The following is a 72089-nucleotide window of genomic DNA, read 5'->3' on the forward strand; positions in this document are numbered from 1 at the left end:
AGATATAGTTGGCACATAACGTATTGAAAGTTTAAGGTATAGAGTGTTATGATTTGATACACGGATGTATTGAGAAATGTTTACCACAGTAGGGTTGGTTAATGCATGCTTCACCTCACATAATTACCGTGCCGTTGTTGTTGTTATGGTGAGACCACTGAAGTTCTATTTTTATAGAAACTTTCAAGTATACAATACAGTATTGTTAACTATAGTTATGATACTGTTCGTTAGCTCTCCAGAACTTATTCATCTTATAAATGAAAGTTTATACCCTTTGACCAACATCTCCCCATTTACGCCACTGTTGAGCCCCCCGCAATCACCATTCTAGTCTCTGTTTCTATGAGGTCAGTGTTTTTAGATATAGGTAGGTCACTTTAGATTTCGGAAGATTTCTTCCAAAAATGGCCAAAGTAAATAAAATTGGAATGTCTTATTTCTGATAATACTGCATAAAAGAGGTATTATTTTATTCATTAAACCAATGTTGTTTTCTAGATATATCCAAATCAACAACATTCTAAAAGTTAGGAAGTTATATTTTCTAACTATTGAATCCTGAAGGCCAGCAGATGCAGATGCTGAACAAATTAGAACGACTATATTAAAAGAATCAGTCATTTTGCTAAGTCAAGGTGGCCAGCAGCATAATTGGTTTAAATTAGTGAGGTTTTATTTTTGCCATGCATTGTATTCCTCTGGTATCTGAGTTATACCTTAATAATAACTTAGGTGTTTAAGATGTTAAACATACTTTGGTGGCATTAGGTAGTTAGATTTACATAGTCATAGGGAGAGTGGAGTTTTCTTTTTGTTTCTTTTTTTTTCGGTACGCGGGCCTCTCACTGTTGTGGCCTCTCCCGTCGCGGAGCACAAGCTCCGGACGCGCAGGCTCAGCGGGCCATGGCTCACGGGCCCAGCCGCTTCGCGGCATGTGGGATCTTCCTGGACCGGGGCACGAACCCGTGCCCCCTGCAGCGGCAGGCGGACTCTCAACCACTGCGCCACCAGGGAAGCCCTGTTTCTTTTTTTAAAAATTTATTTTATTGATGTATAGTTGATTTACAATGTTGTGTTAATTTCTGCTGTACAGCAAAGCGATTCAGCTATACGTATATACACGTTCTTTTTCATATTCTTTTCCATTGTGGCTTATCAAGGATATTGAATATAGTTCCCTGTGCTATACAGTAGGACCTTGTTTATCTTATTTTTGTTTTAGCCTGATATTCACAAGCGGCAACTTTTGAGACCTTAAAGTTGATTTTCAATTTCATGGATTTCAAAAAAGTACTTACTGATCACACACTACGAGACAGGTGGCATGGGAGGCAGATGAAGAGGAATACAATATTCCTTCTCTCAGATTTTGATGCTCTCAAATGGAGAAAAGCCCTCTCTCAATCCATAAACTTTAAACCCTAATGATATTTGGGGAAGAAAATGACAGTCATTATCAATAAGAGTGAACAAAGTATAATTTTAAAAGATTCAAAATCCTCAGCTTAATATAAATGAATGTGAACTATAAAATATGTCACATTAATTGTTAAAGATATCAGAGAAGTAACGTTTATCTTGAAGAAAGTGTGTCAATTTTATTTGTTGGGTTATTTTTTCTGATTATTTTGGATTATAATGATTTTTCTAAATAGGAAGGAAAAAACCCTGTGTGTAATTACTAAATTCTCTTAATTTAAAAATAGTTTATCAAGGAATCCATGTATAGTTAGGCGGAAGAAAATGCAGATGAAAGTCATTACAGAAATGACGTTTGTATCACAAGAATTTCTACCACACATGTACTTTTTAAATTTAGCTTTCATTTTTTTTTTTTTGAATCTTTAAAGTAGGTAATTCTAAGTGAATCTTTTGAAGGTCTTTAAAAAGAAAGCAGTTCTAAATCTCTTCACGGCTTAGGTTTTTAGTGTCCTGGGTTACTCGAATCCATTAAATCAGCCAAGAGCAAAAAAAAAACCATTCAGAATGGAACAAACCGTGTCTGATAAAATAATAATTTCCTCAATTGAAAAAGAGCTCTGCTACATCAGATAGTAGGCGATAGCCACTGCTCACTATACAATAGAGGAACCCACACATGTGCCATTCTGGGAGAGCTGCCAACGCTGCAGTCATCACTGGTAGTGAGAAAAAGGCATGATTAAAAGATTTGCTTGTAGAGTTGCTCATCATTAGTAATTTGTATATCCGGTAAGAAGACAAAAACAAAAGCAACTCTCTCATTGGCATTTTTGCGCTCCTCCATTCTCTCTGATCCCCTTAACCACAAAGGTGTGCTGGTCTGTTGGAGCTGGTTTTTCAGTCTTTGTAGGCGTTTTTGGATGCTTGCACGCACACCCTGAGGTCTTCTGCTCCTGACCATCTTGGCTAAAACAAACAAAAGCCTCCCTCCAGCCTCTATCACAATCTTCAGTTGTCTCCACCTAAAATGTATGACATACTTTGTGTGTGATAAAGTGTTTTGCAGTCACAAGTGGAAAAGATGCCCACAATGAAAAGGCCAGGTCAACGGATAGCGGCAAACGTTGCCCTATCACCTAAAGGCCAGGTGAGCAGAAGAGATGAGTATTTTATAAATGGAATGAGAGGAAACACCCACCAAAAGGAAACTGGCTTTATTAAACAATAAGAATGAAGAAATTGTGGTGACTTTAGAATGACAAGAGTACAGGATGACTTTTTTTTAAGACATCTGAATGAAGATGAAAGAAAAAACCAACTTAGTGAAGAAAAGAGGGAAAAAGTTAAATGAACACAGGCTGAAGGAGGAATCCTTTACACACAGCTCTGAAGAGGAGGGAGCTAATGAGCCATTCATCGTTACATGCGAAATGCTGAGTGACGCACCAGGGCACTGCTGTTACTCACAAAAGAGAAGTTATGGTACATCTTTCAGGCTAAGAAGGTCCTGCTGGAGCCCATGCTCTGTGCCAGGCTCCCTTGTGAGACGCTGTCGGCAAACCTATTTAGAATCATTTTTTGCTGTAGGAAATTGGCCCCACAGGACAAGGAATTCCTGCCCCTCCCAGGTACCCTGGAGATTTACAAGGAAGTGTTGCATGGCAGTGCAGCACCCTTGTGTTTCTATGTCCAGTCATGTTTTCTGACACAAAAGGTGATGGGGACACTTCTGAGTCCACCTAAAATCTACATTCCTAGGGGGACCTCTAAGTGGGTTAGGTAAGGCTAATTCTGATGAAAGCAGATTCAGTAGCTCAGGTTTCTTCTTTGGCAAAATAATGCAACCATTCTGAGGAGGAGAAGTTATCTATGCTTAAACTTCTTCCTTTTTAACTTCAAGAAGCTCCAAGTCCTCTCCAGAACACCATAGCCCATCGTCTGAAACCACGGTACCCCTATAATGCACATAAGTTAAAGATAAGTAGCGTGGGTTTAGGATTGGACAAATACAGGCTCAAGGCCAGTCTCTGGAACTTGCAGGGGACAATCTTTACTTCCAATACTGCCCTTAGACCTGGGCACCCTGGCCTTGCTGATCCTGACACACTGTCCCATCCCACCTTAGCGGACCCTGCTCTGTCCTTTCTCTGACCTTGTCTTCCCATGTGACTCAGAGTCTGTGGGTCCAAGGGGACATGGCCACTCTCCCAGTGCCTGTGCCTCTCCACATTCTGGGTACCCTGGACCAAAACAGCAGGGCTTGCCTTTCTCAAATCTACCTTCAGAGGGTAGACAATGGTGTCCTAATGCTGCCATCAAGGCAAGGGGTAAGAAGAGGGGGTTGAAATGGACGGAATTGGGATGTGAGGGGCTGTGGTGTCTGCACACATGTGAGATGCCTGTGGTGTGGGACAGAGGCTGGGTGTGAGAAAGACCCCTTCACTCGTACTCTGGACCACGCCAGCAGATGTTAGAAGTGGGCTTCTCCATCTAATAAAGTTACTGTGATGTTTAAACTGGGCGAACGTAGGTCAAGTGCTCAGCGTAGAGATTGGTAGACTGTGCACACTCAGTATGTTTTTGTTCTGGGATGGTTTCTGTTCTAAATTAAACCTGACCTAGCCTCTTCTAAATTCCCATGAAAAACATGTATCCAGAGGCTCAGAATAAAATGAAACCTCTGTAGCAACTACTGAAAGATAAGATGGTAGCCATCCTATTGTTAGAATCTGGGGGGAATTTACAAACACTCCAAAACCTGTGGAGCAGAATGAAGAATCAAAATGGGTGTTTTGGGTCATTGATAAAAAGTACAACCCACCCTATGGAAAAAGAAGTCATAAACCTGAATGAACTGAACTACATAGATATCTGATAGGAATACAAATCAGGATATAAAGTAGAAAATACTAGAAACATAGAGAGCAATGAATACAAATATAATTATAGTAGAACGTAATACACATTTTTTCAGCTTCTGACAAATCGAGTAGGTAATATACAGACAGAAAATTTAATAGAAAAGTTGAATTTATAGCTAATTGTTGTACTTAGTGAAATTTAAACAAAGAATATACTTCTTTTTAAATGTAGGTGAACTATTTTTAGAAACAGAGAATAAAGAAAATCTCAATAAATTGTTCTCAAGTAGAAAGCAAATGGGCCGTATTGTCTGATCTTATGCCATAAAACTAAAAACTAATAACAAAAGATTAAGCAAATTGATTAATTGTCCTGGAAGACACCTTGATTGTCACACACATCTTGAGTTGTAAAGTGTTATACAATTAATGAAATGCTTTACCTTCTGGGTCAAAGAGAAAATGGAAAATGTACCAAGGAAACAAAAACACTAACATGACCATGGTATATGGCCAAAGCTATACAGTGAGGTGTATTCATAATGTTAAAATGCTTTTTACAAGGAAGGAAGAAAATAAATGAACTAAGTACTTTATTCAGGAATAGTTTCTTTTTGCAGTGGAACCACCATTCCTTTTCCTGAGAGACTGTTATTAAATCTAGCCACCACGTCAGACTTCTCCCTCTTTGTGAGTTTCTTTAATCTTAGGAGCCCTACTGCCTCTCCTTGAAATCGGATTTGTTGTTTAACTTTCCCCCCTTCCAATTCTTTCACTCAGGCATGTTTTATATGGTTAACCTCAATTATATAAACAATTTAAATATTTTTAAATGAGGCTCCTAGGCCCGGCATAAATCAGATGGTGTGGTTAGATACCATCATGAAGTAAGTATACCTGAGTTTCAGTCTGAACTCTATAGGAACCCTAAATGTTAAAGAATGTCCATCCCAACCAAAACGCAAGGTAAAATTTAACAATGGAAACCTGAAGGCAAAATCAGGGAGAAGACAAGAATACAACTCATTATTTAGTAGTATTCTTCTGAAGTAGAAATAGGAAGTATAACTTACAGAAAAGGAGGAGAACAAGTTATGCCAGGTAACAGACCAATAATGAATGATTTATGAGATAAATATCCCCACATCAATAGCTTTCCTATTTGGCAGCAAAAAACAAGGCAAAACAAACACATGACAACAACAACAAAAAACTAAGAAGATATAATGAAGGAAAAGATTTGACCAATAATAATAAATTTTTAAGAGAACATTAGGAAAGTGTAAAGATTTATTTTGCTTCCAGCTGGAAAGATTGAATATGATAAAGTTCATAGTTACTTCCAGCTTAACTTACAGATTTCATGCATTCCTAATCACAGGGCCAGCACAGTTTCCTTTAGAAACCTGAACAAACTAAAGTTTATCTAGAAGACTAAATGTGAAAATGTCCATGACTTACTGTTTTAAAGAGTGACTGATAACTATCTCTCCTAAGAGAAGTGACAAAAATTAAATAGCATGGGACCAACACAATAGACAGCCAAGCCAATAGTAGAACAGGGAGGTCTGGAAAAGTCCCTCATATTTATAACTACAGTTCATGATTTAAAAATAAAGTCTTTGATAAAGGACAAGTTGGGTGGGAGATCAGACCAAGAATTTGGAGAAAAAATAAGGTCAGAGTTTCACTCTTTTACTATAAATTATAATAAATATTAGATGAATTAAAACTATAAAAATTCTAGAAGAAAACATGTATTTAACTAATGATGAGATGAGGACGGATTTTCTAAGCATAAAGCAACGTAATCAATGCAGTGGAATAAATTATAAAAGAAAACTTGTTCAAAAGCATAAGTAAAATGATGAAAATAATATTTGCAAAAAAAATTACCATCACAGGTAGTTAAAAACATTTTTAAAAGGGCTATTATAAATCAAAAAGAAAACCATGACTACTCTACCAACAAAATTTTCAGCTTCACTAGTAATCAAAGAAATAGAGATTAAAACAATAATGATACGTTTAAAATATTTGTGTATATAGTATCTATATGTTTTATATGTCTAAATAGATTAAAATACCTAATATTTGCTATTAGCAAGATAAATACATTGCTTGTGGCAGTATACATAGATAATCCTTTTGGAAAGCAAATGTGCTTTAGGTAGCAATATACTACAAATGTTTCTTTTGTTTGTTTGTTTTTTGCGGTACGCGGGCCTCTCACTGTTGTGGCCTCTCCCGTTGCGGAGCACAGGCTCTGGACACGCAGGCTCAGCGGCCATGGCTCACGGGCCCAGCCGCTCCGTGGCATGTGGGATCCTCCCGGACCGGGACACGAACCCGTGTCCCCTGCATCGGCAGGCGGACTCTCAACCACTGCACCACCAGGGAAGCCCTACTACAAATGTTTATATATTTTAACTCCCCTAAAACTTGATCCTGAGGAAGTAACTAGAGAGGGACTGGAAAGTGCATGGGATTATATAAATGGTATAATCTTCTTTTAATGGAAATACTTTATTTAGGCATGTACACATATACATAATAAAACCCCTGAAACAGTAATTATTTACAGATGTTAAGACTTTAAGTTTTGTATTTTTCAAAGTTTACGTAATCAGCATGTTTTACTTTCGTAATTGGACAAAAAATTGAACGTTATATTTAGAAGTTAAAAAATATTCTCAGGCTTCCCTGGTGGCGCAGGGGTTAAGAATCCGCCTGCCAATACAGGAGACACGGGTTCGAGCTCTGGTCTGGGAAGATCCCACATGCTGTGGAGCGACTAAGCCCGTGCGCCACAACTACTGAAGCCCACGCGCCTAGAGCCCGTGCTCCGCAACAAGAGAAGCCACCGCAATGAGAAGCCCGTGCACCGCAACGAAGCGTAGCCCCCGCTCACTGCAACTAGAGAAAGCCCGTCTGCAGCAATGAAGACCCAATGCAGCCAAAAATAAGTAAGTAAAATAAATAAATTTATTAAAAAAAAATATGTATTCTCGTCCCTTTCCATGTAATCTAAGAGTTTTGAATAGGTGATCTGATCCCTTCTTTTCTGGTCTCCCTGTATCTCCCGAGACACATTTTACATTTTCTCATAAAGTCCTATAGCTCTTTAGTAAAGAAAAATAAATGATATCCTTGTAATTATGAATTTTTGCCTTAACTTCTTTACGTAATATGGTCATCAAGAGTCCCAAGTCACATTTCAGTTTAATATTGCATCTTCTGCTAAACTCTTAATTGGTTCCAGTGGTAATAGCCATATAAGTACTTCGGTGGATTATTTTGCCACACATCGGAAGGTAAAATTAGATATTGCTGTTAGAATATTTTTAAAGGTAATTTACACAAATTCTTTCTCTTGACTGGTAAATCACAATAATTTCAGCAAAGAAGAAGCTTTCCAAAATTCATCTTAAGCTAAAGTCTATGTCTCACTTTCTTCAGGGTCTCCATTACAGTTAATATCCACACATTCTGAATACCATATGTGATTTTAAAAAAATCTTGCCATTGTGACCTTAAAGCTGATCTTTAATAAAGAATATTTTCCTCAATGACAGGTTCTTGGATTTCATTAAGAGTAAAGGAGCAATTTAGATTAATACACTCAACTTGTGAGACGAGAATGTAGTCAGGCATGTACCAGGCTAAAGTCAGCCAGACTTCGTGGGAGCTGCGTCAGTTTTTATGGAAGGTCTCGTAGGTTGAGATATGGAGTCCTTAGGAGCTAACTTAGGTATTTATGAGAGTCCTTGAATTTATTTTTATAATTTCAAATAACAATGGAATCATACCTCTTCCCATGGAAGGATTACTTTTTTCTTTTTCTTTTTTCTGCTTTTACTTTTGGTTGAAACTCAGTTATTTAGCCCAGGTAATCTTGTACCAGTTAGATACTGTGACAGCTCTACATAACTTTGACTAATAAAAGACTGCACGGGACATCATTTGAGTTTGACAGACAATTTCAAAACCTGTGGTCACTGGACGGGAGTGGAGTTTGGCCCTGCTCCCCCGTGTCCCACCATACAGGTCAGGAAAGTTCTTCATTTAAAGGGTTTTAATTTCTCTGTGGTAGAATTGACTTACATGTTTTCCATAAACAAACGTTCAAGAACCTTAACAATTTGTGTATATGTGAACCTCCTTTAATATATATCTAATATGTTAACATCTGAGTATACACAGCAGGTACATTTTTCTTGGACTGGCTTTGGGTGACAGTATTCATGAAGGCTCTAGAATTTACTTGTTCCTCCAAGAATTCTTTGTATTGGGAATAAATCTATGTTGGTCTGGCTTACTTTGGGGGGCATCGTTAATGGTCACATATGTCTCAATCTCAGTTGCACCAATGAAGATGTACGTTTTTGAAGCTGGAAGGTACATGAGTCCTTCAGAGTAATGCTATGAGTTCAATGGACAATCTGCTTTCTGGTGAATGATTTGGAAATCTTCAATATGTATTGGTGGATCCTGAAGCAGCATGAGATAGATTTCGTCCTCTAGGTGTCTCCAAATTTTCCTTTGGTCTTAGATGCTCCAGTCAGCTACTTTTGAATATACAAATAGAAAATAGACAGAAAAAAGTTATTAATCTATCATCAACTATGCAGAAGACAGATGAGACAACTGCAGGTAGAAATGGGGTTGATATGATTAGGGACTAAATTTTTAAAAACAAATGAGTTTGAATACAACATAATCAAAGATTCCAAATCATTATGTCATTTTCCCCATCAACTCCATTCTTATTTTTCTTCCCATGATAAAGAGCAAACCTTAGAAATAACAAATAAGTAAAAAAGAAAAAACATTTTCAAGTGAGCTTTTTGATCATATTTGCTGTTGTTGTCGAGCCTTGTTTCCAATAGTTGCTTTTTCGAGCTTTTAGGGAAATAATTAATTGAAATCCATCATTTTTCTCTTGGACCTATCTAAAATTGTGTGTGTGTGTGTATGTGTGTCTGTGTATGTGTGAAAAATGTTCCTAGGATCAGCTCTATTTGCATTGGTATTTCCAGTGGAAATGTCAAGTGTGACCTTTTTCTTGTTTGGGTGTCTAATCCTATTTTAAAGCCCTGTCACGCCCCTGCTGAGGGTCAGTGCCCTTGTGAATAGAACTTCTGCACCTGCTCCCCCTTTCTTCTCCTCTTCTTCCCCTCTGCGTGGAACTGGAGGATGTTCCGGATGGCGAACAAAACAATACTATGCTTCAATGACTGCAGTGACAGAAAATAACTCCAGACTTGGGAATTTGGTAGAGTAAGTTTTGAAACCATGAGAAAATAAACACAAAAATCAGCAAAGCTGAAAAGAGGAAAAGAAAAAAACGTGCAGGAGCATTGCATTGCATTGCTACAGATATCAGGGCTAACCTTCCCTTGAACTTTTCAATTGATAAAATAGGGGCTCTGATAAGGGATCAGCTATTGCAAATACAGGATGCTAAAATCAGTGTCATTGACATTTCACCTGTAGGGAAAACAATTATTAACATGAAAGAACTGTGGGAAATATAACCAAGGAAGCCCAAATTACCATAGCGACTGGATTTGGTTTGCCTATTTACCAAAGTAGAATTTCAAACAATTATGCTCTGGGGAGCTGAATTAAGCACTAAATGAATATAGATGATTTGAATAGTAAAAGGTTTGTACATTCAGGCTTATTATCATTTAAAGATAATGTTCTATAAAAATCAGTTCTTTTCACAGTGCTTGAGTTGAATTATAATTTCCTATCACAGGAAGTAGTAGGGAATAAACAAAGAATTGCTTATTGGATCCTAACCAAATTTAAATATGTAATTTGCCATTATACTGCATTTGTTTTAAAGTTAACCAGGAGGGAAAAATTCACACTGAAACACTGGTAAAACTATAAAGTTCAATATCAACAGTTTTCCTTGACAACACATTGACCACAAAATCTCCAAGTGAACCATATTGATGTTCTCACTATTTTTTCCTAAAATCCTGCTAATTTTCTTTTTTTTTTCTTATGAAATAAAGCCTTCATGGTGTTCTCTAATCTTGTAATACAAATGCATTTTATCTTTCATTTTGTACTATGCTCCCAAATCCAGTTTGGGAGGCAGCTCTTCAGTAAATGTATCTCTACTCTTCTCTCGTCACCTTACATCTTGACCCTGGGATCGGTTACTAGCTGGTTTCCTCACCTGCAGCCACCCATCTCCACCCAATCCATCCTGCAAGCCACCACAAGAGTAATCTTCCTAAAGGATAACACGACACTCTTCCTCAAAGACCTCCAAACCCAAGAGATAAATATAAAAATGTAACTGACTTCACAAGGAGCCACCAAGCTAGTGAAGAGGTGAGTGGGAGAGATAAAGAGTGCTAGGATTCAGGATGCTTCAGAGATCACTGGAAGTGGGGGTGATCTTAGAATCGGGGGGAGGTGGGCTTGAAACAAGCCTTGAAGAAATGGGGAGTATTTGGCTAGAAGTGAAATGGCGAGGGAACACGTGTTGTCTTCTAGGGAACGGTGACCAAAGGTACAAAAGTGTTTTGGAGCTTGGCTAACGGAGCAGTCTGACCCGAGAGAAGAGTTGTGGCAGGTGAATCTAAAAAGTGTGTTAGGCCCTGATGATCAGCTTATAGATATGTGTATGTTTGGGGAAGCCGTGGAAGAAGTTTGGGCAGGGTGATGATATTATCACGTGGAAAGACTCATTTACAGGAAACGTACGGGACAGATCGGGTGGGGATGGAATATCTGAGGCAGAGAAACTGGTTAGGAGACAGTTGCTGTGTTCTAGGTGTGTGTAAAGGCCTTGATGAGGTGAAGACAGTGAGAAGAGCAAAGTGGAGACAGATGTGCGAGACAGTGGCAAGGGAGTACTTACAGGATTTGGAAATTTGTCTAAGCTCGGAAAGGCTAACAGATTGAAAAATCACTCTGAGATTTCAAGTTTGATGAGTAGGAGACATGGAGGAGCCAGGAGAAGAATCTGGGGTTTTGTGTATAAGTAGTGAACTTTTTTAGATGGGATGTTTGAAATGACTGCAGTTCATTGCATTGGTAATGTCACATAGGTGGCTTGGGTTGCAAGACTTGGGTTCCAGAGTGAGCCCTAGTTAGAAATGGAAATTTGGGAATGATATTGAGTGCTAGCTGAAGGCCTGGAAATGAATAAGATCACTCAACAAGGACTAGATTTTGGAAACTACTCATTTTCTGAGATGGGAAAGAAAACGAGAAAGTAAGGAAGGAGATTAGAAGTAGATGGCAATAGGGTAAGCATTGTTCTATTTAAAAAATAAAAAAGGAGACAGGGCAGAAAGGAGGATGGAGCAAACAAAGACAAAAAAAATCCTCAGAGAGGTTCACTGCAGAGAAAAGGACGCCTGAGAATAGACCACCGCATCTGTAAACTGGAAGACCATTGTGGGCTTTTGAAAGTATAGGGTTAGAAGCCACCTTATGAATGCCTTAGGAGAGAAAGCAGAGGCAGCAATCATGAAAACTTACGAACTTTGGTTACGAACAGGACACTCAGCTCATGTGGAGGACACTGGGGGAGGCATGCATGTGGCTATTTGAAGTCAGAGTATCAAAAGCCAGGAGAAGTAAAGGACTGGAGGTGTCAGAGAAAGCAGCTTGGGGGTTGAGAAAGCAAGTTGAGTGACTATTTTCTGCATATGAGTAATGGAATGAATGAATGTGATGTGTAACTGGGTATATGTGAGGGTTGAGGTGACTACTGAAGTTTGTCCCTGCAGGGGCGTGTGTGTGTGTGTGTGTGTGTGTGTGTGTGCACACGTGCGTGTGTGTAGGGGACAGGGATGCAGGTAGGGATGGGTGTCACTGCTGAATAAATCAGAGAGGAATGTTCAGTGGTGGGTCGAGCAGGTTGTCTAAGCTTGGAAAGGCTAAGGTGTTCATTTGTGCCCACAGGTGCTGGTTCCCAGGGCCTTGTGACACTGGTGAATCTGCTGTGTTCTTAAACTGTAAACAGAATCCAGGTGAGTGGACCCTAGAAGGCAAAAGTTTCATTTTTAGGTGGTTTTATCTTCTGGTGTGATGAGATCGAAGGACGGAAAATCAAATTGCTTTGCTAGCTGGTTTTGTTTTGTTTTGTTGCTGTTGTTCTCTTAAGTTCCTGGCCCTCCTTATGCGGACCTCATTGTGTTGTGACCCTGTTTGCTTGTCCCTCTCCCCGCCCCCAGCTCTTGAAGGCAGCACCCCTCTGAATCACTAGTACCGTGAATGTTCCTGGCACAAAATAAACAGGTGATAATGCCTGCTAAATAAGTTAGGGAGCGAGCGGAGGTGTGAGCTCTGGATGGGAGAGATCTGTCTTCCCGCAAGGCAGGAGGGAAAGGAGAAGAGAGGAATGGAGAGCCATGGTTTTTGAAAGTTTAAATCAAAGTAAGAGACCGCTCATGCAAAATGGTTTCTGTTTCCTCAGTGAAGTGGTACCCCAGGGGGTTTTCTGAGTGCGAGGGATGGCAGGGCCTGAAGAAGCCGTTGAGTGTCTTCTGTGATGGAGGTACTGTGTAGGCACTTCACATACACTCTCTTTTAAGCTCCACAACAGCACTATAAAGTCTTTATTCTACCTATTTTGCTGATAAGGAAATTGAGGCTTAAATAGTAACACACTTACTTATAGGCTCATATTAAACTCCAAGTCCAAGATTGCAGAACCTGTATTTCCTTCCGTATACCCATTATTAGAGCAGTTTTAGGAAGTGTGAAAAGGATTTAAAAGATGAAGAAACATACTGAGCGGCAGCAAGGGTCTTGTAAGGGTGGGTGAACTTGAACTTGCTTACCATCGAGGCAGAGAAGTTCTGGGACTGAGAAAAACAGAGGAAACAAAAAGCTGTGGAAATCCAGACTTTGTACCTAGTGTGGTAGAGGAAGTTGAAGCAAGGAGGATGTGACCAAGGACAGTATTGAAGGGGCTGTTCGTTAATCATTTCAGGTCATTAAATCTAGCCTCTTTAATAAGACCGGAAGCCTCCGAAATGTTTTCTCACTGTGCCTTGCAGAGTGTTAAGAGCTGATTCAATACTCAGTAGCTGTTTGTGGCCTGATCAACATAAAACACTGTGGAAACTGATTAAAATGGAGATTGTACTAAATAGACCCAACATTGTTTTAGAGTTGTGTGCTTTGCCTATTAAGATGAGATCAAGCCAAACAATGATTTTAATAAAAATAGTAACAACAACAACAACAATAAAGCTCTTCGTGAAGGTAAGACTGGCTGAATAGACATGCCGGGATCAGGCCAACTGCGAGAAATCAAATTGCCAATCTTTGGTGAAAGAAGATTTTGGCTAATGTGTTCCCTCATGTTGTGTTGCTCTAGGAAAGAAGATAATAATAAGGAATAGTTTTGAGCACTGATTTGTTCCAGGTAGTGTTCTAAGTACTTCACGTACACTAGTTCCTTTAATCTTCATGATGACTCTAGAGGTAAGTAGTATGATTCTCATTGTACAGATAAAGGAAACTAAGTGCCCAAGAATACACAGCAAATTAACAGCAAATTTAGAATTTAAACTTGATGGTTGGCTCCCACGTCCACATTCCTAACTCCTCTGCCATTCTCCAAATTCCGACATTTTCTATTTTATGGTACAAGCAGCTTCTTCGTGTTTGATGAGAAATGTGAGTAACCTTTGACAAATGTGAAGTGCATCCTTCCTTGGCGGTTGGATAAATTCCATTTTAGACAGCACCTGTTCTGTCAATTGTGTTCAGAAGGAAATCCTCTGTCTTACTCATTCGTGTGACATTTGTATCTCAGTGATTCTTTGGCAAAAATGTGCAAAATCTAAAGAAAACTACTATGACAAAGGATGCCTTCATATGTTTCTCCATCAATAACAGCAAGGTTGAGTCTGTGAGTTGTCAGATTTCACCTTTCTCTCAGCTTTGACCAGTTTCCACTCATTTGGCTTTAGAAATGGTATGCGAGAAGTCTTTAAAAAAGGCAGTTAGTCTGATGACCACTGTAAAGTGATTCTTTAAAAATTAATTAATTATTTTCCCAGCTTTACTGAGAGATAAGTAGCATAACATTGTGTAAGTTTAAGGTGTTCAGTGTGATGAATTGATACATGTATATACTGCAAAACGATTCACAAATAAGACGAGTTGACACATCCGTCTCCTCAGGTAAGTTCAGTTGTGTGTGTGGTGAGAATATGTAAGATTCACTCTCATAGCAACTTTCAAGTATGCCGTACAGTAGTGTTAACTGTAGACACCATGCTGAATATTACTTCCCCAGAACTTACTTACCTTATGACTAGAAGTTTGTACCTTTTGACCAAAGAGTAATTCTTTATTAAAAGAATTGTGGCAACTGACAAGGGATTAATCTGCAAAATATGCAAACAGCTCATGCAGCTCAATATATCACAAAGACAAACAACCCAATCCAAAAATGGGCAGAAGACCTAAATAGACATTTCCTCCAAAGAAGACATACAGATGGCCAAGAGGCACATGAAAAGATGCTCAACATCACTGATTATTAGAGAAATGCAAATCAAAACTACAATGAGGTATCACCTCACACAGGTCAGAATGGCCATCATCAAAAAAATCTACAAACAATAAATGCTGGAGAGGGTGTGGAGAAAAGGGAACCCTCTTACACTGTTGGTGGGAATGTAAATTGATACAGCCACTATGGAGAACAGTATGGAGGTTCCTTAAAAAACTAAAAATAGAACTACCATATGACCCAGCTATCCCACTACTGGGCATATACCCAGAGAAAACCATAATTCAAAAAGAGTCATGTACCAAAATGTTCATTGCAGCTCTATTTACAATAGCCAGGACGTGGAAGCAACCTAAATGTCCATCTATAGAGGTGTGGATAAAGAAGATGTGGTACATATATATAATGGAATATTACTCAGTCATAAGAAGGAACAAAACTGTGCCATTTGCAGAGATGTGGATGGACCTAGAGACTCTCATACAGAGTGAGGTAAGTCAGAAAGAGAAAAACAAATATAGTATATTAACACATATATGTGGAATCTAGAAAAACAGTACAGATGAACCTATCTGCAAAGCAGAAATAGAGACACAAACATAGAGAACAAATGTATGGACACCAAGGGGGGAAAGGGGGTAGGTGGGATGAATTGGGAGATTGGGATTGACATATATACACTGCTATGTATAAAATAGATAACTAGTGAGAACCTGCTGTGTAGCACAGGGAACTCTACTCAGTGCTCTGTGGTGACCTAAATGGGAAGGAAATCCAAAAAAGAGGGGATATATGCATACACATAGCTGATTCACTTTGCTGTACAGCAGAAACTAACACAACGTTGTAAAGCAACTATATTCCAATAAAAATTTTTAAAAAATCCTTAAAAAAAAAAAGAATTGTGAAGTACGCCATGTTTATCTAGGATTTCAATTTGGGGGGAATCATGCATTTGGATTATCTTTGTATGTCCAAGGGACAGATGACATGCTGGGTAGTTCTGAAGGAGAGCTTTTAGCTTATGTATATTTTCTTAGAGCAATAGGTAGAAACCAAGGAAGGACTCTTTTGGCTTCTTCCAGTCCTAAATGTATTACTCAAAGTTGATGAAGAGAAATTTTTAGATTTAGTTTTGAACATTAATGTGAAGTGTGTATTTTGTCACTGTGGTCTGTTAAAGTTTACCTTTATAAACTGGATAGTAGGAGGCATAATATTAATAAAAATGTATGCTAAAGAATAGTTCTCTTAAACTATTTAAAGCTATTGTTTAAATTCTTACCGAAGGCTCTTAAATATCTCATTCAGTGTTTGAAATTCAGCTCGAAATTAATTTAACGAAACTGTGATTTGAGTTGCTCACACTACCTTCCAGAATGATTAATACATGCATGTAACAAACTTATTTCCGGTTGGAATTTGCTTGTTGAGTTTCCACAGCAGAACATTATGTCTGACATAAGTAAGGATTTGGTCGCAATTGTTATCTACTGAAGAATTTATAGAACACATAAAATTAAATTCTGTTGGCTAGATTGTTGCCCGAAAGAAAAGTATATTTTATCTTGAAGACCTTTTTTTTTTTTTGAAGACCTTTTCAAATTTCTTTTTTTGTTTGATTTGTATTGCTAAGTTTATGCCTTTCTAAGAAGAATTGTATAAGACAGATCCTCTTAAAGATGCAAACATACCTATGCCCACTGTGCCCACATGTGCAAATGTGTTTCTCTATTTCCAGCGTGTCCATGTGCACATGCAGAATTCTCTTATTCTACATTATTAACACATACATTTTTTGTTTCTATTTGCCTATGTACTTACAACCTTAAAGTATGATTCATAAATAATTATCTACATGCTCAAATTTTTTAAAAAGCATTGTTAAGTTTAACATGTATTTAAATTTTTCCCTAAAATTTCTAAAAACACAAAATGTTTGACAAATAGTGCTAAGTAATCGATAGATAAACATTGAGTTGCCTGACAAGTAGGATTCCCCCACCCCAAGTTTCTTAATTTTATACTAGAATGATTTTAAACATATGTGGTTATAAGCTTATCAGATTTCCAAAAATGAGCCTTCTATGAAAATCACACTGGGCTCCTCAGCTGTGTTTTCTTTCATTATTTATAGACAAATCGAAAACAAATGTTCTTTAAGAAAAAGTACAATGAACTGAAACCATCTGTCAGGATGCACTTTTTCTCTAGAATTCATCTGTAATACAGACGTGTAGTGAACCAGAGCCTCAGTCTCATGAAATCATACCATATTTAATGGTAGTTTTAGTGTCAATTCAGAGACAAAGTGTTAATGTCTGTTGCAACAAGACCTAAATGGCTCATTTAATTCAGTGAAGGTTATGATTAAAAAAGCCAGTGACATGGGGGCAAATGCAAATATTTTCATTTTGGATATCTTAATTTCAAATATACTTGAAAAAGAAGACAATTTTTGAAAACTCACTTGAAGTAATATAATGAATATTATAAAAATAATTCTGGATGTTTCACTCCTACAGCTATCGTAGGCTACTGAATAGCCCACAGCTATTGAATGCTTGATGATAAAACAAAATCACAGAAAAGGTAGTCAACAGAAAATCTCAGAAAATATATGCATAAAATGTTGGCTTGCTTACTTGTTCTAAACATAAAGAGTTATTTTATGTAATAAAAACATTTTACTTCATTTAGAAAAAGCATATTAAATTAACAGGAGATTATTCTTATATTGTATATTTAGTCTATTAAGACCTATGTTTTTTGTTTTCTCTTTTTACTTAAAAAGTGTTATCTTTTTTGGATGTGATACCTTGAGAAGGACATAACATCACTTATATTAAATTTGTGCCAGGAATGCATAATCTGAGCTTAATCATGAGGAGATATCAAACAACTGTAACTAAAGACCATTCTATTAAAAAGAAAAGAATAAATTCTTCAAAAATGTCGATGTCATAAAAGACAAAGAAAGGTTAAAGGAATTTTCAAAATCAAATGACACTAAAGGAACATGACAACTAAATACAACACCTAACCTTAGACTGAATTCAGTTCTGAAGGAAAAAAATGTTATAAAAGACATTTTGGGGGCAAGTGACAAATTTGGAATACAGATGATAGATTAGCTAGAATATTGCATCAATGTTAAATTTACTAAAGTTGGTAACTGGACTGTGGCTATGTAAGAGAATATCCTTATTCTTGGGAAACACATACTGAAGCGTCTAGGGTAAAGGTCCATGAGGTATGTAATGTAGTCTCAAACGGTTGAGAATGATAAAGAAAATGGGGCAAAATGTTAACGATAGGAGAATCTGGGTAAAGGGCATATGCTGCTCTTTGTACTATTGCAATTTCTTTGTAAGTCTAAATTTATTTCCAAATAAAAGTTAAAAATTACCTTACTTGGAAAAGAATTTCTGGGGAACATGAACTCTTTTTTAGATAAATGCTGTTGTAAAAATACCATGCCTGCAACCACTAGGTGTTATCAAACATTGGTTGAATGAATCTATGACTGAAGGAAAGAATACAATTGGCATGGTTTGAATTAATATAAATTTTGGTTTTAAATTCCATGGTAACTGACATGAAAGAAAAAGCGGAGTGCATTGATACAGTCTTTCAGTGACCAAAGAGCTTATTGTACTATACACCTCCTTTTGTTATGCTGTGAGTTTCAAAGGATCTCTCTTTGTCATTTCCCTCAGCTGGTCATCAAGTCCTGCAGGAGTCTAGTAGCCATCAAATTTCTCTCCAGGAGATATGTATAGATCCTTTTTCATATGGTCACATCTTCTTCACAATTTTATCAAAAATTTGTTTGCCTATAACATATCTCATGAGTGCAAATTTTAAGTATTTTTAATTACATCGGATTTGCCACCTGAGAAACCCAAAGTCCTTCTCCTGGAAAATAATGGTAGGGAGTGTTGTCCCCATTACAAGACATAGGAAATAAAGGGCCACTCTACCTAATTTCCTACTTTATTTTTGTTTCACCAATTGCTCCATGCTCAGCTATCTCCTCCCCATTTCTTTCCTATTTTTTCCTTGTTTGTGCTAAAAATCACTTTAAAGATTCAGACACATTAAAATATATATTTTATGCATTCTATAAAATCAGCTTTAATTAATGATGAAAGGGCTGCAGAATGAGAAAATATGGTTGGCTTTGCCCATGTGATTCAATTTTTTTACATGATTGGATGGGCAGACGGCAAGACATAGTCTCTTCTAAAGCTTCCTACACAAAATGTCTACAGATTAGCAGTGTCAGCATCAAGTGGGGCCTTTTTAGAAATGCATAATGTCAGGCCCCAGCCCAGATGTATTCAATAGGAATCTGTAGTTTAGCAAGAGCCCCAGGTCTCCCATATTCAGGAACACTGATAAAACTTCAAAGATATTCATTTAAAAATGTTCCTGAAGAACCTAGAGGGTCCAGTGACCTGCATTGCTAACAGCTGTCTCATTACTGGGATCACTTTGAGAAGAATAAAAATAAAGCCTCTTGTGTCTCCTTCATAGAACCTCTCTTTTTTTCTGATTGTTATCATTTTCTTCTTTCTAAGACTTCTCAGTCTTTTTAGTTCTTCTTTCTTTTCACATAAATTATTTTCGCTGCTCATCCTAATCTTGATGAATGTTTTTTTTCCTAGACACAATTATCTTGAATGCTTTTTCATTACCTGCCCACATAAGCACTCAATGTTATTTCTTTTCCATTGTGGCCAGAAAACGTTTGCTGTAAGATTTAAACTTTTTGAAACTCATTGAATTATATTATGGCTCAGCATAGGGTCTATCTTGGTGACCATTCTATGTGCTCTGGAAAACAAATGTGTTTTCAGCAGTTGTTGGGTGTAGTGTCAGTAAATGTTAATTAGGTTAATGTGATTGATTGTGCTAGTTAGATAATCTATACCCATCATGAGTTTGTTTATACTCGTTCTATCAAGTATACTGAAAGAGGAGTATTAAAATCTCTGAACATGTGGATTGGCCTGTTTCTCCCTTTGAGCCTGTCAGTTTTTGCTTCATGAATTTTGGTGTTCTGTTGTTAGGTGCATACGTATTTAAGATTGTTATGTCTTTTTGACAAACTTCTTTTATTATTATATAATATCCTACTTTATTTCTTATAATACTCTTTTTCTTGAAGTTTACTGTGTCTGATATTAATATAACCACTCTAGCTTTCTTACATTCACTATTTGTATGACTTTTTAATTACCTTTTATGCCCGAGTTATCTATTTCTTTACATTTAATATGTATACCGTTGGATTTTGCATTTTTATCTGGTCTGACAATGTCTGCTTTTAAATTGGGGTGTCTAGTCCATATGCACTTAATATAATTATTGACATGGTTGTAAAGACTCTGGATTCTGTTATCTTTCTGTAAAGTATGTTAATTCTTGTGTTTGCAGGCAGTTCAGTTTTGGCCAATTACCTTGAACTTGTATCTTTGGAAAGTTTAAAGTATATCTGAAGCTCCTCTAATTGGTAAAACTTAATCTCTCTCTTCCCTACAGATCTTGCCTAGGCTAGATTTTAGGTTGGTTAAAGCAGGTTTACAGTAGGTTTTACTAACACATGGACTTCCACTGTTTCAGATGAATTCCAAGGGTGTTAATGGGGTGTTAATTAGATATCTCCATTCTGGCAGGGCTGGGGCTTTCACATCCCCCATCAGCTTTCAATTTCTAGTATCTTTGTTTTGTTCTCAACTCTAGCAGCTGCTATCTGGTAAGCCTTGAGTGAGATCACTCACTCACCCTGTGTCTACAACACAACCCTCAGACAGACTCATTGGAGACTCCCACACAGACTTCCAAGGCCCTCCTCCTGCACAGCTCCCTCCTGTCCAGTGGCCTTGCCCTGAAAATCCCAGCCATTCTAGCTGCCCTGAATCTCTGCTCTCTGCTTTCTCAGCTTAGCCAAAATACCATGGTCTGCTTGGACTCCCTTTCTCTTCATTTTGGTGAGGAAATTTTGAATATTCCCTCTGGGATTACTGTCTTGTACTGCCTGTTGACCATTTCCTGGAAACATTTATTTTGTTCAATTTTATAATTATTTTGGAGAGAGGAAGAGCTATTTTGATTCTAGTTACTCCATCATGGCTTAAAGCTCCTATAGTTTTTATATTGAGGAATAGAGAGAAAAACTCCCTACCCTGATGGTTATTTAAGGATGAGTGACCAAAAAATGGCAGAATTTTGTTCATTAAAGCTCATGTTTGATGTCTAGAGTTTAATAATTATAAGATAATAGAAATAATAGCTTCCTGTTATTAAAATGTATATACTCCATTTAGGATTTGAACTTTTCAAAATTATCTTTTAAGCATGTTCTAATACAGGTAATGTTCTATCTAGGTTATTTTTACTGGTGCCCTCATTAATTGTTCTAGAAATATTATTTAATAAAGAAAAAACAATTAAATATTTTAAATTAAACATGAGAGTTTCTATAAAGGCTAAGGTCATTCTTTTGTGAATAAAGGTGTGCTGTGACGCTAAATTTGAATTAAGACTATTGCTCAAGGGTCTCTGCAGAGACAAATAAGTAGAGGACTCTTCAGAAGGCTGGCTTTTATTTATAAAAGTTTTTCAGGATAAAGCTGGCTGTGAATGAACTTATTAAAAAACTCTCTAGCCTCGCTGGTAATCAAAGATATGCATATTAAAACAACAATGGGATACTATTTCCCTGCTAAACATAAAGACAAAGAGGTTATACATGTTAGTCTTAGAGCAATTGAGGGTGAAGTGAAGTAGGTAGCTCTGTTTGGAGTGAAACTTGGTACACATTTTCTGGAGGGCAACAGACAAAAAAGAGTTTCAAAAACGTTTATGTTCAAGAATGTTCATCACACAGTTGTTTATAGTAAAGAAAAAACTGAAACCACCAAATGAGGGACTATTAATGTTTTCAGAGAACATTAAGTAACATGGGGAAATGCTTTTGATACAGTATTTGTGCTTAAAATAAGCAGGATCTAAAAACTGTTTATTTAGCATTAGAATTTTGATAAAAATTCAAAGTAACATTTTAGGATATTATATACAGCTATCCATTACCATGTGCAATGCAGGTCTATATATATCTATATCTTTAGCTAGATAGATATTTTTAAACCATAGGGTTTGAAAAGGATTTATTTGTTTTTTAGCAGGGAATACTCCAAAATATTCAGCACAAATAATAATCCATTCGAAGGTCTCTAGGGATGGAAATTCTGTAACTGTTTGTAGTGGTTTTTATCTCCGATGGTGAAGAATGTTTTTTTCTTAAGTTTAACTGAAATCTCTCTGATTTAATTCAAATCCACATCCTCTTGCTCTGTCTGGTCTTCAAAACTGTAAGAACATTTTTTGACATTTTTCCTTCTTAAAGGAAAATGTAGAGACACAAATAAAACCACATTAGACATCTCTTTTTATCAGATTAAATATCTTTATTATAATATTTTCCTCATTATTTAGCATTTACCATTTTTTAAATGTCTCTTTCTCCCTTGAATCTGCTTTGATCCTGTACGTTCACTGGTAGCCCGTACCTTAAGGATTAGGAACCTGCAGTAAAAAGGAATTCATATACTTGTCGTGAACCCCTGTCCCCTCTGCTCCTTCACATTCATTTCCTGCCTTTGCTGGGACATTGAAGACTTTAAGGGAATCGCAGGAATAGTTGCAGTAATAACAATTTGGTTTCTTTTAAATTTCTTGTTTATCTCGGATAATGTAACTGTCTGAGGGTGCAAGGGATGGATTTATAGTTGCTGGAAACATGCCACATGGCAGCAATGTGCAAGGTGCTTTACATGTGTCACCTCCAGCAATTCTACAGCACCCCTGCCGAGTAGTGATCCTTGTTCCTATATTAGGAAAAGGACATTGAGACCCACACAGCTTAGGTAATTTGCCAGTCAAAGAGCAAGTCTACATCAGACTGGATTTGATCTCAGTTCTCTCCGAGTTCGTGCTGCTGCATAATGCAGTTTTGTTTTGTGGTTTTAGAGAATAAAAGCTCAGTTGGTTCTTTCTTAACCTGATCTGGCATATTAAAATTAGCCTTTTTAGTATATAATTAAAGCTTTCCATTACACAGAATTTACTTTTTGTTGACTTGGTTTACAGTGAGTTAAAACTCCTAAAACAATGATAGTTTCCACTTTACTTATTTTGCCATATGTCTCTCCTGGTGGTTACATATTACCTAGTTACCTACAGCCGCCCTCCATTGCAAATGGCAAACTACGGACCAAGGATTTGAAATATAACTTCTAGAACCGCCTGGCTGTGGATCCATCAGGATGGTCTTGGTGAAGTTCAAGGTCAGGGAGGTCACAGATACCAGAGCTACAGAATTCTGCAAATTGTTCAGAAGGGGGACATAGTGGTGAGGATGGCAGTGAATGATGAGGTCCCTCCCAGGCCACAGCACCTCTTCCTTCTCTATCTTTAATCCCCTTTACTGAGGATGACACCAAAGCTGCAGAAAAAGTACTTTAAAAATTATTTTATAAAACTTGTTATTATGAAAGAATTAGGCATACAGAAAAGCATAGATAGTGATACAATATTTGTTGGCATTCTAGCACTCTGCTTAAGAAATAGAGCATTGCAAATACAATTGAAACCCTTTCTGTACCCACGCCAATCCTGTCCCCATATCCCCTCTTTCCCCAGGGATAATATGTGTTTGAGATTTACGTATGTTAATAATTATAGCTTTAATTCATTCACTTTCACTGATGTGTAGTTTTCCACTCTATGAATATACTGTAATTTATTTACATTTAGGAGACAGCGGTGAGGTTGGTGGGGGAATATGTGATTAGATGTGAGTGATTTTCTAGTTTTATTTTTGTTTTGGGAGATGGGTTAAACAGATGTTTATTACATTATTAAAAATAAGTAAATGAATATAAGCTGAACAGGCATCATGGACCAAGGATCATGATTAATCCAATTACGATACACCAGATTATGAAAAAAAAATGACAACTGTATTAGTTTGTTAAGGCTGCCATACAAAGTACATGGACTGGGTGGCTCAAACAACAGAAATTTATTTTCTCACAATTGCAGAGGCTAGAAGTTCAAGATGAAGATGTTGGGCTCCCCTGGTGGTGCAGTGATTAATAATCAGCCTGCCAATGCAGGGAACACAGGTTCAAGCCCTGGTCTGAGAAGATCCCACATGCTGCGGAGCAACTAAGCCCATGAGCCACAACTACTGAGCCCATATGGTGCAACTACTGAAGCCCCCATGCCTAGAACCCGTGCTCCGCAACAAGGGAAGCCACTGAAATGAGAAGCCCGGGCATCGCAACAAAGAGTAGCCCCGGCTCGCTGCAACTAGAGAAAGCCGCGCACAGCAATGAAGACCCAACACAGCCATAAAAAAGAAAAAAAAAAGATGAAGATGTTGGCAGGTTTGGTTTCTTCTAAGGCTTCTCTCCTTGGTTCGTAGATGGCTTTCTTCTCCTCCCTGTGTCCTCCCATGGTCTTCCTTCTGTGTGCGTGTGTCTGATTCCTAATCTCTTTTCCATATAAGAATACCAGTCATACAGGATTAGGGTCCACACTAATGACCTCATCTTAACTTAATTACCTCTTAAGGACCCTGTTTCCAAATACAGTCACATTCTGAGGTACTGGGAGTTAGGACATCAACATACGAATTTGGGGACACGTAATTCAGCCCCTAACAACTATTATAGACAATGCTTCAAAGCAAAGTTCTCCTTGTACACGTAAGTGCAAGTTTCCCTGGGGAATCCACTTAAGTATGGAAGGGTGAGGTCATATAATGGAGTACAATTTAAGTGGATGGCGATGATGAGGTTTGCAGGGTAAAAGTCTGAAAAAATAGTGATAATCGTAGCTAGTATTTTTCAAGTGACAATAACTCTATATTATACAAAATTTTATTTAATTTTTACAACATCTATTTGAGTTAGGTGTTATCATTATTCCCATTTTACCAATAAGGAAACCGAGGCTTAAGGAAATGAAGTAATCTAAGTGTCCAGAGGAACCAGCGGTAAAGCTGGGATTCTAACCCAGGTCTGTTTGATTCCAAAGCCTGTGCTTTTATACACTGTAGCTTCATTTGAGAACACACACTCACACACACACACACACGCACACATGCCACACACACTGCCTCAATGAAGTGTTGCCCTGCAGCACAGTTAACCACTAGTTCAGAAATCCCTTCGTCGAGCTGCACTACGTGCGGCTGGGAAATGAATGACAAGCGCGTGAGAACAGCCCAGGAAAAGAAAGGAGGTACAAATTCCCTGAAAAACAACTCCCAGAAAGGCACATCTGTGTTGATGTATAAAAATAGAAAAGGGTAGAATCCTCGTGGCTGTGGAGCCCTAGCCTAGCAGCAGCAGCACGACATCCTGTGACGTCAAGAAGTGGTGGCGGAAGTCGCTGCGAACAATGGCCACAGAGCACTGCTGGGGGAAGACGTGTGTGTCACCCGGCAGCTGCGGGGCGTGCACAGGAAGGAAGTGCAGGACCCGCGGCATCACTGGCCTCCCTCCGAGCGCTGTTGTGAGCACCAAGCGACCTCAGAAGCGCAGGGCGCTCAGCACAGGTGGTTTACCGTCGTTGTTGTTATGCCCTTCATGTGGCCCATTTCCCGCAGACACGCAAGACAGAAACAGTAGCCTCTTTCAAAGAGGAGGTAAGAATTAGATTAATCAGCCCTCCATTAACATCCCACGGTGGAGGTGTCTGCTCCATTCACCTAATGACCCGAACCTTTGCATAACTTGTGCAAATAGCTCCTGGACAGCCCTTGGGAGGGAAATGCGCTCTTCTTTTTGACTTCTATGACATGACAAATCCGAATATGCTGGTCTTGGCACCCTGAAACAAGCCGGCAAGGGAAATTCAGATTTCACGTGACGCACAAGCAAAAGTGATTTTCGGTAAATGAAGATTCAATTCTTAGGGTGGGGATACTAATAACACAGGTCAAGTGATTTGAAAAGACTTTTACTCTCTTTTTTTGTTTGTTTTCTCTCACCCCTTCCATCTCTTCAGCCCACCTGGAATTTCTTCCCTTGAAAAGTTCTAAAGGATCCTAGAATGAGAGGTAAGAAAGATGAGGTCGTCGAAGCCATCTTTCTGCTGCGGAGATATTCCCGTGGTACAATCTGTGATGCTTTGCCTAGCGTGGCTTTGAACAATGTGGCTTTTATCAGATGAACGGTCATGGAGGTGGAGGCCTGTGTTTCTGTCCAGAGCAGGTATGGCCCTGGGAGGAACGAGGAAGAGGCACACATCCCTGTACCGGCCCGACCTGCTGGCGGGAACTCAGAAAGGCAAAAGGGTAGTGAGCAGTCCACTTTGATCTGGTTCGCTTTCAGGCCCATTGCTGTGTGGTTGTGTGTTTGTGCACTGGGGGCAGGGCGATGGTAATACATACCGGGGAGAGTTTTGCAACACATGCCTATCAGCTGAGTACTGAACAAACTTTTTTACCAGTGGCTGTTTCCCTGAGGCTGCTGACAGTTTGTTCAACTTGTGTGAAGACATTCCTGAAAAAAAGGAGCATTTGTTCAACTTATATAACTGCTTTTTCTATCATAATACTCAAGCGGTCCTTCCAGGCCCATGTCCTGTTGAATAGAGTCCAAGTGAAACTTCCCTTTCCACACTCAGAAACCTGACGACCTGTTTCAATTCTGCCCGATAGCATAGCTTAAGGTTTGCTTGCGGTCCTTCTCCAGCCCTCCCATACACCCAGATTTTGTAATGACATTCCTCCTTCCTCTTGTAATTCTATCTAATTGAAAAAAAAAAGCCAAATCTTATGATTGAACAGTCTCTGCAATGTATTCTTAAATTGTTTGTACGTGTAAAATGGATATATTTTTAAAGCATACAGGATACTGTGTGATTCTGGAATTGCAAGGTAGGAGTTTAGCTAGAGGAGTTTGGGAGGTATCACCGTGTGTGCGTCGCAGGGGACACTGCTGCTCAGGAATATGGGGGACTTGCCTCCAGGCACTTCCTGCCCCCGGTAAAAGAGTTACATACAGCATGTGCAACTTCTCATCTTTGGTAGAACTTCTATTTTCCTGCCCACTTCTTTTTTTGACAAAAATAGGTTATGCTTTGATTTGTCTCTATTTAGAGGTTTTCAATTCAAACTGGTTTAAGGCATTATCATTGAATACAAGTTATCTGATAATCATTATTCCACCTCAGTGATTCCCAGTACTTCTAATTCTGTGGCCTCGTAAGATTTCCAATTCACCAAGGCAAGCTTGGCCGGTAGGGGAGCGACTTACACTGGCTGTCTTTTGTTTAGGGGTATACAGTTTACAGTGCACCTTCACATAGGTGTTCTCACTTGCTTGACGTAGAGCTGACGAATAAGCAGCACTGGTGTCACTAGATTCATCTGACAGATGAAGCCACAGGGCTCTGGGAGGCCAAGGGTTCTGGCCCCAGTCGCAGTGGGTAAGTCGCATAGCAAGGCTCCTTTCCCCCAAAGCATTTATTGCTGAATCGGCGCTAGTTTCCACTAGTGTTATGGTTGTTCCCATGTGACAGTCACTGTGCTTCGTGCTTCATGCACGCTATTTCAGTCACTACTCACTGCTACTGTAAGAGTTGGCATTAATCATGACAAAAGAGGAATACGAGACTCGTGTCACCCAGTCTTCCTGGAATCAGCACCTCTGGCACTCTCACGGACATCACCCTGTGTTTCACTAAATGTTCAGACCCTTTCTCCTTTCCATCATTGCTTTAGGATAACGTAGGTGACAGAAAGTGAATGCATGGGCACAAGACGTCAGTGGAGGAGATTTGGTTGCCACAGGGATGCACAGTGAGGAGCTCTGAACCGTACACGTGGGAAACCAAGCACTGGGACACCGGTGCAGCCTGGGATGAGAAGCGAGGAAGACACGAGCCATCTGTGGGCAGTGTGGCAGCTCCCAAGGGGGAGAGGCCAGTGTGAACCCCAGAAAAGTCAGGGTCTCAGAGCCGCATGGCTCTGTGTTTATAATACCCTGAGGTTATTGAACACATTGCCTGGAGAAGCCTGTTTCATAAATCCACAAAGGGAAGGGCCGCTCTGTTCTCAATTGGGGGTAATCTTTTTAAAAAATTTGTATTATTTTTTCAATATTGTTGCTACTGCTGTACCCTTGGCATTATCTGTGAGCAATCCTGTGGACCTGGCAGACGTCGGGACCAACTTGCATTGGGAAATGCCACAAGTGGAAAATTTGAGTAAAAATTTTCAGGAAAATACAATAAAATAATCCTGAGAGTTAAAATTAACTGTGGGGACGTCCCTGGTGGTCCAGTGGTTAAGACTCTGCACTTGCACTGCAGAGGACACGGAGTTCGATCCCTGGTCAGGGAACTAAGATCTCACATGCCTGCATGGCGCCTCCCCCATCCCCCCAAAAAAAATCGCTTGAATATGTGTGGCTCATATTCTTAAGTTTAAAGTTAAGTTTCAAAGGGTGTCCCTTATAACATTCATATAAAAAATTACCTCTTTTTTTTTTTTGCGGTACGTGGGCCTCTCACTGCTGTGGCCTCTCCCGTTGCAGAGCACAGGCTCCGGACGCGCAGGGTCAGCGGCCGTGGCTCAAGGGCCCAGCCGCTCCACGGCATGTGGGATCCTCCCGGACTGGGGCACGAACCCGTGTCCCCTGCATCGGCAGGCGGACTCTCAACCACTGCGCCACCAGGGAAGCCCCCCAAAATTACCATTATTTTTGAAAGCTTCTATTTCAAATGATACTGGGATTTTAATATTACTTCTAAGGACTGTGATGTATCAGAGCTACTACTGGCTCTTACATGTCTCAGCTTTTCCTATAAATGTGAATAAAAAGATACCTGCTAAGAGGTATGGATTCATTTTAAGTTATTGGTGATGCCCAACTAAACTATCATCATGAATTAAAATGCATTATTATTCAGAAATATTGAAAGCTTAATAAGCGGAACGAGCTTGGTATCTTAAAGACTGACTGAAAATCAATTGTCTTATGTGAAAATAAAGTGTTTTCTCTATGTGACTGGTTTCTTTTTGTGCAATAGGAAAGTTAATCTGGAATCACTAAGATGGAATGTTCCAGAAATAGACACTGTTCATGTATGTAGGGGCAGGGTAAACTCACACTCCCTAATTGAGTGGACAAGTCAGGGTTTGGCCAGGAAAACAGAAACGCCTCTTTGTGTCCTAGATATAAAGAGGTTAATTGAGAATTAGGAACTTACACAACTTTTGCAAGAGCTGGGGGTGGGGATGGTGAGGTGGGGTGCACCAGTGCGGAGCTTGTAAAGCTGCCCTCGAAGGTCAGAGGAGTTGACACTGAAGCCCACTGGAGCAGTTTTCAAAAGCTTGTCTGCAAGCTGCCGTACTTCCTGGGAATTTCTGAGACACTCTCACTGTGTCCGTCTGTTGGGCCAAGTGGGTGGTTCTCAAAGGCTTGCCGGTGCATTTGTGTGCAAATGCCTCCAGAGAATCAGAGAGCTGGCTTCACCTTGCACATCTATTCCAAGCCCTCTCCAAAACTGCAGGAAGATTCCGGGGCAGTTCCTAGGCTTAGAAGCGGTTGGTGGTGGTGCCTACTTCTCTAAACTCTTGCAGAAAAATAAAATTTGATATAGTCACAGAACAAAAATAGACCCTGGCGTGAGTTCATGCCTTCCTTCCTTCGTTCATTCAACAAAATGTGCTTCGAATAGTCAGGCTATGTGTTGTATGCTTGGAATACTTATTGTATAGAGACAGACTTAATCCCTGCTTATTCTAGTTGGGAAGACCATTAACATGCAAGTAACCCCCGCAAAAAAAATAATAATAGGTTTTGATGGTGTGAAGGACATAGGTGCTGTGGGAGGTGGCATTTTAGATTGAGTGGTGCACTTTCACATGATGCCTTGTATTAGGCTTATCTGGATATATTTCTTACTTCCTCTGTGAGGTTTTAAGCCCTTGGAGAACAGGAAAACTAGCCTACTTATAGTTTTACTCTACAGGTCTTGCATAGGAGAGTAGGCACAAGTAATATTAGTTAGACAAAGGTGGGACACAGTTCAGAATTGCATACAGCGTCAGGAGGTTCTGGGCAAATCAGATGGGTGAAATGTTTTAGTTTTGTGTGTGGTTCACATACTTATGAAGACAAGGGTTCATGGTAGGGATTGGTCACATATTCCTCTGATTCTTTTGTCAATTACCTGGGATCTAAGCCTTAACACTCTGGTTCTCAGAGTTCTGATAAAACAATCTTCCTTTGAGGGGATGAACTCCTCCAGTCTAACTGCCTGAAGGGGGCAGAGTCAAAGGTAACAGAAACTATCAGAAGATAAAACACGTTGATTAATATATTAGACTAGTATTCCATTACACTGGCATCCTAAAAGATGCAAGTGAAAAATTAAAGCCTGTCACAAATTCAGGAGAATAAATATTTTTCTTTGAATTATTCTGATTAAACATCTATATCCTATGCAGCAATTGACATGTTAGTGGACTAATTGTATACCTCTCAGGAGAACAACCCATGGGGCGAAACTTATAAATAGCATAGACGTAGGTTTGTTCAAGGTTACCTATGCAGGATAATGTCAAAAGCCCACATCTTCCTGAAAAGCAGATTATCTAGTGAATTATGCTAATTATTTCTTCTCACCTCTTGTTTGCAAATGTAAATGAGATTTATAATCTCTTACTCTATTTTATCAAAATAAAGGCAATCAGAAGGAGAAATATGCCAAGTTAAGTTTCTCATCTCTTTGGCTATCTCTCCACAGAAACATATCCCCAATCATCTCTTCTCCCTGTGTTTGATTCTCCCTGGTAAGAAAGAACCCGAGATTGATTGGGAAGAGTAAGTTGCAAATTTTGCTGCTGTCTGTAAACAGATTGTTAAATGTGGCTGGTTAGAAGGCAGCTAATTCTGGGGACCGTTCTGTGGCTCACCATTTCCTCTTCTGCTTCCCAATCTCCCCAAAACTATTAATGGCACATTTTGCCCCAGCCTGTGTTGTATCCAATGATAAACAGATGGATCTCAGCCACAGCATGAAGATGGGAAATCTGTTTGGGACAATATGTTTCATATTTCTACCCAGCTGCCTCCTGCTTCCGTCTTCATAAGGTCTGCTAAAAATTTAAGATTTCTCATTGTGATCTGTGGAGTGTTCTCCACACCCCCCTTCCTCCTCTGCCACTATAAATTATTTCTTCAGTAGTGATTTATGTAGTGTCTTTAAGGAAGAAAGTCTGTGACAGCAACACAAAGAGAAAGATGCTCCGGATGGAAAGCCACACGACCTCCCCCCATCCCACCAGGGTAGTGTCCCGGAGCATTAAACCATAGTTTTCTTTGATTTTTTGACTGTGAAAGAAAAAAAATAAAAACTTATTCCCTCTCCCACATCCTTCTCCTCAATTCAGACCAAAGTGCATTTAATTACCTCTCAGTGTCATGTTAAGATGGGCTGATAATTATTACAGAAAAGATTAGCTTAGACACAAGAGCAGTGTTACCCAAGTAGGCCCTTGTGTCAGGGTCTGCATGTCTCTTTCAAGCATGTTGAACCATTTAACCTATCAATTTGGCTTCACTTAATTTGTCTCTACTGAGTATATGATGGAAGTACTATGGTAAAGAAACATTTTTAGGGGATTTCAATATTTGAAAATTATGAATTGCTGTGTTTTTATTTTATTTGCTGTGACAACCTATCAATCAAAATGTTTATTGAGGGACTTCCCTGGTGGCGCAATGGTTAGGAATCCACCTGCCAATGCAGGGGACACGGGTTTGAGCCCTGGTCCAGGAAGATCCCACATGCCGCGGAGCAACTAAGCCCGTGCACCACAACTACTGAGCCTGCGCTCTAAAGCCCACGAGCCACAACTACTGAAGCCTGTATGCCTACAGCCTGTGCTCCACCACAAGAGAAGCCACCGCAGTGAGAAGCCCGTGCACCGCAACAGAGAGTAGCCCCCACTCGCCACAACTAGAGAAAGCCCGCGCGCAGCAACGAAGACCCAACACAGCCAAAAATAAAACTAATTAATTAAAATAAATAAATAATGTTTATTGAGTGCCATATGCTGTTGTGAAATCTACATCATACTGTGGAATGGCAATGATCACTTAGCTATCATTAGATTCTTTTTTTCTGTGATGTATGCAAAGCCCCACCCCTGCTTCGAGTTTAGAGCAGTGTTGAGCACACTGTAAGCAATTTTGATAGGGGAGTGTCTTACAGTATGGAGAAATAATCTTACTTTACAGAGATTAATACGAGAAGCTGAATTTCCATTTCAGGATAGTGAATAAACATGGAATTGGCACAAAGGGAAATAGTTTCAAATAGAAGACTTCAAATGTGGTGAAGTAGAAGAGCTGTTACCTGAAGAAGGTCAGATGATTGTCTGTCAAGTAGCCTCACAAGGTGGGATTTACTTTCATAAATTCATAACGATGTGAACTTGTAGGATCAGAAACTTGACTTTATCACTGAGATGAAAATGTGTCCTTTCTATAGAAGCTGACTCATCTGTCAAGCTCATAGAGACTGATGTATAATCACAATGTCAGTTTATTAATTTAGATTAAGAAATAACTTGCAGAGAGATCCAGATTCTCTTTATAGGTAGATATAGTTTTGTCATGTGATGCTAATAATACCCAGTTAACTTAAGCCACTGTAGATGATTTTTATATTTACTTTGCAACCAGATGTAACCTTGATATTTCTTGTTCTTTAGTCAAAAAATGTTTCTCTTGGATCTTTCCTCTTTCATATGGATTTTCAGTTCAGCTGAACAAGTTAAATGCGTAAAAAAAGAGAAAAATCTATTGTGATTTTTAAATTTGCATTGCATAGTATTTAAAGATTAATCTGGGGAAAATAAATATATTTCTGATGTTGGGTATTCCCATCTATTAACATTATATATATATAAATATAAAATTTTAGATATATTAGATATATATATAAATACAGTATATTTTCAAAATCATCTTATGTCTTTCGATAAAGTTTTCAAACTTTTTCATGTAGGTCTTCCTCATCTTTTGTAACATTTATTACAAAGTCTCTTAAATCGTGTTTCAAAAAATTACATTTCTTTACTATTTATTGTTGGTGTATAGGAATGAAATTGATTTTTATACATTGTTACAAGTAACGTTGCCATCATATTAGTTCTGATAGTATATTCTATATCAGTTTAATAGGGTATACATTCTCTTAAATTTTCTATATAGTCATATCGTCTGCAAACCATGACTATTTTTTCCCTTCTGGCTGTGGTAGGGACATTTCTAGTCCATGCTTGTGTCTAAGTTTTCAAATTTAATTTTTCATCTTTGTCTCTTCAGATTAAAAATCTCTACTGTACCTGTAATGTCCCCTTTTAATGTATTTCTAGTATCGACAGTTAAGACCTACATGTCCTTTTAAGTATCTACCTTAGCTTATCCTGCATGTTTCGATATAAATGACAGTACTTTTTCTTCAGTTCTAAGTACAATTGACCTTTGAACAACATGGGTTTAAACTGTGCAAGTCCAATTATACGTGAATTTTTTTCAAGAAATATATTGAAAAAATTTTTTGAGATTTGTGACAATTTGAAAAAACTTGAAGATGAACTGTGTAGCCTAGAAATATCAAAAAACAAATTAAGAAAAAGGTATGTCATGAATGTATGAGATATATGTAGATACTGGTCTATCCTCACATAGGCATGCGTGAGTGGTATTTAATATAAAATTAATAATGTGTTAGTTTTCTTATTTTACAACTTTACTTTCAAAGAGTTACATTACCATGCGGTATGCCTCTCCCTCCCTCCCTCCCTCCCTCTCTGTCTGTTTCTCTCTCTCTTAACTGGAGAAACTGCATTATCAGCCTATCATCACAGGTAAGTGGTTTTAAAAAACATGTAACAATGTTTCCAATACTGTATTATGAATATGACTGCTATACTGTATGGCATAAAACTTCTATAATGATTTGTTCATTAGTGTATAGGCTAGGCTACCATGAAGCAACCGTATTGATTACACTAGGCAGTCATATTGTTGCTTCTTCATTATCAACTCATGAATCATTATACCTGTAAATAAATATGAACTTCTTTTTCACATTATCTTTTCATTTTTGATGTCTAGTGTTAGTTATATGTATAACATCTGCAGTGTTTTGTATCATATAAGACAATACTGATGTAGGTACTGGCAGACAACTCATCTTGCAAACAGACAATTCATCTTGCAAACAAAATGAACTTAACCGTATCGATAAATACAGTACAGTACTGTAACTGTATTTTCTTTTCTTTATGAGTTTCTTAATAACATTTTTTTTCTCTAGCTTACCTTATTGTAAGAATACAGTGTATGATACATATAACATACAAAATATGTGTTAATCGACTACTTATGTTATTGGTAAGGCTTCTGGTCAACAGAAGGGTATTAGTATTTAAGATTTGGGGAGTCAAAAGTTATACCTGGACTTTCGACTGAGTGAGGGTTAGTACCCTGAACCTCCACATTGTTCAAAGGTCAACTGTAATTTTCTAGTTTGCATTGTGATTTCTTCTTAAGCCTATGATTTAGAACTATTTCAACCATGAATTTTAAAAATCACTTTTTTATTCCTCTAATTTTATATGTCTTCAGGAACTATGGTCTACCAGATACCAAATCTTTCTTATTAGTTAAGACTTACTTTGTTGTTCCATGTGAAATCATATGTTCTAAATATTCCATTTGTACTTGAGTAAAATTTTTGTTTTTCAACTGGCAGATGTGGTACACTAGATGTTCATAAAATTTTTGATATCCTTATAGATTTGTTTTTAATAGCTTTTTTGAGGTATAATATATATACCATAAAATCCATCCATTTAAAATTGTACAATGTGATGATTTTTAGTAAATTTATGAAATCATGCAACTATCATGATAGTAGTTTTAGAACATTTCTCCTTAAAAATATCCCTCCAGCCCACGTGCAGTGATCTCCGTTCCCATCCTGATTGATCTGTGTATCTTCATCCACCAGTTTAAGAGAGGTATGAATGTAGGGTGGTTTTGTCAATTTCTCTTGTAATACTGTAAATTTTGTTTTACACATTTTGTGGCTGTTAAGTACATACAAACTTAAAATTATTATATTTTGTAGGCAAAAATTTCACTTAACCATTATATAATATCTATCTCTAAAAATTCCTTTTTTCTTAAAGCCTATTTTGTTTGCTATTAACCTAGCTACAACAACCTTCTTTGGATTAATATTTACTTGGTATATCTTTTTCATCATGTTGGTTTAAATATTCATGTCTTTAAATTATGTCTGTTGGAATCAGCATATAATTGGATTTGGTCTTTTTGTCTAATTTGACAATCACAGTCTTTTAACAGGTTAAACTGTATACATTCCATCTGATTGTTGGCATATTTGCATTTATTTCTACATATTATTTTATGCCTTTTATTTACCATTCATTTTTCTTTCCTTTTCTTCCTTTCCTCCCACCCCCTTTCCTTTCCTGCCTTTTTCACTTGACTGAACTTTTTCCCCAATTCTCCACCAAATCTGGTTTGGAAGTGATGCCTTCTATATACATAATACTGTATATGCATATATATACTTGTGTGTGTGCGCATATGTGTGTAGGCATATATAGGCATATATGTGTGTATGTATATAAAATGTATATAAAATCCTTGAAAAGCCTACTTTTACTTAAAGTTATCATCATGTAGCCTTTTAGTTCCATCTTGATTTTTAGTCTTAATCTACAAAGTATTTTTAAGATTTACACACATGTTTACCATTTCCTGGCATAAAACTATCTCTTGCATCTTATTTTTCCTTCTGAGTTCAATCACTTCTTTCTGAAGTACACATTTTAGAAGTTTTTCAATGAGACTGCTAATAGTAAAGGCTTTGATTCTTTGTGTGTCTGGAAATGTCTATTTCATCCTTACTATTGAATAAAAATTTGGTTGGGAATAGAATCCTGAATTATCTGGTATTTTTTCTCAGCATGTTGAAATTATATTCCATTATCAGTTCATTTCTTCTGTTAAGAAGTCTGATAAAAGTCTATTTATCATTCCCCTATCAGGTTTTTTTTTTTTTTTTTTTTTTTTTTCCGTTACGCGGGCCTCTCACTGTTGTGGCCTCTCCCGCTGCGGAGCACAGGCTCCGGACGCACAGGCTCAGGGGCCATGGCTCACGGGCCCAGCCGCTCCACGGCATGTGGGATCTTCCCAGACCGGGGCACGAACCCCCGTCCCCTGCATCGGCAGGCGGACTCTCAACCACTGCGCCACGAGGGAAGCCCCCCCATCAGGTTTTTCATATCTGCTTGCTTTTATGATTTCCCTTTATCTAGATTTAATTTATATTTATTTACTCAGTTCAACACTCACCATGCTTTCTGAATGTGAGAATTTATAACATTTATCCATTCTGGAAAAGCCTTAGCCACTATGTCTTCAAATTTTACCCCTCCCTCATTCTCTCTTATATTTCTGGAAATCCTAGGATGAGGTTTTGCATTCTATATTCTGTGTCTCTTAAACTCTCATATTTTTAAATCTTTTTCTCTCCGTTGAATTCTGAGTAGTTTTTTATAGAGTCTTGTTATTTTAATGTTTTAAATTGTTTATTTTATGTCTGTAATCAATTTAAATCTATTTATTTAATAGTATCTTAGAGTTTTCCATTATTTTAATTTTGCTGTTTAATTCTGTTGCTTGTTGTGTTTGCTGACTCCCAAAGGTGATAGATTCCTTAAATATTTTGTGATTGTGAATTGTGTGAAATCATTTTCAGTAGGGCTCTATTTATGTGAATTTTATGCATCTTGAGTTGAGGGTGTATTTCTCCATAGAGTTTATATTTCCCCTGCCAGAGATTCCAGGGATTTAAAGGCTTGGGGGCAATTTGTATGTTAATTTTACGGTTTGGGGTTCTGAGACTGTATTAGTAGTATACAAACCCCAATTTCTAGTTATGTGTGATGTAGACTAATGGTTATTAATATATGGGATAGACCTTCACCCCCAGTTGAGCTAAACAGGTTATCTGCTGGTTAGTGGAGTTTTCAGTCCACCCAGATTTTCCAGCTAGTTTTATTATCTTTTTTTTCTCCTTTAATCCAAACTCCCACACTGACTGTTTCTGCCTGGAGGCAGAGACCCTTATTCACATTGCCAGCCCAAGAACAATGATGTGTCTGGATGGCCCATTGCAGTATCCCAATTGGTCAATCACCGTGTATCAATAGCTTGACCCTTCTTCCAATACTTCCAAACATGAGGATGCTGTTTAATTCCAGAGTAGTAGCCTCCTGGCCATGTTCTAGCCTGTGGCTCCCTTCTCCCATTCAATGATCACTCAACACCTAAGATTAGTGTCTGACTGAATAAATGGGGACTGTAGCCTAGCCAAGTTGACACATAAAACTGAACATCACGACTATTTCCACGGGAGAGCTTGTAGGACATTACATTACCAAAGCAATTCAGTATACACTGGTAAGCAGGCAGTAGCATCACTGGGAAACTTAGTGATGTCTCTCTTCTAAAGGGGAGGCTTAATGAGAGGAGATGGCTTCACAGAACTGGATTCTCTGAGAGCAATGAAGATGACAGGATCTAAAATACTAGAGTTTAAGTGGCGATGCTGAACAAACCAAAAGCAGGGTGGTTGCAAGTATAGAAGAGAGGCAAGATCAGGGTGGCGCCCAAGGGCCTGCACCCACAAAGAGCAATGGCGATGGTTAATACGACAGGGCATTCCAGGGCCAATATCAATGGAAAGTCAACAAAGATATGCTTAATTTACAGAAAAGAAATTAAAGGTGAATAATTATGAGGCTGAGGGGAACCACTCCAATAAAAATTACAATCCCTTTGCCAGTTTCCAGACCTGAGCCAGTTTTTTGACTTCTAACCCACTGACTATATGGGAGGACAGGTCTCCAGGAGGAAGCACCCTGCAATAAGATGGCAAGACTACGTAGAGTGATTCCTCCTCATTCTTCCCCAATAGTCACGTACTACTTAGGAAACCATACACTGAGGCAAGGGAATGCCCAAACCTCCCAAGGGCTGTTTTATACAGGATCCACGTTGACCTTGACATCTAGGGATTTGAAGTCATCATGACTCTCCTGTGAGAACAGGGGCACATAGTAATCAGGTAATATATGTGCTGGCTCAAATCTGACCCGCAGTGAGTCCAGTGGTTCCATGGACCAACTAATGATCATTTTACTGGTCCCCAAATGTGTGATGTGCATGGCCATGCTTGGTAGTTCCTTGGTCTATGGGGTAAAATCTATTATAGTGCAGAAGGACAAGTGGAAGGCTCTGAACTTACCACCTTTTCCGCCTCAGCCACAATATAGCATCCCAGGAAAAATGGCAGAAACTGATCTGACCCTGAAAACGTAATGGATGCAGGCGGGTGGTCTTCGTTCTACCTCCATTCATTTCACTGGTCTGGCCCTTACGATAACTAGATGGGTCCTGCAGGATAACAGTTGATGTCCACAAACCAAACCATGTAGTAGCCCAAATTGCAGCTGCTGTGTCAGATGTGGTACCTTCGCTAGAGCAAATTAACACTCCCTCAAATATGTGGTACATGGCCATTGATTTGGTAAATGTGTTCTTTTCCTTCCTTATCAGAAAGAAGAATTAGAAACAGTTCACACTTTGAATGAACAGTATAGTACAGTGGTGCCCTAAGGCTGTGTTGACCTCTCACCCTCTGTTATAATACAACTCAAAGAGGCTTGGACCATCTAGACATCCTTCAGAACATCACACTAACTCACTCCACTGCTGACATCAGCTAATTGGACTTGATGGTCAATAAGTGGCAAGTATGTTGAAAATCGTGATGAGAAAAATTTCCTTCAAAAGATGGGAGATAAACACTACAGTGATTCAGGGGCTGGCCTTGTCAGTGACATTTTGAGGAGTCCAGTGGTCTGGTGCACGCTTAAACAGCTTAATAGTTGTACCAAATTCAAAACAAAGGACAAATTATTGCATCTCACAGCTCCCATCACAAAGAAGGAAGCCTAATACCAAGTAGTCCTGATTGGGTTTGGAGGGATCATATTTCACGTCTGGCAATGCTGCTCCTGTCTGTATATTAGGTGACCCCCAAATACCTCCAGCTTTGAGTCGGATCTGCAGTAGGTCCAGGCTGCAGAACAAGTGGGCCTTGCCATTTGGACCACATGCTCCAGAAGACCCTGTAATATTGGAGGAAGCTGTGGTGGGAATTGCCCTCGACTGAAGAGAGCCCTTGCCCTGACTGAAGATGCCTGGCTCCCTTGCATCAACTCAAGACAATTCTGAAGAGCCACCCTAGTTTCAAACTTCCCCTAGAGTCAGCTGAGGCCTTAGATGACACTGAATGGAAGCCCTCCTTTGTCCTCTGCCTAGTCCTGTTTCCTTTTTTCCCTCCACAGATGTTGATCCCGAGAGCACTCCCTAATAACTCCCTACATGCTAACCTCCATTTCAGAGTCAGCTTCTCGGGGAAACTTGAAGCAGGAGTAGATGCTAGCTGCTGCCTAGAAGAACCAGATCTGCCACTGTCCTTGCCAGAAGATCTGATATCTGTGTGTATGGCCACCACCTCACACTGCTTACTTCTACATCCAAATCTCAGGTTGGGGTGACTGCTTGGAGAAACTGTAGTTAAAGAGACTCTTGTAAATTTAGTATTTAGCCTTCCATCCTAGAAAAGGGTTTGAATGGGTTTCAGTTGGGTGAGACAATTTACAGTATCTGCCAGAGTCTATCCCTATATTATTAAACACCTATTTATCCTCCCATACTTAAACATCCAAATGATAATAGCAAGAGCAACATGCTCCTGACCGACGGAATGCAATGATTTCTCTTACAAATGCACCCTCACCCTCTCCACAAAAGGGGGGAGGAAAAAAGCCAATCACCACACCTACTCTGAGCGATGTTCATTTCTACTTTAATTCAGTCACAATCCCATTTGCTTCCTATAGCATAGGAGATAAATTATAAAATTATCTATCTAAGAAAATGGGGAAAGGGAGATGGATAAAAAAATTAGGAAGAAAATAATGAAGTGAAACCATCCTCTTATTTTTCTTTGGTCATAAGTTTGTTACCAACTTTTATACTTTCTTTCCCCTACTAATCATTCCATTTTTCTATGCTTTCATCTAGCATCTCATCTGGTTGGAGTCCTTTCTCTGGTGCTCCAACCATATTTTTCATGCTTGAGAAGTCTGAGGTCTTGGTGATACTGCTTATATGGGGCTGCTGTAGTCTTTGAGGGATATTTCTTTCTTTTTAATTGTGGTAAATTATACATAAAATAAAATTTACCATTTTAACTATTTGTAAGTATATAATTCAGTGGCATTAAATATATTCATAATGTTGTGTAACCATCACCACTATTTCCAGAACTTTTTCATCATCTCAAACAGAAACTCTGTACCTATTAAGCAATACCTCCCCATTCCACCCTCCAACAATTGCCCTTAGCGACCTCTGTCTTTTGAATTTGCATATTCTAGATTCTTCACATATGAGTGGAATCATACAATATTTGTTCTTCTGTGTCTGACTTATTTCAGTAGCATAATGTTTTCATGGTTCATCTATGTCGTAACAAGTATCAGAATTTCATTCCTTTTTCTGGCTGAATAGTAATCCATTGTATGTATGTATCCATTTTATTTATCCATTCATATGTTGATGGACATGGGCTGTTTTCACCTTTTGGCTATTGTGAATGTTGTTATGAACATGGTGTACCAGTAACTGATTCCCTGCTTTCAGCTTTTTTGGGTATATACCTAAGAGTGGAACTGCTGTTCAACTTTTCGAGGAGCTATCAAACTGTTTTCCACAGTGGCTGCACCATTTTACATTCCTACCAGCAATGCATGAGTGTTCCAATTTCTCCACATCCTTGCCAATACTTGATATTTTCCATTTTAAAAATTATAACCATCCTAATAGATGTAAAGTGGTAATCATTATACTTTTGATTTGTATTTCCCTAATAACTAAGGATGTTGAGCATCTTTTTCACATCTTCCATTAACTTTTACCACATAACTAAAATGAACCTTAGAGGATATCCTGGGTTCAAATGTACCCCTCTCTATGCCCATTGTGTAGCAGCTATCTTTTTCCCCCTTTGGATTATGGAACAATCACTCCAACCAACATGACACCCGAATTTTGTCTGTTAATTCAGAGGTTCAGGAACTCCAAATGGCCAGGTAGCAGTCTCAACTTCCAGTTTGATTGGAATATTGTTATATCCTCCTAGAAAATAAAACATTCTATCTTTGGTTAATAAAACCTTTAATCCAACAAAAATAAAGTCAAGGAGACTGGAAATAAAAACATCTTGCAAATGAGTCATTAGCTGTAACAGAGGGAGACCACCCCATCTTCCATTCCATTTTTATTGGAGCCGTGTGTCCTGGCTACTGAAGGAACAGTACCTCTACTAGTTGAAAGAGTATACCACTGCTTGTACGGCAGCTCCCCAATGCACAAAGCATCTCCCAGACAGTACTGTGACTGAGTCTTTAATAAGCCATACCACAATTATTATTATTTTAAAAAGTAAATTTATTTATTTAGTTTTGGCTGCATTGGGTCTTCGTTGCTGTGCACGGGCTTTCTCTAGTTGTGGTGAGCGGGGGCTACTCTTTGTTGTGGTGTGCAGGCTTCTTATTGCAGTGGCTTACCTTGTTGCAGAGCATGGGCTCTAGGCATGTGGGCTTCAGTAGTTGTGGCATGCGGGCTCAGTAGTTGTGGCTCGCGGGCTCTAGAGCGCAGGCTCAGTAGTTGTGGTGTATGGGTTTCGTTGCTCTGCGGCATGTGGGATCTTCCCAGACCAGGGCTCGTACCAGTGTCCCCTGCATTGGCAGGCGGATTCTTAACCACTGCGCCCCCAGGGAAGCCCCACAATTATTTTTATCTGGCCAACTATTTGGGGGTGGAGTAGATAGTGAGAACAGTGAATCCTATTGGCATGTGACCATTGTCTTACTTTTTTTTCTTTTTTCAATAAATTTACCTCCTTGGTCAGAAGCAATGATGTATGTGGGATACCATGCTGGTGAATAAAGCATTCACTTAACAGATGTAAATGATCACACAAAGAAGCAATTGCAGGCAGGGTGGCCAAATCAATATACAAAATAAACATCTGTGAGGACAATAATTATGCACTTCATGATGTAAGGGATTCAGTGTAACTGGCCTTGCCAGGTGGCTGGCTAGTTCCTTATGTTAAAGTGGTCCTATTAGGGGCTCAGCGTTGGTTTCTGTTGGTTGGAGATTGGAATAGCAGGAGATAGTTTAGGCTTGGCGGAGGAAAAACCATGTTGTACCCGTATATGACCCCATACATACAATCTCTTATTTCATAAACCAACTAAGCATGGCTGAGTGAAGAGAAGTGACAAATATCTACAAAATAGGTCATCTTAATGACCTGATTATTGAATGCTTCCTTTGTAGAAGAATCCATTGTGAATATTGACATTGAACACAATTACCTCCATTCTCTTGGTATATATTCCAAATGGTCTATCTATCTGACTCTTTCCCAAGTCCCCTTGTTACCAATCTTCCAAACTTGTTTTTCCCATACATCTGACCAAACTATTAGCTATGTCCATCATTTGAAGAGATTTCTACCTCCACTTATTTCTCCTAAGAGTCAAAGTGCACAATAGGATGTACTGCCCAAAGTTCTACCCGCTTGTAAGCATTTTCCATCCTCTGTATTTTTGAGTCAGTCTTGGGTGAGACTGCAGTAGAACATTTACAGCTTGAGTGAGCATACTTATAGGACCTTCTCTAAACAAGGTTGAATATTTTATCCTCAGTCACCTGGTTATGGGGAGTTGCCAATGAGGTCCTGGATGTATGTTGGTGAAAGGATAAATGGGAGACAGGGGTAATACCTTGGGAGTGTGAAGCATCTGTTTGTCTCAAAAGGAAAATATCTATTTGCTGAAAAGACTTTGCTCCAAAATCCTTGGAGCTTTTTTTTTTTTAATTAATTTATTTTATTTATTTAGTTTTGGCTGTGTTGGGTCTTCGTTGCTGCGCGCGGGCTTCCTCTAGTTGCAGTGAGCGGGGGCTGCTCTTTGTTGCGGTGTGCAGGCTTCTCATTGCCGTGGCTTCTCTTGTTGCGAAGCACGGGCTATAGGCGCGTGGGCTCTAGAGCGCAGGCTCAGTAGTTGTGGCACACGGCTTAGTTGCTCCACGGCATGTGGGATCTTCCCAGACCAGGGCTCAAACCCATGTCCCCTGCATTGGCAGGCAGATTCTTAACCACTGCGCCACCAGGGAAGTCCCTGGAGCTTTTTTAAAAATTATAATTATCCTATAGCCACAGTCTCCATATACCGTCCTGATCCACGACGTCATAAGAGATAATAGGATTTATTGCCATTTAGCCTGGAAGAGCTGCCGGATCTTCTGTTTCTCTGGACTCTCACTACAAGCTGTAGGGGCTATTTTGTTAATGGGCTAGAATGGAGCACCTGAATCCCGAGAGACCTACCAAGCACTGTGGTAGTGAACAAAATGTTTAGCGAATTATTTCTTACTTTGGAATGAAGATACTGACTTTCTTGGACCACTGAAACCCCAGAAACCTCATAAAGAACAGATCTCTGAATGTACTTGGGTTTTAGCTCCCACCCTATGGCATGTCCACATCTTTCCAAGACATCTAGAGTACCTGTCACTTCCAATTCATTAGTCCTATTAGCACATTATCATCAATGTAGAAGTCCAGAGAGATGTCCTGTGGGATGGTGATGATCAAGGTCTCAGCAGACTAAATTATGTCAGGGGACCAGGGAGTTGACATAGCCTTGAAGGAAGCTGGTGAAAGAATAACGCTAAACCTTCCAGGTGATAGCAAACTTTCTGTAGACATAAAGGGCGGGGGGAGCTTTTTCAGGATAAGTAGGTACATTCCAGATGTCGATTTGCTCCCATGATGAGTTCACACATGAAACATACCTGTTATGGAGTCATCAACTGAGAAAGCTTAGTAGTCTACTGTTATTCTCAAAAACAAATATATTTTCCAGAGATTAAGTCAAACAAATAAGTTAAAGGAGGTGACCATGGGAATTTCGTTTCTTTAATGATGGTACTATTCTCTATGATCCCCTAAGTGGTAACAGTATTCATCTTGGTTTACATTTTGGAAAGTGAGGGAGACGTTCCAGAACTTCCACTTATCCTTTCCTTTTCTAGGATAGCCCTGCTCAGAATTCCAATGTAGGGGATCCATCCAGTTGCCTGGAGTAACTGTTACAACTATTTGGGGGAAAACAGCAAGTGGACAATCTATTGTGATCTTAAAAGCTCAGTGTTCAATTAGCTACCTTCAAAGATTCCTACTGTTCAAACAATTCTGATTCTTACTTTGATTCTGATGCCTGTTTTGGGAACCACATCCACCTCACTGCTGGCAGTTAAATGTTGCTACTTGGTCTCTGCCATCCCAGGATTTAATCATCCTCATTTAAACAAGAAAGCCATTTTCAACAGGGTTTCCTCCCATCTTCACTTCTCACCTGTAGAGAACAACTACCACTGCACTTTAAAAACCTGTTGACAATTGTCCCTTGCCAATGCACTGCTTAATGTCAAGGTTCAGTGAGTATTCTCTGGGACCTCTTGGTGGGTATAGTTAGGGAGTGGGCAAGCATGTTGCACATGAAAATTCATCTCAACCTACCTACTTCCTTAAGTCTTTAGGTTCCTTCCTGAACACTGTATCAAGACATTTCTGGCATCTCAACCTCATTTCATGTACACCACCTCTGAGTCCAGGTTTCAGAAAAGCAAGTGAACAAACAAGGCCGTCACCTCATTAAGCCAAAATCACTGGTAAGTGCAGCCATGTTGATTAATTCAACCTGACCTGTAATTATTTTCCTCCCTCTCTGATCTAGAAACCTTAGATGCCATTCCCCCATAGACTATCTAAGTTCTTGACGATCTAAATTAGGAAACTATTACAATCGTGTTTGTCTTTTCTTCTTAAGCTTCATAAACTCAGGAATGCTGGAATATGACTGTAGTTCCTTGTCTGGAGGCAATGAATGGTGGAAAGGGAAGAGGATAAGGAGAATTAGCATCTACTGCAAGTTATTTACCTGTGGTGAGATTATTACAGACTCTTAAAGAAAGATAGTCACAACTTCAACATATAGGAGAGCCCAGGCTGCTGCTGGGGTAGCTCAGCGGGACTTGGCAATTGAGATACTCATTGTAGTGAAATCCTCCCAAATATCCCCTTTCCAGTTACGGGTGGAGGCGGCAGGGTACCAAGCAATCGAAAATTTCACATCAGGGAACTAATATGAATGTAAATTCACTTATGTCATAATTCAGAGACTCATAAGATCAGACTCTACCTCTCATTTTTGGTTATGTTGCACAAAAAAATGTGGCTGTCAAGAGATCAAATGTCTTCAGGGCAATTGCAGTAACTTCTTGGTCTCTGACCATGCCTGCAGCCAAGAACTTAAAACCCTGATGTTATCTTTTTCTTTCTTTAAGCACTCCAGGACAATTAGAATTAGTCAATCCACCACATAGACTTTCTTTTTTTTCTTTTTTTTGGCCACGCAGTGTGGCATGTGGAATCTTAGTTCCCCTAAGGATCGAACCCGTGCCCCCTGCAGTGGAAGCATGGAGTCTTAACCACTGGATCACCGGGGAAGTCCGGGACTTTATATTTCTTATGTCCCTCTATTCTGTTCTATTTTAGCAGCATTCTAGTGCATCCGGTGACTACATGTAAATGTTTAGGCAACTTTCACTACTGAGCCCCATCCTCTGATCATAATCAAATCCTGTGTCTTCAGATCCAACCAAGTCAGACAACCAATCTCAGATTTCTACTCCCCTCGCCTGAAAAGCCACCTCTGTTACCAATTACTTTATCCATCAGAATTCACTCTAATCAGTTTAAGAAGATACTAGGTAGTTTAAAGAATCTTCAGGAGGGCCAGAGAACCAGGCTTGGATGATTGCTACATAGAGAGGAACACAGCAGCCTTGAGAAATGCGTAAGTCCTACATAGACATGTTTTGAAGAAAACACTCCTGGTATTACCTTCTGTCATTTGGAACCTGTAACCATAGGAACTGTACTCCAGAAACTCTACCACAGCTGCCCTGGAAGAATTGGATGTTTCTGCTTTCCAGAAGATCTGATCTCCCCCTTCATGTCCACTGCTCACATTGTTCACTTCCACCCTTGAGTTCTGAGTGGTCATGTCTGCTTGGCAGAAGCTAGATCTCGTGAGGACACCTGAGCTGCAAGGCAGTCTGGGAAATGTGGAGTTGAGCTTCTGGACTCTATAGTACAAGAAGTCAAGCTACAAGGATGTTATATAAACGCTTACGTGCTCAACTTATTGTTCATACTTGTTAAAGCAGCTGTCAAACCTCTGACCCTTTTCTCCATTTGATTAAACTCAGCAGATAGTATAGGCAGGGCAGGTGAGAGTCAAGGTGGCTGAATTAGCTGTGGGTCATTTCTTCTTAAATATTAGGAATCTTAAAGGAAGAGTGGAGCTATCAACAAGGCACTAGAATTAAGATATAAAATAGAAAGCAGATATATCAAGCATTACAGCAAGGAAGGAAAAGAAGTCAATGTTTACAAAACAAAGAACGAATGGCATTTTTTCCCAATCTTCTAAGGTATGACAATGGTACAACCAAGAATAACAAAGAATGGGAACTAGAAAAAAATGAATGAGTTTCTTTTAATTTTCATTCATATATAAATCCTCTGTTCTTAGATTTTTTTTTTTTTTTTTTTTTTTTTTGCGGGCCCCTCACTGTTGGGGCCCCTCCCGTTGCGGAGCACAGGCTCCGGACGCGCAGGCTCAGTGGCCGTGGCTCACGGGTCCAGCTGCTCTGTGGCATGTGGGATCTTCCCGGACCGGGGCAGGAACCCGTGTCCCCCGCATCGGCAGCGGACTCTCAACCACTGCGCCACCAGGGAAGCCCTGTTCTTAGATTTTAAAATAAAAACAGCAACAGGAACTTAGCTTTGAGCAAAAACTGGAAATAATTCACGTGGTTATATTGATACTTCTTTGAAAACAAGATTTAATTTTTTAAGGTTCAAATAAATATAATTCAAAGTAATGTAATGATAATTATGAATGAATGAGAAGTGGAAGGGGGACATCTTAAATTGATGATAAGATGGTAATTATTTGGGGGGCAAGCTCCTATTGGCTACATCTAGAAAGTTAGAATCATAAAATCAGGATATGAAAATCAAAAGGAACCTCAAAACCAATCTAATTTTTCACTGCAAGGCAGAATCCTTTCTACTGTCCCCTGACACATGATTCATCTTCTATCATCTACCTGAATATTTCTGGGAACAAAGAACAAATTGCTGAATTGGTTATCAAATGAGAAATCCATTTGATTTGGTATAACTTTTTCTTAGTGAAGTCTTACTTTTTGTTATCCAGTGATTATTGTTTTCTTAAGTTCTCATAATTTATGTGATCTGCTCTTTTATTTATTAATGTAGTTAGCAAACTTATTAAACTTCTCAATGGGGTGAAAAGATTTTTAAAAATTAATTTCAATGTGTCATATATCTTCTACTTATAATCAAAATTAAACATGTTAAGAGGATTAGCCCCTTGGGTAGTTTCCAACCTTCCCACCTAAACCCCCATTTAGTTCTCTAACTGTATTAAACAATGGGCACTGCTAAGAGAAAAGTGTTCAAATCCCCAAAGAAAATAAAAATTCATTCATGTATTTTATGTTAATGCATTATATACTGAAGAAGAAAAGACAGGGGGAAGTACAATGGTTATTTATAAGGTTGATTTATACTGATGTACCTGTAACTGAAAGGATTATGAAACTGCACTGATATCGAAACCCCAGATAAATTCAGTTACATGAATATCATCAACTGTGAGATTTACCTCTTCCCACTGTGGCAATTGTTCTGGTTAAGATTCTTTTGGATTGCAAAGGACAGAGAATCGTTAAACTGGCTGATTCGAAAGAAAGAATTTATTGGCTCTTATACATAACTGAAAAGGTGATTGGTTCAGACACGGCTGAATCTGGGTGCTCAAATCATACAATTAACCATCTCTCTGATTCTATCTCATGTGCCTTTGGCTGACTCTTCCTCATTGATGATGGTGATAGTCAAGTGCAGCTCCAAGTCTAAATGCCACCATTTAATCACTCCACTAGAAAGTAAGAATGCCTCATTTCTAATAATTCCAGCTAAACTTCTCTGGCTAACTTTCACGAGCTCAAGGTGGTTCACATGCCTGTTTTTGAAACTCTTCACTCTGGCCTGAGAAGTTGAATAGGCTGATTTGCCAGTGTGAGTGAGCGTAGTGCTGCGAATAGGAAGGACTGAGGATAACTGTGAACTGTATAAAGCCTCCAGCTGACCAGGCGGTGCAGCCCCAGCTATTTGCTGGGCAAGCCTGGTGTTTTGGTGCACATGGGCTTCGTCTGCCTGGGGGGAGGGGTGTATTACTTGAATTTGCACAAAGGCATCCTATGGACTCGCTGTGGCCCTGGAGCCATGGATGTGCATCACTTGGACAGTGAATGGGAGAGGGTAGTCCTCTGGTTGAAAATCAGGTGCTGTTTCTATACTAAGGAAAAATGGACACTGGGCAAACAGCTATCAGAGGCACACTACAGAAAAAATGCCATCACACGACTACCATTAGCGTAAGTCTGAACGTCTTGTAGGTCCAACTCAACTCAATTTAAATCTACTCAACTCAGTTTAATCCAATCCAACAATTATTGATCCTTTTTTTAAAATTTTTTATTTTATATTGGAGCATAGGTGATTAACAATGCTGTGTTAGTTTCAGGTGTACTGTTGATCTCTTATAGGCCAAAAAGCGTGTTTGTGTCTGTATGTGTGTGTGTGTTGGGTAGATGGGTAAGGAGGCACTACCAAAAACCAAGACCCAAACCAAAACCACAACAAAAAAGCAATGGACAGAAGAAAACTGTTCCTTTAGGAGCATCAAAAATTCTAACTTTTGGGCTTCCCTGGTGGTGCAGTGGTTAAGAATCCGCCTGCTAATGCAGGGGACACGGGTTCGAGCCCTGGTCCGGGAAGATCCCACATGCTATGGAGCAACTAAGCCCACGAGCCACAACTACTGAGCCTGCGCTCCAGAGCCCGGGAGCCACAACTACTGAAGCCCACCTGTCACAACTACTGAAGCCCGTGCTCCTAGAGGCCATGCTCCGCAACAAGAGAAGCCACCGCGATGAGAAGCCTGAGCACCACGACAAAGAGTAGCCCCCGCTCGCCACAACTAGAGAAAAGCCCACACGCAGCAATGAAGACCCAATGCAGCCATAAATAAACAGATAAATAAAACAAATTTATAAATAAAAAAATAAAAAACTCCCTTCTAAAAAAAATTCTAACTTTATGAAATTTGTTAGAAACTATGAAATTTCTTTTTTCTTTTTAAAGTCTAACTAATAACTTAAAAATTCTCGTGCAAAATCAAAGATGGTAGAGTGTAAATATTCCTTTAGTTTCTTTTTAGAAAAATCATGTGTATTTAAGTGAATTACACATCTATTATACGTTCAAATATGATTACACTCTGGTAAACTTAAAAAATTGAGGGATTTAAAAATAAATATTTACTCCATTATATTTGTTATTGTTATATCAGTCCTTACTTCCTAACGTTACCAAGTCCAAGCGTGAACTGCGTGCAACACGACCGGCCGGTAAATCAAGAAACCAGGTGTCGGGGCAAGGAATAGTGACTTTATCTGGAAAGCCAGCGGACCGAGAAAATGGCCCAAAGAAGCATCTTAACCAGTTAAAAGTCAGGCTTCTTTTACACTAAAAGGGGAGGGGGCGTGGCTGGTTGTTCCCAACGTCTTGGTGCGGAATCCTTTGTTCTTGCCGCTGTCCCTGTGGGTGTGCTCACAATGCTCCTATCAACCTCGCACAATTATTTTCCGTTCTGCAACTTTGTATCTTTACATGAAGGGTACCTTTACATGAAGGGAAAAGTGTTATATCTTTAAAGGTCAGAGCCTTGAGGGCGGGCTATCAAGTATATTTCAGGATCTAGGCAACACTGTTTCACAAAGACGCACAGCTTGCAGGACTCAGCACAGGCAACAGAGAACAATGTTGGCGCTAAAGGAATAGGTCCAATATGGAGTCAGGTTTGTTCTCTCTCACACTAGCAGTCTGAAATAGCAGCCAATTATGTGGCCGGTAGGTCATCTTATGTCTTCACGTGATCTTTAAATACCGTTTGGCTTTATTTTAAGATTATTGCTAGTAACTCAGTTTGCTTAAAAAATTGAATTAGCCTTTTATTTCTGTGAAGAAAAAACCTCAACACCCAGAGCGTGCGTTAACTTTCAACCTTGGGGAAAGCACAAAATAAACAGCAAGTTGATAATATTATCTAGTAAAAGTAAAACAAGGGGGAGGGGCGCGTGGGGAGAGAGGGGCGGGCAGTAATCAAATACCAAATGGGATTTGTTTTGTTTATTTCAGCACTTATGGAGCATCGGTGAGAACTCCCTCCTTCAAAGTCAAAAAATATCTAGCACCCGAAAAAAATTAAGTCTGGTTCTTTCTAGATAAAAGAGAACAGGATTTAAGTGAGTACATACTTAAGGTTAAGTGAGTAAATCCTTGCGGGGTGAGGAGGTAACCACCCTTGTGGAACTTTGGAACTTTTGTTTTTTACTTGAAACGCAGCAGCGGCGTTAAGTTTTCTGTTCCTTGCTCGGTAATCGGCCGAACCTGCGTGCAAGGCTGCGGACACCTTGTTGGGTCCGGGACGGAGGGCGATGATGCTGTGGAGGATGTGATGACGATGTGCAGAAATGAAAGCGATGACAAAAGCTCGCGAGGCCTGAGCGCTTCGGTGGCCGGGCCGATCCTGCGGCCGCAGAGGCCCCGGGGCCGCCGGGCCAGCGCGCGGCGGGGACGGCGGGCGCGTCAATGGGCCCATTCAGGCGGGCGCGGCGCGGCGCGGGGGTTGAGAAGTTAAGGGGCGGGAGGTGGCGCGCCGAGGCCGCGGCCGCGCCATTTGCATTTCAATGAAACCCGCCTGTTGACTCAGTGCCCGGCGCTTCCGCAGCTCCCACCAGAATCTGCCTTTGTTGGTTTTAGCTCCGGTCAAGTCCACTTCTTGCAGCGGGGGAGCCGCGCTCATTGAGTTTGTGTAGTCAGGCAGAACACTCGACAGGAAGGAAGGAGGAAGGGGTGCTCCGCGCGGCCATTGTCTGGGCAACCGGGCTTAAGCAGCCGAGTGACTATTTAATCTAGAAGGTGCACTTGAATCCCTTGCAAATCCTCTCAGTGTGGAGCAGGGGGCACCCAGACAGGGACAGATGGTGCAGGACCCCTTTGTTTAAAAATATGGAAATAGGCTTTTTCATTTACTTAAGGTAGCCCCGCTCTTTTAACTGTTGCCATTCCCCCGTGTTGCATTGTCCAGGAGAGACCCGAACCGGCTAATGGGTCTGGTCAGCCCTGCCCGAGCGGCCCCACCTTTTTTTTTTTTTTTTTTTTTTAATGTAGTAGCTGGAAGTGAGTTTGCTATGTTTGGCATAGTTACAGTAAGAACCCCTCTTACCTTTCTGGTGTCTTCTGAGTTGGGCACAGAGCAGCCCAGGGAAGTTTGTTTAAAAGTCTTGCAAGATCTCTTTTCAGAGGCCCCCTCCCTTTCTTTTTTCCCCGTTAAGCATCAAATTCAGAGGTCTCAGGGTGCTTCACGTGCAGCGAGGGGCGGAGGGAGAATGTCTTGTTCTCAGTGTCTTCTTGCTGCTCTGCCGTGACCTCTTGGGCCATGAAGCACAGTGAAGGGTGACCCACTTGGGTTTCCAGAGCCGGAAGGATGCTGTGGCTCGGGCCGCACATGTGGTTCCGCTTCCACAGCTATAATTTAGAGTGTGTTCAACATCAGGCTTTGGAAATGTGCACACATGAGTGCAGTATATTAGAAACGTGGAAGATTCTGCCTACAGAGCCCTTGAGCTTGCTGACATGTCACAAGATGGCTTTTCTGATTATCCTGACGACATAGAGGACTGCATTTTATCGGGTGTCGGGGCACATTTGGGAACATTAGAGCACACCCCAAGTTAGTCGGAAATGAGGTCAACCAACTGTCCACGCATGTGACCTATTTTTCCTGTCCTGGCTTTTGTTCAAAACATGGCAGTCATGGTCCTGCCGGACTCTTCTAGCCACGGTAATACAAATCAATTAAAGGAAGAAATTTGAATAGATAACTGGTAAAAAAAAAAAAAAAAAATCAGATAGTTTTCCATTTCAGCACAGATTATACAGGAAGCAGATTATTGTCTTGTGGTTTTGAAGGTAGGATGAAGTTGACACATTAGAAAATAGATTGTTGAAGTATTTTAATCTTGAGGTGTTTAAATGTTGGGCATCTTAATACATTTATATAAAGAAGCAGATGTCTTTTTGGTGTGTAATTCAAATCAAACGTTTGACTCTGAAATGCTCATAATCCAACTGTCTCTTACCTGCCGCGACTGCAGACTCTTTGCCCTCAAGTTGTTCTGACATGCTGTCTCTAAGAACATAGACAGTGTACATACAACACCTGGATCTGTGAATTAATTACTACCTAGGCCACCACCAAGAGCCTTTCTAAGTGGCCAAGTGCAAGGATCTTCTGTTTCTTATCCAAGTATCAAAGCCCCAAGTCCATGAATTGACACTTTACTATGAATTCCTGCTTCATTTCGATTTCACTCAGCCATTTTAGAGGAGAAAAGAGCCAGAATCAGGTGTCCCCCAGCAGGTGTAGCTTATAATTTATATTTTTTGAAGAAGAATCTGCCTAAGCTGGTTTCAAGTTATCAAAAGACATAGAAATTAAGAAGTTCTAAAAAGATGTAGGAATTAAAACTGGGGGGGGGAGGGTCAGTGATTTTACAGGCTTAAGCATTGCTCAGTAAACAAATTTGTTTAGAAGTTCAAAAGTCAAAAGAGAGCTTTGCTTGGAGTTTGAAAATTTTGTAGGTTTTCCTTCCAAATGGTGAAAAATGCAATATGATATTATTATTATTCCACAGGCAGGTGTGAGCTTGAGCATATTAAGTTTCTTGGCTTTCTTTTGATTTTATATAATGAGCCTTTCGTTGGACTTCATTACAGTGATGGTCTCCCTCTCCGATCCTGAGTTAAACCATGAAACCCCACATACTCTCTGATATTTGTAATTTCGTTTTGGTTGGTAAGTGAATTTTGGCGATAAAAGTGTGAAGCCACAAGTTCCCCAAAGCATTGGACTGCAGTGAAAAGGAAAGTACCCCATCTGGCAAAGATTTTGGTTTAAGTTGAACCTGAGGCTTCATGCTCACTCACAGTTCACAAATGATGCCCACTCACCTAGCCCAGGGGGATGAGATTGGGGGCACCCACATTCAATTGGGTGAAGGATTCTTAGAATGTTTCTAAGACCAATGTGTTGTATAGGACCAACCTGGGCCTCTGTTGACGATCAGAGAATGAGACTGTGTATTCCCATAGGGAACGGCAGCTTCAGCAACTGACCCTATTTATGGGAGAGGATTTGGCCAGCAGGGGACATGAATTCAGAGACTTTCGTTATGAATCAGTTCCTATGAGACTACCACAGCTGGGCTGAAGGTGTTCAAATTGAAGTGTTACTTTTAGTTTCTGCATCGCTTGGGTTTGTCCAAAATGAAAGTACTTATGGTGACTTTCCATACCAGACAGAGGATTGTTTAGAAGTGCACCAAAGTGCACCAAAATTTCCATTTGGGTGTGGACTTAGTTTAGGAAAGTTCTCCAAGTCATAAGCTGTTTTCCCCCAAAGCAGGACACATTCCCAGATGCCAGCCATATACTGTGCTGTGTCTTACCTGATCTCTGCAGTGGTTGACGGTATTGACTGCTTCCTCTTTGAGAAGCACCTTCCTTGGCTTTGATGACAGAACTCTCTCCTGGCATTTCTCCTACCTCTCCGGCCTCTCCTTCTTAGGCTTCTTTGCAGGCTCTTTGCCCCTTTGCTCATCCCTTATTGTGCTCTTGTGAGGGTTCTGTCTTTGGTTCTCATCTCTTCTGTACATTCTCCTTTGTGAGATTTCTAGGAGACCTTTCTTTTTTTTTTTTTTTACATCTTTATTGGAGTATAATTGCTTTACAATGGTGTGTTAGTTTCTGCTTTATAACACAGTGAATCAGTTATACATACACATATGTTCCCATATCTCTTCCCTCTTGCGTCTCCCTCCCACCCTCCCTATCCCACCCCTCTAGGTGGTCACAAAGCACGGAGCTGATCTCCCTGTGCTATGCGGCTGCTTCCCACTAGCTATCTACCTTACGTTTGGTAGTGTATATATGTCCATGCCTCTCTCTTGCTTTGTCACAGCTTGCCCTTCCCCCTCCCCATATCCTCAGGGGAGGACCTTTCTTAAATACACTGTGTCCTCCTGCCTCAGGGCCTTGAACATGTGGTTTTCTCTGCTTAGAATGTTCCTTCTCCAGATACTTGGCTTATTTCTTTATTTAGTTCTCTACTCAAGTGTCACCTTTCAAATGAAGCTTCCCTTGTTATCCATAGAAAATAGCAGGTATCCAGTCAGGGTCAGGACCGGTGAGGCAAGCAATGTGCCCAGGGCACACAATTTAAGGAGGCAAGTTCAGGGTCAGCATCTGAGAATGTGTGCCTCCTTACGTTTGGTACCCTGGGCATCTTGCCTCACCGGGCCTGACCCTCTACCTGTACTGTCACTCTCTAGTCTCTTAGTTTATCCTTCTTCACAGATATTATTGTAACTAACATATATATATATATAAAATTGATAATTTTATGTCTCTCCACTCTTGTCCCACTCACACCATTAGAATGTGGGCCATGTTGGAGGAGGGCCCTTATCTGTTTTGGTTTTTGCTATATCTCCTGAGCCTAGAACAGAGCTCAGAATGTAGTAGGTATTCATCATATATTTATGTTTAAATGAATATAGTGTATAAATGCCTATCACTCATATTATTGATGACTCAAATGCACAGGGACTACCCTGGTGGCGCAGTGGTTAAGAATCCGCCTGCCAATGCAGGGGACACAGGTTCAAGCCCTGGTCTGGGAAGATCCCACATGCCGTGGAGCAACAAAGCCTGTGTGCCACAGCTACTGAGCCTGTGCCATAGAGCCTGCGAGCCACAACTGCTGAGCCCGCGAGCCACAACTACTGAAGCCCGTGCACCTAGAGTCCGTGCTCTGCAACAAGAGAAGCCACCACAATGAGAAGCCCACTCACTGCAACGAAGAGTGGCCCCTGCTTGCTGCAACTAGAGAAAGCCCGCGCACAGCAACAAAGACCCAACGCAGCCAAAAATAAATAAATAAAATTTAAAAAAAAAAAAAAGAACGCTCAAATGCACAAAAACAAAGTTTGTAAATGGACCTCTCCCCTTGGGTGTTCCACAAGCTTTTCAAACTCATTGTGTCCAAAACTGCATTTATCACCTTTTACTCCCAAACCTACCTCCCACCTAAGTTTTCTTAGTAGCTGCATCTAGCTCAGATTAAAATGCTAGAGATGTGGTGACTCGGGCCTATCAAGTTTGTTCCCTAAATAACTCGTGTCTTCCTCCACCTCCCTCCCTGCTGCCCTGCTTTAATTCGGGCTCTCCTCCCTCCTGGAAAAACTGGCAGTCCCATCCAACTGATCTCATGGCAAATAGCTTCTTGTTCTCTGCTTAAAACTTCTGGCACGCTGCTGGGAAGTGAGCTCTCTGAACCACCTATCTGATCATGCCACTTCCTTATCTTCAAATCCTTCCCTGTAGCCCTGTAGGTTTGAAGATACCATTCAAATTGCCATCGGTCTGCTGACTCTTGCCTGGGAGTCTCCTGCTGTGCCCCGACCTCTCTTCCTGGTCTTGTGATCTACCCTCCCCCCCCCCCCCCCTTCTCCCCCCCACACACCGCAAGGCACACACTCGGTGCCCAGTCACCGAGGATTTGGAAGTTTGGAATACTCTATCCTCCTAACTGCTGCTCTGCCGTTGCCTGGCTAACCTCTACCTGTCCATTCATCCTCAGCGGAATGGGCAATTTGAGCTTCCCTCTGCCTGTCAAGTTGTTTTGTAATTTTCTGTTTACCTACCCCGCTCCCCGTCCCACTGAGAACACCTTAAGGACGGGAACTGGGTCTTTCGTTTTTGCACACCCAGTGTAGAGTGGACCCTTCATGTCGTTTGTTGAATGAATGTATAAATTCATTTCAAGATTATTTTGTTATGTAGGGTAAGGTATGGCTCTAAACGACTTTTTCCTTACTTGGTATCTGTTGATTCCGACATTATTTTAAAAACTCCTTCCTTACTCCCTTGCTGAGGAGCTTACTTTGTCATATGTTACATTCTTCCAAATAGTTGTATGCAATTCCAGTTTTCCCTTTTGTCCTCTTGATTAACATATCCATTCCTACATCAGTAACACTCCAGTTTAGACTTCCTCAGCCACTGTTTTACCAGGATATTCCTGGGTTTCATCCGTGTTTATTTTCCTAAATACATTTTGGTATCGGATGTTTTATTGATTTTTTTTTAATGCAAAACTCCAGTTAGAGTTTTAATTGGAGTAGTTAACTGAAAATTAATTTTGAAAGAACAGAACTCCTCTTCATTTTAACCTCATTGTGAGGTTGGTTAGTTGCTAGTTTAAGAGTAATCAGATAACAGAAAAACCACATCAAAAACTGGCGTCAGGGCTTCCCTGGTGGCGCAGTGGTTGAGAGTCCGCCTGCCGATTCAGGGGACGTGGTTTCATGTCCCGGTCCGGGAAGATCCCACATGCCGCGGAGCGGCTGGGCCCGTGAGCCATGGCCTCTAAGCCTGCGCGTCCGGAGCCTGTGCTCCGCAACGGGAGAGGCCACAACAGTGAGAGGCCCGCGTACCACACACACACACAAAAAACTGGCGTCAAGGAGTTCCTGGTGGCCTAGTGGTTGGGATTCCAGGCTTTCACTGCCCTGGCCTGGGTTCAATCCCTGGTCGGGGAACTAGATACTGAGTGCCACAGAGCACGGCAAAACCAAAACCAAAACAAACAAAAAACACCAACCAAAACCTGGTGTCAAGTGACAGCCACATTTTTAAGCGAATCACTCTACTTCCTCATGACAGAATTCATAGCCTCGTGCTTCTCATGTCATTATATGCTCTTCCCTTCCCAGGAATATATGACCTGTCCAGCAAGCTAACATTAATTGTCTTTTAAAACTCCCTGAGATAGGCAATGTCTTTCATGTACCATTTCAGTGTTAGATAGAATATTATGGGTGGAATATTCTTCCCTTTGTCCAATCCTAGTATTTGAAAACAAATTCATCCTATTTTCTTAGTGGAGACGTGAAACAGCTGGTCATCATCCCGTTTCTACAAACTTTCCTTATACTTTCAACTGGTAACAGGGAAATGCCTCTTTAGCTCAGTTTGTCTGAACATTTATTTTGTGGGACCTTCTAAACATCCATAAATTTTACACAAACCGTTTGAACATTTTACATGATTAATCTTCTATTGTTTATCTAATGCAGGACGCCGCACACTACCCGAAACTCCGATTATAAAGAGAGGGCCATAACCTTGGGGGAGTCTGGGCTTAGTGTTCACTGTGTCATCAGCCTTTCTCATCCCCTTGTTTGTATTAAGGGATTAAAATCATAGTCATTTTGTTTTTTGCCTTGCTTATTTTAACTCTAGTTTTGTGTGATTTTTTTGTGTGTGTGCTGGGAATAGAGTCTAAACTTTCTAATTTAAGCAAGGGGTTTATGAGCCCCTGGGGCAAAGATTTCATTCCATAGCCTTGAAGTTGGAAGCAGGGAGATGATTTGGTTCATTGATTTCTCTTCTAAGTCTGTTTCTTTCTAGTTCTCTAGCCCCTGATCCCTATCTGCCAGGGGAGTAGTTAATAATTTTTACTCATATCCTCTGGCTTTCAATTAATAAGTACTCAGGTGATCTGATTTAAGGCATACTTTAAGTTTGTTTAGCCACTTCCATGAGCCCACAGCTGCAATGTATTTCAGGTAAAGTCATTGATAGTGTATAAGGATGACAAAACTTGGTTTACATTATCATGAAATTACTTAATTTTTGAACCTGGTTAATTTTACAAAATTAGATATGTTTCTTAAAAAGTTACCTAGAACCATAGCCATGGAAATCCATTCTCACTTTGACTTCCACGCGGTGTATTTTTTAAACTGCTTGAGACAGCTGAGTTTTAAACCACTGTCAATCAAAAACAAACAACAAACAAACAAACAAACCGAAAACAACCCAACTTACCCAGTTGGACTGCGGGTTGCCTCCTTTTCCTCCAGTTCTCTGGCAGGAGAAAACAGTGTCCTATGCAGAAACATGAACAGTGCAGGTCAGTTTTTAAACAGAAAACAAGTTTATATACAGTGAGTGCATTCAGGGTGCACGCCCAGGGCTACATAGGTCCGGTCCAGCACATGTGCAGAGTCTGTAGGAGACTAAACAGAACACAATGTGTTTGTTCTACAGTAATGACTTTGGAGAGCTCTATACTTATTTCAGGGATGCTGCTATTACTGAAGATTATTTTTTTGTTTTTTGTTTTTGGAACTCTCTAGGAAATGCTTTTAAACTTTCTAACCCAAAATATTTCCCAAATCTGTCCATTTATTGTCATCCCTACAGCCCATGTCCTAATTTAGATGCTTACCATCTCAATCTTGATTATGGAAACATCTTCTCAATTAGTTTTATGCCCGGTTATTATACTCCTACAATTAATTCTTTGCACAGTTGCTAAAATTATCTTTTTTTTTTTTTTTTTTTCCCTGACCATATCCCTTAACATGACATTCAAGGCTTTCCACAGTCTGGTCTTGTTCTACTTTTCTAGCCTTTTCTTCTCTCTGTCCTCTTCATACATCCTATTTCCAGCCAGGTATTAAAATTTAGACTGACCCTGCATTTCCATTTGCCTGGAACAGTCTGGGTTTACATCTGCTGTCCTGGGGTCCTGTCTAGTTTAACATTTTTAGCACTTTCAAAGGTGTCTTAGTTTGTTAATAAATTATATGGCACTCCTTGGTATATTTTTTTTTAAGATTTTTTTTTTTTAATGTGGACCATTTTTAAAGTCTTTTATTGAATTTGTAACAATATTGTTTCTGCTTTTATGTTTTTTGGCTGCAAGGCATGTGGGATCTTAGCTCCCTGATCAGGGATTGAACCCACACCCCCTGCATTGGAAGGCAAAGTCTTAACCACTGGACCACCAGGGATGCCCCGCTCCTTGGTATTTTTAAACAGCTTTATTGAGACAAAATTATGTACCATTAAGTTTATCCACTTAAAGTGTACAATTCAGTGGTTTTTAGTATATGTATGGAGTTGTGAAACCATTACCTTAATGCAAATTTAGAACATTTATATCACCCCAAAAAGAAACTTTGTACCCATCAGCAGTGATTTCGCATCTTACCCCCACTCTCCCCATCCTATCTCCCAGCCTCAGGCAACCACTAATCAACTTTTTGTCTCTACAGATTTGCTTATTCTTAATATTTAACGTACATGGTATTTTACAGTATGTGTTTTTTTGTGTGTGTGTGTGGCTTCCTTCACTTAGCATAATGTTTTCTTTTTAATAAATTTATTTATTTTTCTTTCTTTATTTTCGGCTGTGTTGGGTTTTCGGTGCTGCGTGCGGGCTTTCTCTAGTTGTGACGAGCAGGAGCTACTCTTCGTTGTGGTGCATGGGCTTCTCATTGCCGTGGCTTCTCTTGTTGCGGAGCACGGGCTCTAGGCGCACGGGCTTCAGTAGTTGGCGGCTCGCGGGCTCTAGAGCACAGGCTCAGTAGTTGTGGCGCACAGGGTTAGTTGCTCTGTGACACATGGGATCTTCCTGGACCAGGGCTTGAACCCGTGTCCCCTGCATTGGCAGGCAGATTCTTAACCACTGCACCACCAGGGAAGTCCCTAGCAGAATGTTTCTGACATAGTATGTATCATGTGTCAGTAGTTCATTCCTTTCTATGACCAAATTATGTTCCATTGTATGGCTATACCACATTTTATCCATTTATCAGTTGAAGGACATTTGGATTGTTTCCAGGTTTTGGCTACTATGAATAATGCTGCTGTGAACATTAGTGTACAAGTCTTTGTGTGGATATATGTTCTAATTTCTCTTGAGTATATACCTAGGATTGGAATTGCTTGGTCATACGCTAACTACATGTGTAACATTTTGAGGAATTGCCAAACTGTTTTCCAAAGCAGCTGCTGCTCCATTTTATATTCCCACTGGTAATTTATGAGAGTTCCAGTTTCTCCACATCTTCATCAACACTTGTTATTGTCTGTCTTTTTTATTATAGCCATCTTACATGTGAAGTAATATCTCATTGTGATTTCAATTTACATTTCCCTAATATGTAATGATGTTGAGCATCTTTTCAAATGCTCGTTAGACATTCATTTATCTTCTTTAGAGAAATGTCTATTCAAATCCTTTGCCTATTTTTAAATTAGGTCATTTGCCTTTTAATTATTGAGTTGTAAGGGTTCTTTATATAGTCTAAGTCCCTTATCATATATATGATTTGTAAATATTTTCTTTCAGTCTGTGGGTTGCCTTTTCACTTTCTTGATGGTCTCCTTTGAAATTCAAATATTTTTCATTTTGGGTTAGTCTGACTTACCAGTCTTCTCTGATGGCTTGTGCTTTTGGTGTCATATCTAAGAAATCATTGCCTAACCCAAGGTCACAGAAATTTACTGCTGAATTTTCTTCTAAGAGTTTTATAATTTTAGAGCTTTCATTTAAGTCTATGATCCTCTTTGAGTTAGTTTTTGTGTATCATGTGAAGTTAGGTGTCCCAATTCATATTTTGCTTGTGGATTTCCAGTTGTCTTAGACCATTTGTTGAAAAGACAATTCTTCTTCCATTAAATTGTCTTGGCCCCCTACCTCTATGCATTTTTATAGTTTAATTATTTATATTATAGCCTTGGGATAGAATTGTTTTATATTATTCTTCTCTTCCTATTGACATCTTACTAATTAATTCCTTTAAGATTATATGCATATATATATAGATATATGAATATATCGATATCATATATGGATATATACATATAGCTATATATATGTATGCCACATCTTCTTTATCCATTCATCCGTCGTTAGGTTGTTTCCATATCTTGGCTATTGTAAATAATGTTGCAATGAACGTAGGGGTGCATATATCTTTTCAAATTAGTGTTTTTGTATTCTTCAGATAAGAATACCCATAAGTGGGATAGCTGGATCATATGGTAGTTCTAGTCTTAATTTTCTGGGGACTCTCCATACTGTTTTCCACAGTGGCTGTACACAATGATAGCATTTTTGAAAGAATTTCTCCAGATTCCTCCACTAAGGAGGACAATATGAGGTGTAAGATCAGGGTAGGAGTTATGACTGAGGGATATTGCCAACCATTCCTTTACTCGCCTGTCGTGGTGCTTTCCTCCCTACTCCTTGGCCCATGAGCCCAGGTTTAGTGCCAGTATTTCATATGAGACACCAGAGGCATCATCTCCAGAAGATCACGTTTAGAAAACCAAGCCACAACTGGGAGAGCACATTCTGTTTGGGCTTTTCCTTGGTTACTAGCAGAGCTTAGTTGATCATACTTGGCTGTCATTATTTAGGTTACTTTGGAGGACAGATGGTGGCAGAAATCTGAGGTGGTTTGTGCTAACAGACTTGTGCCTTATATGGATGTTATAAAAAAATATACTGCTCTTTTGCAGGCATCTAGGATCTCCTGGTCCACAGCTATAAAGGCAAACCTAAAGAGCTAATGGTCAGGAAAATCAGACTCAGCTCTAAGCCTGTGCTTAACCAGGACTTGTAGTGTTAAGGCAACTAGTGCTGAGATAGTAAAGTTCTATTGTAACCTACTGTCCAGAGATGAGAAAACACCCATGTTACTGGGTTCCAGTGTCACAATGAGAGAGCTCACTTTACACTACCATGTACTCTGGGGCTGTGGTTTAATCCACAATGTTACTGAATCCCCGGAAAAGTTAGTTGTGGTTCTCATATGGATTTTTACTGTATTTATTCCAAATAAAAGCAACAAAAATTAATAAGACTTTCGTAGATTGTCAAAAGAAGAGTTAGTCAAGTTCAGCACTGTATAATCACATCCTTCTCAAAGTATGTATGTGCCCTCTGAACATTGGCAAAGCAACATTACAATGGGGGGAGGGGCTGAGGGGGAGTTTGGTGTTTTGGAATGAGTGAGTGGTAGCCAGATAGCATAAATGGCAATGAAAACTTTGGACATTGAAAACAATATTCTAAGTGAAAGAAAGCAAACGTGAAAGGCCACATATTGTATGATACCATTTGTATGAAATTTGTAGAGACAGAAATTAGATTATTGCTGCAGACAATGAAATGACTAACAACTCTTGTCAGACCAGCAAGTAGTAACCGCAAAACACCCGATCCATGGGTTTAAATTCACATTTATTAAGTTAAATAATTGCTAATTTACGTAACAAAAATTTAATTCTTATATTTTTCAGAATTGATACAAGGCTTAATGTAATCAAGAACTGTAGCTGAATAACACATAACTTTATCAGAATTAAAGATCAAATGCTAATCATTATCCATAGGTGGAAAGAATAATTGGAAATTTATCAAATTGTTTAGGATTCTACTGTTGGTCTAATTTACATAAGTTAGAATACTCAAGTTGATTAAAAGCGTGTAGTAAATAAAAGAAAGCCTGGATGAGTTTCACAAATCTTGCTATTTATCCAAGTCTGGCATGCTTAGCAAACTGTAACTAGGAAAGAAGTTCTCAAGTGAAAACAGATTTGCTACAGGGCAGACAGCAGAAGCAAGAAGAACTACAATCCTGCAGCCTGTGGAACAAAAACCACATTCACAAAGATAGACAAGATGAAAAGGCAGAGGGCTATGTACCAGATGAAGGAACAAGATAAAACCCTACAAAAACAACTAAATGAAGTGGAGATAGGCAACCTTCCAGAAAAATAATTCAGAATAATGATAGTGAAGATGATCCAGGACCTCGGAAAAAGAATGGAGGCAAAGATGGAGAAGATGCAAGAAATGTTTAACAAAGACCTAGAAGAATTAAAGAACAAAAAAACAAAGATGAACAATACAATAACTGAAATGAAAAATACACTAGAAGGAATCAATAGCAGAATAACTGAGGCAGAAGAACGGATAAGTGACCTAGAAGACAGAATGGTGGAATTCACTGCTGCAGAACAGAATAAAGAAAAAAGAATGAAAAGAAATGAAGACAGCCTAAGAGACCTCTGGGACAACATTAAACGCAACAACATTCACATTATAGGGGTCCCAGAAGGAGAAGAGAGAGAGAAAGGACCCGAGAAAATATTTGTAGAGATTATAGTTGAAAACTTCCCTAACATGGGAAAGGAAATAGCCACCCAATTCCAGGAAGCGCAGAGAGTCCTGTACAAGGTAAACCCAAGGAGAAACATGCCGAGACACATAGTAATCAAATTGGCAAAAATTAAAGATAAAGAAAAATTATTGAAAGCAGCAAGGGAAAAATGACAAATAATATGCAAGGGAACTCCCATAAGGTTAACAGCTGATTTCTCAGCAGAAGCTCTACAAGCCAGAACAGAGTGGCGTGATATACTTAAAGTGATGAAAGGGAAGAACCTACAACCAAGATTACTCTCCCTGGCAAGGATCTAATTCAGATTCGATGCAGAAATCAAAAGCTTTACAGACAAGCAATAGCTAAGAGAATTCAGCACCACCAAACCAGCTCTACAAAAAATGCTAAAGGAACTTCTCTAAGTGGGAAACACAAGAGAAGAAAAGCACCTACAAAAACAAACCCCAAACAATTAAGCAAATGGTAATAGGAACACACATATCAATAATTACCTTAAACATGAATGGATTAAATGCTCCATCCAAAAGACACATGCTCGCTGAATGGATACAAAAACAGGAACCGTATATATGCTGTCTACAAGAGACCCACTTCAGACCACACATACAGACTGAAAGTGAGGGGATGGAAAAAGATATTCCATGCAAATGGAAATCAAAAGAAAGCTGGAGTAGCAATACTCTTATCAGATAAAATAGACTTTAAAATAAAGAATGTTACAAGAGACAAGGAAGGACACTGCATAGTGATCAAGGGATCGATCCAAGAAGAAGATATAACAATTATAAATATATATGCACCCAACATAGGAGCACCTCAATACATAAGGCAACTGCTAACAGCTATAAAAGAGGGAATCGACAGTAACACAATAATAGTGGGAGACTTTAACACCTCACTTACACCAATGGACAGATCATCCAAACAGAAAATTAATAAGGAAACACAAGCTTTAAGTCACACTATAGGCCAGATAGACTTAATTGATATTTATAGGACATTCCATCCCAAAACAGCAGATTACACTTTCTTCTCAAGTGCGCACGGAACATTCTCCAGGATAGATCACATCTTGGGTCACAAATCAAGCCTCTGTAAATTTAAGAAAATTGAAATCATATCAAGCATCTTTTCTGACCACAGTGCTATGAGATTAGAAACGAATTACAGGGAAAAAAACGTAAGAAGCACAAACACTTGGAGGCTAAACAATACATTACTAAATAACCAAGAGATCACTGAAGAAATCAAAGAGGAAATTAAAAAAACCTAGAGACAAATGACAATGAAAACATAACGATCCAAAACCTGTGGGATGCAGCAAAAGCAGTTCTAAGAGGGAAGTTTGTAGCAATACAATCCTACCTCAAGAAAAAAGAAAAATCTCAAGTAAACAATCTAACCTTACACCTAAAGGAACTAGAGAAAGAAGAGCAAACAAAACCCAGAGTTAGTAGAAGGAAAGAAATCATAAAGATCAAAGCAGAAATAAATGAAATAGAAACAAAGAAAACAATAGCAAAGATCAATAAAACTAAAAGGTGGTTCTTTGAGAAGATAAACAAAATTGATAAACCATTAGCAACACTCACCAAGAAAAAGAGGGAGAGGACTCAAATCAAAAATTAGAAATGAAAAAGGAGAAGTTACAACAGACACCGCAGTAATACAAAGCATCCTAATAGACTACTACAAGCAACACTATGCCAATAAAATGGACAACCTGGAAGCAATGGACAAATTCTTAGAAAGGTATCACCTTCCGAGACTGAACCAGGAAGAAATAGAAAATATGAACAGTCCAATCACAAGTAATGAAATTGAAACTGTGATTAAAAATCTTCCAACAAACAAAAGGCCAGGAACAGATGGCTTCACAGGTGAATTCTATGAAACATTTAGAGAAGAGCTAACACTCATCCTTCTCAAACTCTTCCAAAAAATTGCAGAGAAGGAGCACTCCCAAACTCCGTCTATGAGGCCACCATCACCCTGATACCAAAACCAGACAAAGATACTAAAAAAAAAGAAAATTACAGATCAGTATCACTGATGAATACAGATGCAAAAATCCTCAACAAAATACTAGCAAGCAGAATCCAAGAACACATTAAAAGGATCATACACCACAATCAAATGGGATTTATCCCAGGGATGCAAGGATTCTTCAATATACACAAATCAATCAATATGATACGCCATATTAACAAATTGAAGAATAAAAACCATATGATCATCTCAATAGATGCAGAAAAAGCTTTTGACAAAACTCAACACCCATTTCTGATAAAAACTCTCCAGAAAGTGGGCATAGAGGGAAGCTACCTCAACATAATAAAGGCCATAATCGACAAACCCACAGCAAACATCATTCTCAATGGTGAAAAACTGAAAGCATTTCCGCTAAGATCAGGAACGAGACAGGATGTCCACTCTCACCACTATTATTCAACATAGTTTTGGAAGTCCTAGCCACGGTAATCAGAGAAGAAAAAGAAATAAAAGGAATACAAATTGGAAAAGAAGAAGTAAAACTGTCACTGTTTGCCGATGACATGATACTATACATAGAGAATCCTAAAGATGCCACCAGAAAACTACTAGAGCTAATCAATGAATTTGGTAAAGTTGCAGGATACAAAATTAATGCACAGAAATCTCTTGCATCCCTATACATTAGTGATGAATAATCTGAAAGAGAAATTAAAGAAACACTCCCATTTACCACTGCAACAAAAAGAATAAAATACCTAGGAATAAACCTACCTAGGGAGGCAAAAGATCTGTATGCAGAAAACTATAAGATGAAAGAAATTAAAGATGACACAAACAGATGGAGAGATATACCATGTTCTTGGATTGGAAGAATCAACATTGTGAAAATGACTCTACTACCCAAAGCAATCTACAGATTCAATGCAATCCCTATCAAATTACCAATGGCATTTTTTACAGAACTACAATAAAAAAATCTTAAAATTTGCATGGAGACACAAAAGACCCCGAATAGCCAAAGTGGTCTTGAGGGAAAAAAATGGAGCTGGAGGAATCAGACTCCCTGAGTTCATACTATAGGTGTATAGTGCATGGTGCTTGGGGTGCATGTGTCTTTCTGAATTCTGGAAATTGGGTCATTTGCAGAGACATGGATGGACCTAGAGACTGTCAGACAGAGTGAAGTAAGTCAGAAAGAGAAAAACAAATATCGTATATTAACACATGTATGTGGAACCTAGAAAAATGGTACAGATGAACCAGTTTGCAGGGCAGAAATAGAGACACAGATGTAGAGAACAAATGTATGGACACCAAGGGGGGAAAGTGGTGGTGGTGGTGGGGTGGTGGGATGAATTGGGAGATTGGATTGACATGTATACACTAATATGTATAAAATGGGTGACTAATAAAAACCTGCTCTATAAAACAATAAATTAAAAAAGAACAGATTTGCTTTGAAAATAAAAGTAAAACCAAAAACAATTCATACATATTCTATTCATTTAAATAATTTTCTATTTGTTTAGTCATATCAAGAAGGTGTCATTAGGCGTATACATACATAGCAGGAAAGGCATATCCTGCACACTAGGTTACCACTAGGTTACTTTGTGAACTTCCATTATGTACCAACCATCCACTATTAATTCACATTTCTTGAAGTTGTCCTCTAGAGCCAGTGAGGAATGGTCTCTCAGTAACGGTATGAAGGTTCCTGCGAGAGATAGGACCTGGGACTAGATGAGTGAGACTCAAATGTTGCGGTGGAGCTTGTTCACAGACGTCCTGGCCCCAGAGCATCTGTATTTTGACCAAGCTCACCTAGGTGATTCTGGCGTGCATCAGCATTTGTGAAATACTCATATAGGTGACCTATATGATCTTTTTCAACTCTAAGGTTGTATGAGCTTATATTGCAAAACAGGCAAATACAATGATCCCTGGGTATCACGCCAGGGGGTGGTGCGGGGGGAATTGGTTCCAGGACCAACCCTCAGCCAGCCAATCCTGCCCCGCCCCCTCCCCCAACAAAATTCCCGGATGCTCAATCCCTCTTATAAAATGCTCTAGAGCAGTTGGCCCTTGGCATCCTCTGCTCCAGCATCCGAGAGATGACCCACGGTTGGCTGAATCCAAGGATGTGGAATCTGCTAATACGGAAGGCCCAACTGTATGTGTCTGGAAATATCTCAAGATATAGAAGGTCAATCCAGGAAAATAATTAACACATTTTGAAAACCTCTTATAAAGGAAACCAACATTTTAGTCATTCTTCTTTGTTTCTGGTTTTCTTCCCACTGACTTTGTGTTACCCTTCACAGTCTATATTTGTCCTACTTACATGTGCTTCCCATGCCTTACACAAAGTTGAAGGGCATTTAAGATAAGCTTTATCAAATGGTTCAGAGTTTAGGGCTCAACCCCCTTCCTCTCTGTTGTGTCAACCCACCACCTGAAAAGGGGTGGGGCTGATCCACTGACGCTGATCAGAAGGTTTTTGTGAAACAAAGTGAAAGTGCTCATTACTTTTGAAAATGTTGGTCTACTAGGTCTACCCCTTGCTTAGACCTAGTTACGGCCATAGCAAACCGCAGGGGATTCAAATCAGGGACCTTAGGAGGCTGAGGGCCCAAGCCTGAGCAAAGCCAGACTGTCCTGCCAAAGCCCAAAAGGAAGGAGATATCATTCCTCTATTTGCTCCTTTCCAGAGGGCTAGGACCTGTTTTCTGTGTTAGTGGAAATTAGATCCGTAAGACATGGCAGTGTAAAATAAAACTCCAGGTGGGAGGGTCAACTTAAAAAAATACCGGTTTTCTAATTTAACCTTCTGTTGCCCGGGCAGTAAGGATAGAACCCCAATGAAGCTAACAGTGCATCTGGAACGAAATTCTTTCAGGGACCTTGGAGAAGAGAACATTCCATTTTATAATGTTGAACATGTCTTTGCCACATGGGTACAACTTGCATAGCCTTGATAGTGAGGAACAACGTTGCTGTTAGTTTTTAAATTATTGGCATACAGTATCTTTATGTTAAAGCTCCTCCTGGAGTTTTATTTCCCTTCCTAGGCAGGACTTGCCCGCATAGGAAAGGAAATAGCTGATTCTGAACAGACCACGGCTTTAGCATCAAATTGCTCATGCCCTCTAAAATGATTAGTTCACTCGTAGAACCAGAATATTATGCCTACTTCTCCCCTCATCTCCATCACAGCTTATCGTTCACTCTTATTGCATTTCTCTTAAGGCAATGCAATTGCCTTATGGCAGAAGTCTTTATGCAGAAAGTCCAGTTCCCAGAAAACAAAATCTTGTGTGTGTAGGTTTGCACATAATTCGGAGAGGAGAGAAACAAGGCTGAAGGCTGTTTGCTAAGAGAGGATTATGCTAGCTAAGTTTATTATCTTAATTTCTGCACCTGTGTCATCAAAAAGTTAGACTGATTCAACTTATAAGAACATTCATTATAGAAAGGAAATAAGTCTAGCCCATGGCTGCTCAGCTAATGAATAACGAAAATAGGATAATTTCAAACTGGTGAAAGAAGACTGCATATAACAAATATGCTAAACTATATAAAACATCTGAAGTCCTCACCCCAGTCAGCCCATGTACCTAAAACATTACCCTATTTTTTATTCTTGTATTGTGGGACATGAAGTCTTAGAATGAGATGTGCTAGTACATAAAATAGAGTAAAATTTCATAAATTTAAACTAAGAAAGAATAACTTGGGTATGAATAGTAAAACATATTTAAAAACTATTTTTAAAAATAGGTAAAACTGGGGGCTTCCCTGGTGGCGCAGTGGTTGAGAGTCCGCCTGCCGATGCAGGGGACACGGGTTCGTGCCCTGGTACAGGAAGATCCCACATGCCGCGGAGCGGCTAGGCCCGTGAGCCATGGCCGCTGAGCCTGTGCGTCCGGAGCCTGTGCTCCCCAATGGGAGAGGCCAAAACAGTGAGAGGCCCGTGTACCGCAAAAAAAAATAGGTAAAACTGACTGTAAAAAACATGCTTTAATTATCCCTAAACAGACATGAGCCAGAACACATTGGACTTAATTTAGGGGCTTTTTTAACCTGGCAGTCCTCCACCCTCCTGCACGTGGTTTAGAATCACTGCCAGGTGAGCTGATTACTGATGGGAGTGTGTCAGACCTGCACTCGGGTGGGGCAGGAAACAAGACTGGGAACTACTGACCCAGACTGGAAAGTTTTAAACATCTTCCAGACGATCTGATTTGTAGCATTCAATTTCTTTCTATGTGGCACAAAAGAAACCTTCAGCCGGCTGCTGAACTAAAATGGTTATAAATGATTGGAATTATAGGTAATAGAGTTTTAGTTAAAAATTTCATTTTTATTTTTTTTGTTTTCGAAGCACACATAATCCCATAATCCCACCACCTAGAGTCACTGTTGTCATTTTGGGTGTACCTCTGTGGTAGCTAGCCTGGACTAACTGTCCCAGTTTGTCCAGTACTGAGGGGAGTTTCCTGGACATGGGACTTCCAGGGCTAAAACAAAGAAAGTCCTGGGCAAAGCAGGATGAGTTGGTTGCCTATAGTATTCTCCAAAGTGAGACTAACACAAAAACTGCTATCCCAGGCAACCAATGGAAAAGAAATAGAGAACAAACTAGTTGTTTTAAGCTACTAAGTTTTGGAGTGGTTTGTTTCTATCTGTCTGTCTATCTATGTACTACCTATCTACCTACCTATCTATCTATCTATCTATCTATCATCTATCTATCTAAAATTGTGCACAGAGCTTTGTAACTGTGCACAGAGGATTTTAAAAATAACAGTATATTATGGACATATTTTCATGTTTTAAAATTGTCCTCTACGACATCAATTTTAATGGTTGCCTGGAATTCCATTGAAGGGGAACCACAATCTAACAACTCCAATATCATTGGACATTTATGTTGCTTCCCATGTTTTACTCTGGCAAACAATGCTAACCCAAATATCCTCATAGTTAAATATTTGCATACAAACTCCATGACTACTTTTTAAAGATTCTTAGACGTGTAATATCAAAACATATTAATTTGAAGGGTTTTGATGAGTATTTCCAAGTGGCCCTTCTTTTTTTTAAATGTTTATTTATTTGGCTGAGCTGGGTCTTAGTTGAGGCACGTGGGATCTTGGTTGAGGCGTGTGGGATCTTTTAGTTGCGGCACGCGTGTGGGATTTAGTTCCTGACCAGGGATTGAACCCGGGCTGCCTGCAATGGGAGTGCGGCGTCTTAACCACTGGACCACCAGAGAAGTCCCCGAAGTTGCCCTTCTTAAACGTTGTGCTAATCTGCAGACCCACTGACCACATATGAGAATGCTCATTTTGCAAACAGTGGGTTTGCAACAGCAAAACAAGCTCCCAAACTCTGTCAACTTGACCAGTTAATGGGACTTTCTTATATTCTACAGTTAGTCTGAGACATACCACAGTGAGATCCCTCTGGTCGGTTTAAAACTATGCCATGAGAATATGTCCTGTGCAGCAGTTCCTGATGTTTACATAAATCATTACTTAAGCCCTCAACATCATCAAATATTTACTTAACGTCCACCGTGGGTAAGAATTGCAACCATGAGCCGTGGTGCAACTTGGACTCTAGGGAAGAGAACAGAGACATAGTTCATAGTATCTTTGCCTTGGGAGTATTTTTAGTAACTTACTTCTTTTTCTTGCTCCATCAAACTATGGGAAAACAATCCTGCAGTTTAGGAAATTAAACATTTTACAGTGTGAAATATAAAATACTTTCATGAAAGAGCACAATACATATGTATGTGTTAACAAATGGTTAAAAAGTGAACTGTTGTGTAACCACCATCCAACTCAAGAAGCAGACCATTACTAACACCTGAACACCCCATCCTCACCCCTCCCGTGTATGTGTCCTTATGGAATTGCAATCCTCTTCCTGCCACCAAAAGGTAACCACCATTATAACTCTACGGTAATCATTTCCTTTCTTTTCTTTCTTGCTCTACCATTGTTTAGTTTTGCCTGCTCTTGACTTTCTATCAAGAAAAATCATAATGAATTATGCTTCTGTTTTTGATTTTCTGTTTTTGCTCAACATTATGTAAGATTCGTCTGTTTTATTGTGTGTAGTTGCATAATATTCCACAGTATAAATATGCCATAAATTTTAATCCATTCTACTGTGGATGGAATTGGGTTGTTAGCAACCTTGGGCTTTGGAGCCGGTCGAGGATTCATGATGTAACCATGGAGCAGATGCTTGGTTCGATTAGATGCATAAATAAATCTAATTTTTTAAAGATATTAGTTCCTTTGCGATGAATTTTTCTCTTCCAGTACTTTCAGCTTTGATGACTTGCTTAAGTTATAGTTTTGATTGTGAATCCTATTATTTTGAATCCTCTGTAGGTATAGCTGTTGAATGAGGCTTTTTCCCCTTCCTACCTGTGGGATTGTGTATTTACAGGAAAGGCCACCACAACTGCCCAAGGGCTTTAACTCCTGCCACGGTTTCTGTTCTAGGTGACAAACTTGGAGAATCCTGGAAAATCTGTGGGTTCAGAAGTGAGATGGTGTTAAAGGAACTGACCTGGGAAGAGAAAGTAGATCC

The 72089-nt window shown here is 39.6% G+C and overlaps 2 long non-coding RNA genes across 2 annotated transcripts; both read left to right on the forward strand.

Moving 5' to 3' along the window:
• The first annotated feature begins 8238 nt into the window (after nt 1-8238).
• On the forward strand, nt 8239-13754 carry LOC113618728 (uncharacterized). The gene is made up of 3 exons (XR_003432099.1): nt 8239-10640; nt 12225-12292; nt 13648-13754. It is a non-coding gene; the product is annotated as an uncharacterized LOC113618728 (long non-coding RNA).
• Nucleotides 13755-24247: 10493 nt separating this feature from the next.
• Nucleotides 24248-54162, forward strand: LOC113619088 (uncharacterized). The gene is made up of 3 exons (XR_003432275.1): nt 24248-25930; nt 44678-44816; nt 50506-54162. It is a non-coding gene; the product is annotated as an uncharacterized LOC113619088 (long non-coding RNA).
• The last annotated feature ends 17927 nt before the right edge of the window (nt 54163-72089 follow it).

The sequence above is a fragment of the Aethalodelphis obliquidens genome, unplaced genomic scaffold (assembly GCF_003676395.1).
Source record: "Aethalodelphis obliquidens isolate GAN/ISIS:26980383/991018 unplaced genomic scaffold, ASM367639v1 scaffold6, whole genome shotgun sequence".
Classification (NCBI taxonomy): domain Eukaryota; kingdom Metazoa; phylum Chordata; class Mammalia; order Artiodactyla; family Delphinidae; genus Aethalodelphis; species Aethalodelphis obliquidens.